General features: G+C 29.5%; 1 protein-coding gene across 2 annotated transcripts; it reads right to left on the reverse strand.

Moving 5' to 3' along the window:
* Positions 1 to 15,330: 15,330 nt before the first annotated feature.
* LOC129962689 (homeobox-containing protein 1-like) lies at positions 15,331 to 42,346 on the reverse strand. Of its 2 annotated transcripts, none has more exons than XM_056076610.1 (6): positions 42,090 to 42,346; positions 37,355 to 38,038; positions 34,158 to 34,363; positions 32,492 to 32,689; positions 30,342 to 30,443; positions 15,331 to 28,343 (listed from the first exon to the last, which is right to left on the reverse strand). In XM_056076610.1, the coding sequence occupies exons 2-6, from the start codon at positions 38,005 to 38,007 to the stop codon at positions 28,057 to 28,059; spliced, it is 1,446 nt and encodes a 481-aa protein (XP_055932585.1). In that variant the 5' UTR covers positions 38,008 to 38,038; positions 42,090 to 42,346; the 3' UTR covers positions 15,331 to 28,056. The 2 variants fall into 2 exon arrangements, with proteins under 2 accessions (XP_055932585.1, XP_055932584.1); XM_056076609.1 differs by having other exon boundaries at positions 30,342 to 30,455.
* Positions 42,347 to 72,089: the final 29,743 nt, after the last annotated feature.

Consider the following 72,089-nt stretch of genomic DNA (forward strand, 5'->3'; position numbering starts at 1 on the left):
CATAATCTTACCCAAGGTCCACAAATTTTATGAGGAGGGAGGATGAATAATATTTTTTTTACAGTATTCGAGAAAGTTTTAGGAGACCTCTCCCGGGGGTTTTTTAACACGTTGAACGCCGAGCTTGTTTTGGCATCCATTATATTTAGTCAGCACTATCCAATATTCTCATTATAAAGGCTTGTGTGTGAGATTGTGATAAGACTGCGCATGTTTAAGAGCATTCTTTTATGACCTTCAAATTGTTAAAAGTCATAAACAAATAAGTACAATTGTTCACAGAGTATATTTATCAGTCAACAATGACCAGCACTGGTCGAATTGAAAATATAGCATTAATCGTGATTATTCACCTGACGCTTAAATTTAACATAACTTGAACAGAATTTTTTTTTAGTTTTTTTTTATCTGCATTAAGAATATATAAGCATATCATTGCAAACTCTCATGCATTCCATGTTTTAGAAGTAACCACAAAAGACAACGTTCCTCTCAAAGGCACTCGGATTGATCTGCATGAGTAGAAAAATATGACAGCATTTGCGAAAACGATGCTTGAGTCCTAAGGGCCATTACCGGCCACGGACAACCTCTCCCGTAGGAGGCACCTCTTGTCATCTTGAGGTGATGACCAACTCCACACCATTTCTGCACCCACCAGGCTAGCGGGAATCAACTAACGTGCCGGAGGCTTCTCATTTCCATTTTTAGGTGACCTCCGCGGAGGGGGGGGCGGCTTTTATAGGCATTGACAAAATTAAACTGAAGACAACCACTACCTACGCGCAACAGGACAATTGTTCATAGCTTTGCCAAGCGAGATAATTGTCCAAAAATTAACTTTAAACCACCAGAAATTGTCTCCCAAAAACAATCTCTAACACTCTTTAACAACGGAGTTATATCTGCCTTCCTACACATGCATTCATTGCATAATGTAGTGAGCGTAACGAGTGCTCAGATTTTTATTTTCGGAATCCACACCAAGCATTTCGTGTTTCTCAATATAATGAAAAAACCGAGAATGCATTATGAGTACATTTTTTTCCTCTTATATCTTTTTAAAAATTGCAAACTAAAATTTAAAAAAAAAACTGCAATCATATATCAAATTTCATTTATTTAAATTATCGCGTTTTCAAATTATTTCGTTTATATGCATATGAAAGTACAAAACAGTAAACAATCGACCGTTTAACATATTTGATAACAGAAATTTATTAAGAATATACACTGAAGATGCTGTGTACAAAATGTCATACATCGCAACACGTTGCAATTTTTAGATACATCATTTGCATGTATGCGGGCGTACAGAAGGTTAAACCGTCGACAGATTTCGTTCAAAGTTAGGCAATAATCGATAGATGCTAAAACAGCGTACCAAACGCCATTTATCTTGGTTACTGCATCTTTGAACTATCTCTATTACATGTATGCGAATGTATAAACCAACGAACAATTAACACCTTGGCATTAAAATTTGATAATATCTATATTATAGAGGCTAAATCTGTATACCAAATTTCATCTATCCAACTCTTTTATGTTTTATAGATAAGGCCTTCCTTTGTATTCTGACAACGAGTCAGAAGAACTTTCTGTGATATATTTCTGTTCAGAAATTGAAATCTACAAATACGGTATAAAGATCACATACCGAATTTCATCGGTCTAACTCAAAGTAACTCAGTAACTTTATACATAGGCAGTAAAATACAAATCCAAAATGTACTCGGAGAGGTCTGAAAACTGGAGATTCGACAAATTCTCAAGTTAGAATTCTTTCAAATGACAAGAAAAATGAAAGGGGTTGGGGGCTCTTAAGTGAGCGGGAGGCTAAGTTTGCCAACATCTCACAAATGTGCCCGAAATGAACATTAAACACCAGACATCTGAATTTAAGGACTTTAATCATGCATCAAATGTCTATCCGGCTTCCATTTCAGGAGATTTTAAATCGAAGATAAATTCACCGACAGAGCAACAGCAATCAATAACCTTGTTTGCTACAATGTGAGAAGCAGCCGTCCAGTTCGTGAGAAACGTATTGACTCAGTCGTCTATTTGTAACTCTAGTGATATTCATAATCTATTCATTTACTTGAATGCTTTTAATATTTTAGCATATATGCGGATAAATTACTTAGAGAGATATTCCGAAGACATTGCTACTATTTGTAGGATCGGATAAATAATGTTCTCAGTAAAGTTCATAAGATAAAAATAATTTTAGTCCCCCTTTTACCCACTAACTTCCGAAATGAGATATTTTCACTTTCTCGTATATGAAACACAGAAAAATTATTGTAATAAAGCGCATGTTTTAAACCTCCTTGAATTCAAAAAAGGCATTTTTAGAGTACGTCTATCTGTCTGTGACAAAGATAATTCAAAAACGTCTCTTTGAGCAAGACGGATTAAATTTGTATATGATATTGTTCACAATTTGTAGATTTCTGTCAAATTTTAAGCAAATCTATTCATAGAAAATGTCTGTCCAGCTGTTCGAATATAAGGTAGCTAATAATCTCAAAACGGAGAAAGCCAATTGGATAAAATTCGGAACACAAATTTAACATCTGTAATCTAGACATTTAACAAGTTTTCTGCCCAACCCAACTAGGAGTTGACCGTCTGGCGGTCTGTACTTTGAGAAAATTGAAAACGCGATAACTCAAAAAAGCAGTGACTTAAAAATATCAAATTTGATATGCGATTTTGTGATTACGAATTAAGCTCTGTGCAAAATTTTAATTTCAATAGTTGGAGACAAAGTACCTAAAACGCAAATTCTATTTTCAGATACTATTAACGGTAGGCCAGGGATTCATCGTCAAAAATCCTCATCAAGGATGACGCGATAGATTCAGCAAAAATACTAAGTTGATGCTAAAGGTTACTATTTTGTAACCATTGTTCTCCAGTACCACGTAAGGTGTTCTCTGGAATAACATCTTAATTATAGAATAGGTATGAAAATTTCGAGCTGACCACTCGCACTGATTTTAACATATTGGAAAAAATAGGCTTCAAAATTAGAATATCATATGTTAACAAAGATCAAATATCGAAATGCAAAAAGTATTAAAAATCGACTTTAAAAAATCCAGCCATTAAAATATTTTTAAAAATTTTTCTATTGGCCTGTTGGTTTTCCATTTTCTTCTCACCAGATGAAGCGTGGTAGCTGGTTAGCCGATTTATAGGAAAAGTCGTTTATTATATACCTAATTCCTATACTGACTAAAAAATATTCAATAAGATGAAAGGAAAGTCTTTAATAGCCATACAAGTGGGTAAAATTTATTGAAGAATTGCTATCCGTGATTTTGGCAAACTGTGATATTTCAAGCGGTTGATAATATTGAGATTGTTAAAAAATTCGAAACAAAAATTTTAATGAACCTCCAAGTTTCAGATTTCCTTGTATCCGTAAAACTAATTTTTTGGAATTATATCTGTCTAACTGTGAACACAGTAAATAGAAACGCTATGAGTTTCACAACACAAATTTGTAAATAGTTCTTTACACAGAATTAGTAAATTTTGTAATTAAAGGGGTGGGGTGCCAGCTCAGGTGTTGTCCTCGTCATCTGACCGCCGTTCAAAATTACGAGGTCCGTCCCAAAATAGCCCTAGTGTTGTTTTAAAATAGCACGTTAACTAACTAAACTGCAAATGTTAATCAAATTTTAAACGAAATCCATCCTGAGAATGTTTGTCTGTCTAGCTGTCCAAGTGAAAGTGAATACGATAAATATAAATGTAAAGAGATATATAAATAAAATTTAATAAACAGGTTTAGCATGTAAGCTGTAGACCCTTATCAAATTTGGAACCAAAGCAGCCTGTCAGTCTGTGTTTCGAATGCATGCAAACGCGATCATTCAAAAACGCAACGGCACAAATAAATGAAATTTAATACTATGTGATTTGAGATTACAATTGAAGTTCTACCAAATTTTGATTTCAGTTATTAAAAGAAAAGGAATAGAAATTAAAAAATGGAAATGTACTACCGCAAATTTCAAATTATCATGTAAGAACATTATTTTTTTAAAGTCGCGTGGTGTCAATCCGACAGAAAAACATCATGTTCTCATGACTCATAATTCGCAATCACTAACAATTAAAGAAAAAGGATGGTTTCTTACCATCTCAAAATTAAGTGAGTTACAATTTTCTTTTCGACGCCAGATTTTTTATTATTATTATTATTATTATTATTTTTTGTAGAAAACCGGTTTAGATCGGTTTTAAAGAATCACGTGTCTATCAGCTTGCGCATACGTCGGTATCTAAAAAACGACCCCCCTCCCCCCCCCCTCATCTCAAAATCGTTTAAGCTCCACAACTTTATCTCAAAACCTTTTTTATTTATTTATTTATTTTTGCGAAAATTTGGTTTAAACCTGTTTGGAATGATCATGCGACTATTGTTTTGCAATCGTTAACTTTTCGAAAATATATATATATATTTTTTTCCCCCATTTCAAAATTCAAAGCATTTTTTTTAGCTATATATATATATATATATATATATATATATAATTTTCGGTACTTCTCCTCATCGTTTCGGGTTCAATCCTATTTCCTTCTGGGTGCTTCTTCGGGCGATAACTTCTTATAACCCTGTCCTTTATTGGCCAGACGGGAGGATCGGGTACATGAAGGACATTCACGACGAGGTGTAATTTTTTTTGGCGATAAGTCGCCAAATATGACAACCTTCTTTATAATTCTCTAATAACTCGAAAAACTAAAAATTGATGTCTCAAAAGCGATAAATCGCTAATTTTCTGCCCGTTATTTTAAAGCTTCAGAAACTTCAAACTAAAACCAAATCATGTGCTCATATGATATATATATATATATATATATATATATATATATATATATATATATATATATATATATATATATATATATATATATATATATATATATATATATATATATATATATATATATAAAGGACGATCAAACTTCATAGTCGGTTTTCTTAACTATACTTCGAAGTAAAAAGCTCTCATCTGCGGGAATCTGAAAATTTAAATCTGAGCACTCGTAGTGTTTAGAGCCTTGCGTAAGGTCCATAATTTTATGCAAGAGTACAAGGAATAAAATTTTGATAAAAGAGTACACAAGAAAGTTTCGGTGTTACGAATCCAACTTCTTTATGTGCTAAAATGTAAAAGTTATTTAAAGTTAGAGTAAGAAATTTCTTAACAACGTTTACAGTAATCGTCATGTTTTCCTTTGTCGGAGTTTCACTCGGAAAGTTTGCGCCTTCATTAACAAATGAATCTGCTTTCGAAATTAACTTCATCAAGATTTCAAGCTGCGGCTCCGTAATTGCTTCGTGCGGGATTTCTTTGTTGTAAATAAACAAACCTGAATTTCTGGCACCTTCCGTGTTTTCAAAGAAATTGGGCTAATCCTGGATTCTAAATTTTATTAATGATTTCGATTCTAAGCAAAATAATTATCGATTGAAGCCGAGTTCCGTTTCGGTTAGGAAATGGAAGATTTGAGATAAATATCTTTGTTTAGTTGCCATTGTCGGTAAAATATTTGCCCACATATATCGATCGAAAAGCGATATTTCGATTCATCATAACCATAACTTTAATCGATTTATTCTGATTTTTAATATAATAATGTAATGTACATCACTGAATGACACCATGGGACTTGAGTAGTGAAAAACTCGCTCAAAATACTCTATAGAGCAGATATCTGGATCTCAAGTTACCAAATGCGGGCACATAGTTATTTCTTGGGTATTAGAGCTTGCTAAGAAAGGCATTTTCAAAATCTTAGTTAAAAAGAAATAAAATTTTTAGTTAAAAAGTAATGAAAAGATTTTGAATTAAAAAGAAATGAAATTATTTAGGTTTTTCTCATCTGCATTTAAACATATTATTATCTTAAGAATATTTTTACATCACTTTAAAAGTCAAAAAATGATATTTTCACCGACATCTAGTTAGTTGGATTTTTTTCTATTATTTTGATAGATTTTAAAAAATATTTTTAAGTGCATTTTATAACAAAGTCTTTCATTCTTTTAGTCCTGAATTTATACTGACACGACTTGCGGGGTATTAAATGTATTGTGTGTGTGTGTGTGTGCTATATTATTAAGAGCAAATAAAAAAGAAAAGAAAAAAAATCACAGTCACGTATCAATATTTATTGTCATCTTTGGGCTACTGTGCGTGTGTATTAAAATTCATCAATTTCGCCAAATAGAAACGGAAGTAAATATTTTGCCTTGAACTTAATATTCCTCTATCTATAACGTAACATATATGTTTGTCAAACGCTGGCAAACGAAAGTTGTATTGTTTGACAAGGAATTCTAAAACCCTCCTGGCTTTTACGCGTGCATTAGGATGGGTTTAATTCGTCAAAATAAGGGTGAGAGGAAAGATGAAAGGAGATGTTTACATTTAACAATAAAATAAAGTCGGATTACTCGCAGACTGGATTAAAATAATACGGTCAGAAGCGACATGATGTTCACGTACACGTGTGTGTGTGGGGGGGGGGGGAACTGAACAAAAAAGTATCTAATAGGGTGAAAATCAAAGTCAAAGAATGACGAAGAATTTCAGAAATGCGTTCATCCTTCCGCGTCTCTCCCCTGAGTGAGATAAAATCGTCGAAAAGTGGTCTTCTCAGAATACTGAAACGAACAGTAATAGAAGATCTCGTGCTTAAGACATCGTGTTCGTGACACCGTGTTTAAGAATAAAAATAACTTCATTATTTGAAGTGCATTTTAAATGTAAATATGTAATAACATGAGAATTTATGTTTCCTTGCAACGGGATCTTCTCTGCCCAAAATGTTAAAGAATTTTCAAATTAAAAGTGATGAAACAAATAACGAAAATCCAACAGGAAAAAAAAATGCAATGACGAATATAAAAATAATAAAAAAGTGCTGAAAGGAAATATACGTGATAACATCCAGCTTGGTTCGTGAAAACAGAAAAAATGACATAAACTCAAGTGTTTCTGAATTATCTTTGTCACAGACAGACAGACATACTATATAAAAGCCTTTATCGAATTCAAGAAGGTCTAAAACGTGTACTTCATATACGAAAAAGTGAAAATATCTGATTTCGGAAATTTGCGGATAAAAAGGGGCACTAAAATTTGTTTTGTCTCATGAACTTTACTGAGAACCTTACAAATAGTAGCAATGTCACCGGATTCTCTCTCTAAGTAATTTATCCACACACATTCTAAAATATTAAAAGCATTCAAGCAAATGAATAGATAATGAATATCACTCGTTACAATTCGAACTTAGATGACCGAGTCAACATGATTGGACGAATGCCTGCTCACATTTTAGCAAACTAGACTGTTGGCTCTGTCGGTAAGTTTAACTACGATTTAAAATTTCCGAAAAGGAGCAGGAGAAGCATTGGGTGCATAATTAAAAACTTTAAGTCCAAATGTTTGGTGTGTAGTATAATTTAATGGGCACATTTGTGAGATGTTATCAACTCAGTTACATCACCTCATCACTACTGCTCTCTTTCTTTGCTTATAACCTCAGAGAATTTGGCGAGATTTTGGCGAATCTTTGAATTTTTTGCTTCTATGTCACTTGCGCTCGATAAATTTCCCCCTTTCCGCTCAAGTGTCAAGAAAGACTACCACATTATAAACTTTATCTTTGCATGTAAGATTTGGCGATTTTACAATGTACGCCAAACTATGCGGTCAACTGACCCATCAACCACCCCCAATAAAACGATTAACCAATAAAACTTTCCCTTACTCTCTGAAGAGGTCACTGTCTTTGTACATCACGAGAGGGGTTTGGTGGGGTTAATGAGTCACCCAAACTTGTTTGGAAAAAATACTCTTTGAGTTGGATATTTTAGATTTTCTCTGCTTGCACAGAAAATCATACTGAGGCCCGCGTGAATGTTAGAAGGGCTCTTAGAACATAGAACTCATCACTGATTAATTATTGAAGCACTTCGATTTTGGGACATTTACTTGCTCTCTATAATTCTGTTAATTAACATTTCCGAATTCTGTAATTTAGAAGGAGTAATTCAATGTTTATAGTATTTCGTTTGACACGATTTTATTTTTATCAATAATTGCTTTTATTAATTTTTCAATCCAGAAGAATCGGCCAACATCTATGTGCCTATGAAATTGTAAGACCTCGGATTCATCCCAAAAGAATGGCTCAATCCTTTCTCTCAATAGTTTTAGTACTAACAGCGAATTTTAATAAAATGTCCCTAATTTTTTTTCGAATTTTATAAGTAAATTATTTATTCAAAAAATATTAAATAGGTTTAATTGAGAAAGAAACGAACAAAATTAAATTGAATTTTTGTATATTTCGTTATTTCGTATTAAAGTTCTGGAATATTTCAGACTGAATATTCATCTAGGAATTGTTATAATTTTTACTTATACATAAAAAAATAATATGAAAATAATAAAAAGGTGAATTTAAAAAAATGAATATAATTTCTAAATAATTCTTTTTTTAATATGCATTTACAATATGCATAATATGGTCACTTACATTTAACAAAAATAAATAAAGAAATAAAAAAATAAACTAACTGCAAACATTTATCTCTCTGACATTCAGCATAGTCAAGACTGTTCCGCATTTCTGAAAGCTTAACAGCATTTTTTGTTCATTTGTATGTAATTAAAATTTAAAAAAAAAGTTTTGAGAGATTCATCGAATAACTTGGTAGTAATGTTGCTTTTTTCAAAATAGAAATTATGATTACTCCTATATAACCATGAATTGAAGAAAAATAGTTGCAAAATATATTGTTACACAAATGCTAATACACATTAAAAAGCATTTTTTTAAAAGTTTTTATGAAAGCAATGGCCAACTTAGTTTTATAATTCAGATTTATGGTTGCTAAAGTTTACTTAACATGTCATTGATCGCTTACTCACAAGAGCATATTTAACTTCAAATTCTATTGGACATGTAACATTTACTATTGTTCTTAAAACCGTATACTATTCCGCTTTTTGCGCAATGCATCTTTTTTAATTTTCAGTAATCTCAACAAAAAATGGGAACTTGAAAAACGAAAGTGTTTAAATTTCAACTAATACGAAAACTTTTTCAATCATCATTGTTTATGAGCATTACAGATAATATACTTATCTAATATTAATTCATTTCACTGACATTGACCCTTATACATACAATAATTTGTTACATTAAGGAGTAACAAGATTAAAAAATGGATACACTTTCTAAAAATTACAACGCTATAACTTCCGAAAATATTAAAACACAAAATTGATTTTTGCATCAAGATAAAGCTAAAAAAATTATCTTTTTAATGATACCAATGCTTTAATCTACAAATAAAGTTTCGATTTTTAACGTGTTTTTAAAGAAACATTTTAACCATATTTTTCAACAATGTATTTCGCACAAAATAAAAATAAAATTTAATCTGCATGAGCACGTCAATGAAAAAAAATTAGCTGTTATCCACCTGTTGCCATCACATTGAAATAAGTTCAAATTAAAAACATAAATCAAATATTATTGTAAATTAAATATATAAAAGTGTAAATTTCAGCTAGTGTCTGTATGAAGCGAACAAATTTGAAATATATTTTCTAAAAAGTAAATGGAGGAAAAGATTTCTATGAACTTTTACAATATCTATATTATTAATTAAATCAAACAATTAAATTTAAGGTAAACAGGGTTTATATATCTATTGGATAGTCACTCTAATCAGCGCCCATCAGTCAATTTTAATCAGGGGCACGCATCTACTAACAAAATGGTCTAAATGAACTAAACAATTACAATTTATGTTACTGGAGTCAATAAAAGCTCCGATGAATTAAGAATTTTAAATTTTTTCATAGGTCCTTTCAATTACCCTTTGTAATCCGTTTACATCTTTATCCTTTTACATTAACCTTTGAATCTTATTTAACAAATTGTTTTGAGACATGAATATATTTACACTTAGCACTTAGATCTCTCCTCTCAGGAACCATTCAAGGCAGTGCATCATTTTGGCGTTTTATTTAATTATTTTATTAAATTTTGAGTGATAAAAATATGTAGATTAATTTTCTGGGAAAATTCATATATATTAATTTTTCGGAGCAATGAACAAGGCTCTTATTAATAATAATAAGATAAATGATAAGATAAATGTATGTACAAGATCTCATAAATGAAAGATCAAATAAAATTTTTACAAAAATTATCGCCATTCCATTATTACCAATAAGCCCGACCGGAAATGCAGCTATGGAAAACTAAAAACCGTCACCCGCGCCAAGTTTTCTTGCCAAAGGTCCAAATCCCAGTAAACCTATGACAGCAACAGGGGTAGGGAATGATTTACCGAGCGCAAAAGTTCCGATTCCAATTTTTTTGACTTTTCTGTCCCAAAAATACCTTTAGTATTTTTATTTTACTGTCTATGTATATAATAACACAAAAATGATACGCGTTAGGCAAATGAATATTGCCGCATTGAAGAAATACATTCGAATCTCCATGGCCGAATGGTCATGGCACTGGTCTCATAATCAATAGACCTAGAGTTCGAATCCCGCTAGAGACAATGCGATTCATAGTATGTGTAAATACTTAATTCCTCGATTTTATGTTTTCCTTTATTTCATGTTCCAGAAGATACTGGACATTTCTTTAGTTCACCAGACAAGTGTTCTGGACTTTTCTTACTGTCTCCAGAAAAGATTTCTGGAACTTTCCCTGCTTGCATAAAAGCAGGAGATTTGCAAGTGACTGTGTTCTCAGTTCAGAGTTGAGTTAATAAATTGGTTTAGCTCTACTTCTTGTGTGCGTCATTGAGTTCAACAATAGAGTATCTACGTGACAATATTGGTATGCTTTCTTTACGCCTAATTTGTAGATTTCAAATTCTGAACGAAATCTTCTGTGAAATACATCCGAATATAAAAGAATGCCTTATCTATAAAATATAAAGAACTAGATGAATAAAATTTGATTCACAAATTTAGCATCTGTAATATTGTCAAGTAGAACTATGATATAGAACTCAATGACACACACACACACACAAGAGGTAGATCTAAACCAATTTATTAACTGAACTCAGAGCACAGTGACTGACAAATCTTCTGCTTTTATACAAGCAGAGAAAGTTCCAGAATACTCTTCTGGAGACAGTAAGAAAAGTCCAGAACACTTGTCTGGTAAACTAAAATGTCCAGTATCTTCTGGAACATGAAATAAAGGAAAACATAAAAATCAAAGAATTAAGCATTTACATATACTATTAATCGCATTGTCTCTAACGGGATTCGAACCCAGGTCCCTTGATCATGAAACCAGTGCCATGACCATTCGGCCATGGAGATTCGACTGCCTTTCTTCAATGTGGCAATATAGATCTTATCACATTTTGAGCCATTTCCATCAAAGCGTTAATCGCTTTATTGTTTATACATTTGCATAGACGTAAATGCGTTGGCTCAAAAATGCAATAGCCCAGATAAATGGTATTTGGTACACTGTTTTAACATACAAAGATCGTTGCCAAATTTTGAATCAAATCTGCCGAAGGGTTAATCGTCTGTCGTCTCCGCATGTATGCAAATGATATATCAAAAAAACAACAAAAAAAGCAAAGATTTTGCATATAAGAAATTTGATACTCAGCATGTACAGATTTTGTATCAAATATGTCACTCATACCTTGGAAAAAAAAACACATCTATTAAATTTTTTAATTGGCAGCTATTGGCAATTTTTTTTTTTTTTTTGATCTTCATCATATTAAATATCAGCATTTGGATGTTTCTTCTCAGGCACCATCCTAAGCGGAACATCATTTTGACATTTCGATTAAGTTGAATACAATAATTATCGAGTTGTTGACGCCAGAGATTAAATCGATTTTTTTTTCCTTTAAATAATATCATTACGATATTTTAAATTTGTGAACAGGTCCCCTTGGTTAAAGTTTTGCGTTCTATGTCATTTTTTTTTTTAATTTTTATTTTACATCTCTAGGGAGTACCCCCCCCCCCCAAAGTATCAAATTTATAAGATTAAGAACAATTACTTTCGGAAGCGTGTTTCCAAATTCTTCAAATGATAATTTTGTTGCACCTAACTTGTTCCACAAATAATATAATTGCACCTTTTCGACATTTTTTTTTCAATTCCTACTATTAGTTCACACTCTCCCTATATATATTTATATATCTTGTCCAAATTTTCAATCGTTAATAAAATACTTTATATTCATCCACTCAAGTTCAAATACATTTTTTTAAACTTGTAGTGGATGACACTTGATGTCAATGCAATTTATTTTTCAAATATTAATTAATTAATTAAATTTAATTCATTTTTAATACTTTAATTAGAGTTTTAGCAGTTTGTAATGAAAATAGAAATCAATAGGCAGTAGCTCAATCGGTAAAATGCAAGGATTCCAGTGCTTTTCACGTGAAGGTGAGGAATGCGAGTTCAATTCTTGCGAAAGTAGGAATTGACTTTAAAAAAAATTTTGATATATATATATTACTTGTTTTTTCCTTCTGTTGCATCAGAACTCGGACAATCCCCATATGATCTTTGCAAGACAATTCTGCTTTTTACTTTCTCATTTACGTAGCATATGAGACATGCAGAGAAAGTATGGTAATGTCAAAAAATTTTGACTCGAGATTTTGACGAATTTCTATATTTTAGATGCGTTTTTCGAATTCGGAGTTCAAAAAACGCATTTTTGGAAAATGTCCGTTTGTGAGATAAACAGTTGAGCTAGACGGCTGAAATTTAGTATACGGTCTTTTCATCAAATTTGCAGATTTCTATCAAATTTTGTGTAAAATTTGGCCAGTGGAAGTCCGTCTGTTCGAATATAAATTACCACGATAACTACAAAACGAGGAGAGCTAGATAAATAAAATTCGGTACACAGATTTCAGTATACACCTGTCAAAGTTTGAGTCAAATCCAACTACGTGTTGATTGTCAGTACTTTCAGAAACATGTAAACGCGATCATTCAAAAACGCAAAGACTTAAATATATCAAATTTTGTGACAACAAGTGCAGTTTTGCGTAACATTTTTATTTCAATCGGCTGAGAAAAATGGGTCTAAAACTCAAATTCGATTTCCAGATACTTTTGACTGTATGTCAGGGATAAATCATCAAGTTTGTTTAATTATATTAACGTCCCGTTGTAAAGCAACACTAGGGCTATTTAGGGACGGACCTCGTCATTTTGAACCACGGTCAGATGACGAGGAAGACACCTGAGCTGGCACCCTCCTCTCCACACCAGCGGGAAGACGTTTGGCCTGACGGATTTAGCGTGCAATAGACCCCCTTACACGACGGTTCTTCGGTGGAATCGGGTCTCGAAACTGAAACATAACGCCTCACGTGCCAAGACCTTACGACCAGGCCACCGCGGCCCTGATAAATCGTCAAGGATGACACGATACATTCAGTAAAAATGCTAAATTCAAGCTAAAAATTAATAATTCATAATTACTGCACGCCAATGCCATGTAAGGCGTTCTCTGGTATGACAAATTTATTAGAGAGTAAGAGAAAGTTTTAGACGACCCCTCTGGAGGGTTTTAACTTTCTTCTACAATGGGTTGATATTCAACTGACATAAAACAGCCCATTTCGATGAACGGGATAAAATGTTATAATTCGCAATAATTAAATGAAACTATAAACTGAAAGATGTGTCAAAACAAATGGCACATGTCGTGGAATATTGATTTTGACTCAAGGCTCCACAATTTTGAGCTACGGCATTATCCTCCACTGATTTTCGATTAAATATTCACCTGTTACTATTAAAATGGCGTATATTTTTATTTTTCAATAATTTCTCATTCCAGTTAATAGTTTGAGCTAAATTAAACTCGTGTCTCTAAATTTAATCTGGAAAATTTCCAAAATCCAATTCTCTAGTTATTATATTAAATACCAGCCCCCACAGATGTCGATCATGCAATTTGAGGAATGAAGTATACTGATGAAAATTCTGACTAGGTAGCGAGAGCATATCAACGGTCTCTTGGGAAAATAAGGATAAAAAATGATTTGTGAGTCACTTCCGTGTCTTGGCAGATACTATATAGAGGATGATTCAAAATTGATCGTTCACATTTCGTTGGGGTGGTAGGGAATACATCAGGAAACCGATTTAACATATGAAAATATATCCACATGCGTATGTAGAGGAAGCTGTGTGTACCCAGCCAGCATCAGCTCGCCCGACCAATCCCACAACCACCATTGGTAGTTCTGTCACCCCCGCCGTCGTTAATGTACGAGCTGACGTTCCAGTGATCAGATGAATCATTTTACTTCATTCAGTCGTGATGGTGTGTTCAGTACGCACAATTCACATGTTTGGGCTTGACAACCCGCATGGTACGAAAAATCACGCTACGCAACATCCGTGAATGTGTGGCCTGGAATCATTGGCGATTGATTGTAGGGACCTTATTTGCTACCGCCCCGATAGGATGGCCGGAAACACTTATCTTTCTCGAGACAGTGTTATCGAATTTTCTGAGCGCTGTGCCTGCGCATATTCGTCGAAACATGTAGTATGAAATGACGGGAGCATAGTTGTTGCGCGTGATTACCCGAACTGAACATTTGGAGCTCGATGGATCTTTAAAGGCGGACCCATCACTCAGTCACCTGATTTATCGCCCACGGATTTTTTTTTGTGTGTGGGAGGCCATGAAAAACCCCCGTCGGCACTGAAATGGACTTTCTTGCAAAAATAGTGGCCACTGCTGGCATTGTTAAATGCCAGCCGTAAAAAAAAATTTCGACGATGTGAATCCTGCGTTCGTGTAAATGGTCGCTATTTTCAGCATCTACTCTGAACCTGTACTTCACCATGCTGGAATAAAAGTCACATTCGTTACCACTTAACTGTACTATTTTCTTGTGTTCATTTCACTTGTTCATGCAGATGACTTTTGAGGGCATACTTTCTTATGTGAAATCGGTTACCAGGCATATTACCTACCTAATCCAGGAAATTTGAACTATAAGTTTTGAATCACCCTGTATAACCGAATTACTTCACACTACTAATTTTTTCTCCGACAACTTATCACTACTGATTTCTGCGATATAAATTTGTAATGCGCACAAGGCATTAAGAGTTTTAAATCAACCAACATCTTATTTGTGTATTGCAGTCAACTATTTTGTGTAATGTAATCATATTACAAAATAAATATGATTGCATTATATAGTGGTAAAGAAAAGACACAGAGACAAATTTGTACAAACACTTTTATTGCAAGAGCTTGTACAAAGGCCGATTGACGTACAAAACCAATGCAGGCATGCATTCACACATTCATACGTTCAGTATAGGTCGCATACATACTCTCATCATAAAACAATGGTTGTACAGTATATTGGCCATATACGGAGGTATAGTGTCTGGCTACAGGAACTTTATATATTTTCTTTTACTTTTTTTTTAGTGTGAGCTTTTTTTTTCACAATATTACAGAAGTAGCAGCAACGCCATGACAGGAAGAAAATCCAAAGCAATAAAGATATATAGAACGATTGTGGCTTTTACAAGCCAATCGTATTTAATATGAATACACACTTTACACAACATCTACAATAATTTTTCGCATATGTATTGTAATTTGCGATAATAAAATTCTACATTTTTTTAAGAATCGAAACAATATTTCATTCTTCAATTCTCATTGTGATATATTTGTAACATCAGAGCATTGTTGTGGCTGGTTCCCCCAAAGCAGAAGTAAAAGAGGCAGAAAAATTAAAATTTTAATTAAAAAAGATTATGAATATATGAATAATATATTTTGAATGATTAAAATAACATTCCCTATTTAATGGGATTTTTACTGAAAAAATATTTATTGGTTCCCAAAATTCCGAAATGCTTCTAATTTAACCAGCCATCATTATTTAACATTCAAGGATGTTACAAAACATATTTTATATAATTTATATTTTTTATTAATTGATAAAGACTAGTACTTCATAACCATGTTCTGGAAAGAAAAAAAAATTAACATACAAAATATTTTTCCTCGAGTCATGGGTAGCTACATTTCAAAGAAGAAATGTAATTATATTACACCTGACCAGTCTGCCATTAAATTTCTGCTTCGGTTGTGGCAACGGGGTCAGATTTTCAAGGGGGATGGGAGAGTGCTTTCGGAGGAATTATAAAATAGACAGCAAGCTTTATTTCATAATAGATATACTATCTGGAGTGGAAAATCTTCAGGAAACCATTGCAAGATATCAGCACTAATTTTGGAAAGAAATACCAGAATATTGATGGATTGAGCGTCTTTTTTTCGTCAATATTGATGTTTGGATATAAGAGCAGAGATGCCATCAATATGCGATGGGTGGTTTGGTCCTAACAGACTAAAAGTTTTCAAAAATACCAAAATTAAAATTAAGCAAAAAAAAAAAAAAAAAAAAAAAAAGGCAACTTGATTATCTACTAGAAAATTAAATATGGAGGAAATGTAATCAATAGAAACAGGAAACGGTACTGAATAATCTACTAAAATATATTTAACTGGATATAATTTTCGAAGTTGCACAGTTGGAAAAGAAAGGGGGGGGGGTGATGGCATCTCGGAGGAAATGAACTTCAATTACAAATTAAAAAATATGGTATTGCCTCTAAAACCACCAAGTGCAAAATCTACAGGCAATGCCAGTTGAATATTAACCTTAAGTTAAAAGATTATACATAAAAAAACAATGAACACATGCTCGTCTAATGCATAAATAATGGTTATGCCACAAGTTATAGACGATGTCGATTAAAAAATTGAGCAGTGGCCATTCCATGATTGATGTGTACAGTACTAAAAAAAGTCAACTTTCAGGTTGATATTCAACACATGAAATGAGTTGGAGATGCATGAGTATTTAAAAGTTAAAAAGAGGAAAATGGATATTGCTTAATCCATTTTGCAATAGATTCCTTACTATATTTCATTTATTGCAAAACCAAAATGGTGCATTTTCGAAATTTAAAAATCCTTTTACTGCAACATCAAAAAAGAAAAAAAATTATTCAGATGAAAATAAAACAATGAAGAAATAAAATTAAAAATCTATTAGGAACTTGATACTACAATCTATCTATGGAAGTTATTTCCACTTTTACTCCATATATATTTAAGGTCATATTCTTCATTACAAATGGTTTTGTCTTCCAAAAATAGTCAACAATGATGATTAGCGAAAATAGACAAGATAGAATTCGCTTGCTTTATATTAAGTGTAAGGAAATAAATTAAGAAATACAGATAGACAGATCACAGAATTTTGGACGAACTGGTTGCATTTTCAAATATGTAGCACTCTAAAAAATTACTAGACTCTATACTAAAACTGATAGTAGCTTTGAAACAAAACTGAAGACAGAACTATTTACAAAAAGAAAATTAGTCCATCTGTGTCCGCTCAAATCACACTCTCAGTCCGAAATTAAAGTCAACATTCGAGGAATTAAATGAATGTTATTACAAAAATAGTTGCTGACAGAAAATCAAAAATGCAGGAGTTGATTGATTATACTTTTTGAATGCAAAGATCAAATGCAAAAATCGGATAATTAAAAACATTAAAATTTTAAGGTTTTGAATTTGGACCATATGATTTAAAATCGTTTGAAATCAAATGTTTTCTAATCAGTTAATTCACAAAAATTAATAGCAAAGCAGGATGCCAACAATTTAAAAAAAAAAAGTAAGATGGCTATATATATCATCAAAGTCAACAAAACCACAAAACGTAACAGGGACAGTTAAATTACATTTAAAGTGGTCAAACTAGATATAGAGCAGGAAAATAGAAACTTTCACTAACAAGGTTTCTCTCTTTTAAAATGTGCCATATACATGTATAATGCAGCAAGCTTCAACAACTACCTTAAATTGATTTTGACCACTATTTCCAAAGTTCAATATACACTTTTTTAGAAAGTTTATAGCCTGCTAAAATTTGCAAATATCTTTCATTTTTATTTGCTAAATATATGTATGCATCAGCTATCACATGCGGAATTTTATTCAAATGTTAAAAGATCAGAAAATTATTCATGATTACTGCCATTTGCAAATTATGAAGAGGCGTTCAAACCCGAGATTCGGCCAAAGATCTATGAAAATTTAAACATGCAGAAGTTTTAGACATAAAGTATTTTATAAAATGGCCTCCAAATCAAATCGAATTAATCTTGTTTGTAATAAGGCATTGAATGTTTATTTCTCAAACTTATAAGCTGAAATCGAATAATTTTCATGTTGCTACAATTGAATGGGAAAATTTCACATAATCAACTAACATCAGACATTCCCAAATGGAAAGTGTAATTTCATAGGATAAAAGCAGGTTTTGCTTATCAAATGCTTTCTGAAAGTCTAATTCAAAATATTTTATGGCTGATTAAGAAATTTTAAAGTATTCATTCGGTGAACGAGTTAATAACGAAATACTGGTAGTAAATAGCAATTAGAAACATAAAAGAAACTTGTGCCAAATCCCGCAGATATAAAACTGGCTCCATCCTATTCAATTGCATTTTCATCCCATTTTGAACCAATATAAAGGCAATTTTGGGGCAAAAATGTAATTTTGAACTGCAATTTGACATCAAAAATAACACCTGAGCTGACACCTCTTCATACAATTTCTGCACCACACTTGCAGGAAGACATTTGATCTCTTATCTGACAGAATCAGGATTTCTATGGCTCCAAAACCAAAACATTAATCCAAGTCACTCCATGCTGGCATCCTCAATCATTTAATGAGAACTTCAATTAGAAGCAATACAAGTTAAAAATTAAAAAAGATATGAAATTCTATTTTAAAATTACAAAAAAGAACAACAATTGATAATCAACAAAAAGTAATAACTATTTAACTCATACAAGTCTTCAAGAAACGAATTATTCTGAAAAAAGGTAAAATAGACTAATAATAATAATGAAGGAAATGAAAAAATTAAAACATCAAAATGAGCTTTAACAAGTAAAGTAATTGATTTATCTAAAATTATACTTCTGCTATCAAATTTTAAAACAAATATTTTAATTAAAATCATCCTACATTGTTCATTTCTGTCAGCAATTATAGTAAGAAAAATAAACTACAAAAGAAGAAAAAGCTCTACAGGATTTTTTTTTTAAATATAATAATTACCTGATGAAACCAAAATACTGAGTGCCATTTCAAGGGAACAAAATCGAAAAAAACCAGCGAGGAAGAGAAAAGGTATATTTGGAAGCAGACCACTGTGATCCGAGCAACTCTCTTGAAAAAGAAATTTCGAGGGAAAGGTTAGCGAATGAATGAAATAGATTTTACAAACTCACCATTCAATATTGATGGTGCATAAGGTCACATAGAATAGATATTTGCATTTTAAATATGCTCATAGTCACAACATTAAGCCACAAGACATTTCACAACGCAATACTACTGCGACATAATATATAGGTACAGTAATACAATACACTCTGGATTATTTTTTTTTATCTTAAGCTACGACATCTAATGTTTGTACTATACCTCCACAATATTAGCAAATCACACTAAAAAGGGCACCATGCGTTTTTACGTTTATAAGAAAAATGACAACTTGCAGGAATCTGACTAACTGCAAGTAAAATACCATTTTTTTTAGGAGAGCTTTACATGGGATTAGGAAGAAGACAAAATTGAGCACACAAATATGAATCCAAAAAGCAAGAAATGCAAAGAATACAAAATCTTTTAATACAAAAGAAATACAAATGCACTTAACAAGAGTGAATAATAGATTTATGGTTAGCTAAAAAAAATAAAATAAATAAAAGGTTATCTGGTGAATTTTTATTCAAATTTGAGTAAATGAATTGTTAATCTTTCTTTTAGATATTGCTTTTTCTGCCTATATAGTAAGTAAAAAGTTTAAAGATTCAGGAAAACAAAAAAGGGGAGACAAGGTGAGGGGAAAGTTGAATGTATTTTAACTGCCTTGGTTTCTGACAAAATATAAACTGCAGGAAAATTAGCAAATATAATAAAATAACTAATCAACATTAGATTAAAAATATATAAGATTTGCTTTAACTTTTATTTAAAACTGAGTTTGCCAAGCCTTCCAATAGGGTCAAAAGTTCGGAAGATAGCCACTCAATGATGAAGATCAAGTGAAAAGGGACCCTTTCTTTTTTCTTCAAAGGAAGGGGGGGGGGAGCAACTAGCATATGATAATTTATCAGAAAAAAATACCATTTTCTTACAGGTATCTTAAAAATTAAGAGAAAAGTTACTGAAAGATATCAATATTCCTTAACTAAATTAACCAGCTTAAAAACCCATGATATCCTTGTGTCAAAATATACAACACAGAAATATATGATAACAAAATCCCTTATTAATAATGCTCTGGAATAAAAATTTGTAAGTTATAAAATGAATTAAAGGAATATACTATATGTACTAAGCCTACTCTCAAAGGCTTTAAGTCTATTCTGATACCAAAATGCACCTGATAAAAATAAAAAAAATTGCAAATAAAGCACTGAAATTTCTACAATACAACCTTTTCATTGAATTAGAAAAAACAATTTGAATTAATATCAGCTTCTATGCTCAATTTTGCCTTTTATATAACACTTCATGCAAATACTATGTACTGTAATATATCAAGAAGCCTTAATGAATTTAGTTACAATAGCTCCTTGTAAATTTTATATGTGACTTGCAATACATATTATCATTGAGTAGGTAATAAATAGATACATTTTTCTTCACAAAAATCAATGATGGGACATAGAATATTCTTCAAAGGCATATATATATTATAGTTCTGCAGCAAAGTTGAAATATAATAGTATATATGTAAAAGATTTGTACATGAGGGCAGATGTTTAAAATGAAATGACATTAGAAAATGTATAATATTCTTTTAAACGTAGATAAGGCTTATTTGTTGAAATAGAAAAACCAGGTACACTGATGTTTGCATACTGAGTACTGTAGAAGTTGAAGCTAGAATGATATTATGGTATCGGAAAAATTATCCGATTGTCTCTAATATTTTAACGGATTATTATTTCAGTGGTGACACTTGATTCTTTTCTTTTTTAAATCAAAAAAATACTTCAAAGTTAAAAGATCGAAAAATGTGTTGTATGACAAATTAAGTAATTTCATATATATAACTCTAGAATATATTGCAATACTAAAATAAGATTTAAATGCATTTGTAAAATGCTCCAACTCCAACATATGCACATGTTCATGCACAATATTTGGGAAACCAATGAGAATTAATTCTACATGCTAATCTGCAACCAAACATTGAATTTTTACATCAGTAGAGAAGTTGAATACTTATATGACCAATATTTTTTTTCCCCATGTATATTTTATCTGTATAAATTCAATGATGCATATTTAGGAGGCAAAGTTAGGAAGTAGTTTGATTGGTTAAAAAAAAAGTTAGGAATCACGATGAATAAAATTCAAATACTATTTATGTCATAATTATCTATTAATTTCAAATATTAATAGAAAATTCCTATGAATCCATATCTACACAAATGCAATTAAAATCAACTATAATTTGTCAAAAAAAATGTTCTTCACAAACATATATCCGTCATAAGTATCTATATAATATATAAATTTTTTTGTTGCAATTGAAAACTATCAACCAAATATTGGTCCATTCTTTTGAAAGTCATTACTTGTATTACAAGATTATAAGCAAAACACAGGGCTAAGGGAATCTAGAGCCACCACTGATTTTAAAAGATAAAAGTTTGTACTATTATATTTAAAAATAAAGACCCAGTATACATTCCCAAATACCAAAACATTTTCTTTAAAAAATAGAGGTGTATATGTATATATACTAAATGCATTGTTTTGGCATTACATATAATGTGAGTAGATATATATAGTGGATAAAATTTGAACATATTTTAAAAACATTTTTATGAAATCAGCATCCTTTTATTTAATAAAGATCGAGAGGCAAGACAAGAAAATCAGAATATGTAAAAAAAAAAAAAAAAAAAAATAGGAATGAATAGAGAAAGGGGAATAGCAAAGTTTTAAATATATTAGGAAAAAGTTAAGCAATATAAAAACCTTTTAGATTCAATTCACACGAATTAAAAACTTCTATACTATTAAAATTTTTAATCTTTGTGCAAACATATATTACTTTTGCAAATTATAAAACTGAAATCTACATACTCAGCATCTGCAAGTTTCCAATCTTGCCTCTCAACATTATTTTGCTGTTTCTTTTTCTCTCTTTAAGTTTCGTTGAAGAATTAAAGAAAAATGCATTAAGGAATACATCTGTCTTAAAATTCTAAACATTTTTAAATAACTTGTTTAGTAACATGAAATGCACAATATTTTTATCATAATAAAATATTCTACAGAGGTTGTACCCTTTTTCTGAACTAAACTGATACAAATCAGAGCAGTTACCAATTGATACTCTCTGCTGGTAGTCAATTACAATGGGAATAAAATTCAAAGCATAAACAGCATTTCTTAAGCTATTTTTAAAATATCCCTATCCATATACTGCCCAAAAAAAAGCAAGAAAAGAAATTTGCAAGGGGTAAAAGAAATCATTATTCATGCATTTCTTGATTAGTATATTTTATATATAAATTTAACAAGAAAGGATTTGTCTACTTTCACTGGAATACATTTTATACAAATGCCATTATATGAGCGAATTTCAACTAGCCTTATTCATCAACATTTAAAAAAAGTAATTTATGATTTATTCATTTTACAGTAATAAATTCGACACATATTCTGAGCAGGTTAAAAAATAAAATAAATAAATACTGTGATACAATATATTTTATAAACCTTATATAATTTTGAGTGAAAAAGACTTTCAATCAAATTTATTACCAAAGAATGTCAAAATCCATTCAAACTGAAGTCACTTGGGTCAGGTATAATAAATGGGATATCAAAAAGCAACATCCATTCTTTATCTTCTTATATAAATGGAAAGAGTGCAACTAGTACATGAGATTAACTATGTGCCAATTATATATTTGAGATCGATTTTCTGAAACTTTCAAGAAAATCAAATTAAACAGTCATAAAAGGGAAAAGTCTTGAGGTATTACAAAAGGTGAAAGAAACCTGAGGTATTATTGTGGTTATAAAAAAGCCTTTAATTGACATCAGTTATTATGGATGGCACTATTAAAAGTGAAAACCCTGTTTGCTTTGGCACAATTAATGCAATATAGTTATCTCATGTACTGGTAATCCCAATCATAATAAAAATCTGTTTTAATTCGTATAACATTTGTACTGAATTATAGGTAAAGATTTCTAATTACTGAAACGCAAGAGTAAAAAACTATAAATAAGTGGATTAAACATTATAATAGAATGCACAGGAAAAAAATCTCTAAAATAATCATTGCCAGATTTCCTAGTTTAATGCAATTAAAAATAACTATTTTAATTAATAATGGTGGTAAAAGTCACTATAAAAATAATTTTGATACAATAATAATATCAATAAAAGTAAACATTTTAAAGGTTAGAAAATTCAAATAGCCCTCTAAATAGCTTCACCTGCTAATTCTTTTTTTTTTTTTTTTTTTTTTTTACATTCAATTCAAAACTGTTCACATTTAAAAACATATTTTCTTAGAATTCCAAGGAAAAAATATTCTTAAGATTCCAAAGATTTGATTGATTAGAAAAAGGTCCAGTTTATATATTTTAGAAGCTAATTTTTCAGACCTTTAAAAATATTACATCAAAATAAATAGGTTTTCAGAGAATTAAAAACTTAAATATTTCAATTCCAATTTTTAATTAATGTAGTTTGCAAAAACATAAAATTCTAAAAGTTTAATATAAAATATTTGAGTGGCCTTATGATTGTTCACTTTTAATATTGATTTGTCTTATGAAATGATTGTTTCTTCAGTCTTTTACCCCTCATAATGACAATATATCCAATTTTATTTTACAATTAATTTTACACTATCAAAACGAGTGGTAGATGATTAGTTCGAGCAATAAAATTTAGAAAATTAACTTTGATAATAGTTGTTTTCCTTCATTTTCAAGACAAAAATTTTTTTGCATTGGACTTTGAGTGAAAGCAGTTATATTGTTAGTTATAATAACTAACAATTCATGCAATACAAAAGAAGGAAACTGCATTAAACTAGGAATATAAGGCATAAAACATCTGAAGAAAATACCCAATGTATGCCCAAACCAGCAAAACAAAAACATAAATACCATTAAGTAACAAAAAGAATGAGAAGCACAAACTCGGTAAAAATTTCAGTCTTTGAACCTTAATATTTCCATTCAAACACATACTTCAAAATAGAAAACTATTTTTAGTACAGAAAAATCAAAGATAAGCCTTATTGCGAGACAGGATCCATGAATATTCATCATCAAATACTGAAACACATTTTACATTCTTGATATATGTATATTACAACACACCATGAAATGAATTAAATTATAGCCTTCTCTCCTAAAGAGCCCTGAGAAATCATTTAAGTAATACATGAAAAAAATACATACGTGGAATTTAGAATTAAAAAACAACAACATAACTACTTTGAATAATACAATGTTTTCATTTGATGAATTATAATAAAAATTCACAGAGCAGTTGGGTGATTCCTAAAGATAATGAAAAACTAAGAAACACAATCATTAAAAACACTTAGAAAAAACACGATTAATGGACATTTACAACAGATGCTAAAAAACTAACGATTCTCAAATATAGAAAGCAGGTACTCTGTTTAATGGCAAATTGTTACATTACAATGAGGTAAAAAACATTCGTTTTTAAAATCATATGATTCTAAAAGTACATAAACAATGTATATCTAACATCTTACCAAACCTGAGTTTCAATTGTTGTAATAAAATTGTGCATTTTTGATGCATGCTAATATGGAATTTCATACCAGCATGTCATACTCAAATAAAATGGGGAGGGATCCATTTTAGCATCGGCATACACACACTTTTTTTTTTTTAATCTTTATCTGGGTGGCTGAAACAATTCATTATATTTTATTTCTGAACAGAGCAGCGAAATGAGCGCTTTCTATGAATTTAAAAAAAAAATCATTGCCATTATTAAAACAATAAAACTATGACCCATTACATACATTCACTCACAATGCTTACTACTAACATTAAAAGTCCATCTATTTACAGAGAGAATAAATCTAAAGAAGAGAATGACCAGAGAAAATAATGTTGAATACAATTCAACATTATAAAATGTACATAAGAATAAACCACCAATTCCTTGGCATGAAAGATTCATATAGAATAACAAGATTCCCGATAGAAATATTGTTTATAAATGTCTTTTAAAGTTGTTAACTTAAAAGTGATAATATAAATTTAATTTACAGAAAAATAAAAATTTTATTTAATTCATGACTATCAAAAGATATAATGATCTGGAAAAATTAATTCCAGCCAACTATCATTAAAAGAGTACCTCATTACAGATAGAATGGTTTTTTCCCCCCTCAGAATGAGTTAACCTTACAATGTCAAATTAAATCTGTTAAATAAAAAAAAGGCAATTAGATTATATGATCTATGCAATCCATTAATCACAAAAGCAATGAGATTATATGATCTGTTAAGGATAAAGGGCATCAATATTTTAAATCAGCATAGAAATTGTATTGGACTTTCAGTAATGATTACTAAACATTTCATAATTCATAAATATTTTAATATAAGGAACTTTTGTGTGAGACTTTATATAAGAATATATGTTTCAAAAAAAAAAAAATTGCTTAGAAAACTGAATAATTTTTCATGAAATACACAAAAAATAATTCTGTAAATTGCACTACATTCACAAAGTTTCATCATCGTTATTATAAATGTTCTTTGTTCACCAGCAGCAATGCTAAAAATTTATTGCCACTGATACCCATCTTCATTATCTATGAATGTTAACGAAGTGAAAGACAAAATATAAGAGGCAAAGAATAACATGAAAGCTGATGGTGGAGACATAGAACACTTATAACTATGATGAAAGCTTGTATTACTTTCTGATATATCAGAAATAATAATCAAGATTTAAAATTTATTATTATTTTTGAAACACACATTATATTAAAGAAGTCAGGATTTTAAATAGAATTTTTGCACGCCTTTCTTAATTAAAAGAAAAGAATTTAGATGATAGCCAAATGACAACACATTGTAAGGTTAACAGAAAATGAAAGAAAAATTGATACTTGTTAACTTAAAATTAATAAATGGACTTTTAAAAACTTGTTCTAACAACTTGTTTTTTCCCTAATCAGTATTTTCTTTCTTACATATATTGTTATATATCCTTATCTTAAAAGAAAAAGGAAAATAGTATGTACAAATTGCCCTCCAAAAAACTTGGTTTCATATATAATGCACTGCACACATCTTTTCTTTGATGTAAGTTACCTTTTTTTCAAAGGGACTAAAAAATCGATACATTTGACTACCTTAGGGAAAATCTATCACAATGACAAAATCTAAATGCTCTTTCTTACAAGACAAACACTTACGACACAATACTAATAAGTTTTGTGGCCAGGCCATAAATGGTAACTCACAAAAGAATCTTGCTTGGCAAGAGTTCCAATTCTCTTAGTCTTATTTCACTGAACACTAAAGAGTGTGGTAGACCAATTACACATAATTCTCTAAAAACAATAATTACTCTCAACGAACAACAAAGAACATTTCTCTAAGAGACATACACAAAACATGGACAATTCTGTCTTTTTAAACCAAAACCATACTTTGACATAAAAAGAAATAATCTAAAAAATGCAATAAATACATGACGAGCTCAATTATTATTGCCTGGATGAATACCGACATCCATTCAACTACAATAAAAGTAATTTGATCATTTGTAAATACATAACTGTAATGTAATTTATAAAAACATCAAAATATAAAATAAAAACAATTTTTGATTGAGGAACTTCCAGCGATAGTTACAAATAAAAGTATTAAGATAGTTGCTCAACAAATGTACAATAAACGTCTTTCAAAATATATTGTATAAAAAAATAAAAATAAGATTTAAATTTGTACCATAAAAATGAAACCCACAGCATTTCAAAAAGCAGCATAAATTTCTACCCGGATTATTTGTACTTTGCAACAAACAATTTTCATTTTTAACAGAAAATCCAATATTTGCATTCTTTACTAAAGTAAATAATATTTTGATAAAGCACTTTATGAATATATGTCCTTGAATGAACTGTAGGATTTATATACAAAATACACTTATAATAAACTAACTAATCCTGAGGAAAAGGAAAGAGGACAAAAACAGGAAAAAAATCTTTAACAAAACATATATTTCTAAAAACTTAAAAAATATGTATATATAAAACACTTTAATCTACCACACTCTTTAGTTTAACTTCATGCTGTCATAATAGTAATAATGACCAGTATAGATGGTCCCAAATTCCAAGACCATAACACAGAAAAACCACCAGCTGCATTATAAATACAGCAGTCTCGTGCAGAGACATACATTTTAAATTACAAATATGTCAATGAATTAAAAAATTTAACCCAGAAATAAAAATTTTAAAAGATAACAGTAAAAAATAAAATGCATTTTTGCCACCTTACACAAAAATAAATTTTGATTAGTCACCGTGTTTAATTGAAAACAAAATTGGTGGAAAAAATTTTAAAAAAGGAAAATAAAAAAATTTTGATAAACTTATAAATCAGGTTTCCCTCAATAAATCATTCCATTAAACCAATGACATACAAATAATTTGCTTCAATCTATAACAATAAAAACTTCAATATAATTTTTGTTTGTAAAAAAAGATAATTTTGCAATGAACCGGTCAATCCAGTATGCCGATCTCCCTTGCCACCCCATTCCTCAGAGGAAATGTCACACCTCTTGTTTGATGTTGGCCGGTTTCTCGTTGTCCTCAACAGACAGGGCGTCCCCATTGCCATACGAGTCTCTTGAGCTGTCACTGTCCATTGCCTCGCTGCTGAGATCAAGCTGGGCATTAGGGTGGAAGGCTGGTTGCTGAGCTCCAACAAAGTTGGTCATGCCTCCGAGGCCGGGCGACTGGTGCCAAGAGAGGCTGGGCATTGAGGCAACAGAGGGGAGGCCCATGGAGGGCTGGCCCAAAGGCGACATACTTACAGACACTGCAGCCATTGCCGCTGCTGTAAATACATAGCAATTTAATGTTATTTTCAATTAGTAATTCAAGATTCAGTCACATTACAATACACTTTTATTTAAATTGCTGCATATTACTGTATGGATAAATCAGTTTTGATTCACTGTTCTTAATACATCAGAATTTATAAATATTTTATATTTTAGTGTTTTTGATAGCAACGTATGATAATTATTAGATATTTTCATAATTATTGGATAAAATATTAAGATATGTTCAAATCTGAAGCAGTGAAAAATAATTAAAAATATTAATAAATAAAAAAAAATAACTGAAATATTAGCAAAGGTGTTTTTAAAATGTGGTTTTAGAGCACTGAATAGCATAACCTATGTCACACTCTATGAGAAAATTTATTTAATGCTTTATATAAGTTTTCAAATGTTCTGTCATTTATCACTTTAATATAAATGCATATCACATTATAGGTAAGGGCTGGTTATTCAGGCCCTTTATATATAAAGAGAGAATATTATTAAGCAACACAAACATATTATATAATAAATCTCTAGTATTCTGTTTAAATTTGCTTTTTCAAAACAACCCTTCTCCATATTTACATTTTCTTTGTCCAGTATTTGATTGCTCAACAAGTTATCTATAGTTCTGAACTATAATGAATATTTGATTGCTTTTTAATATTGCACATTTTTTTTATACCACTGTGAGCATAATATTTTTATTTCAAACCTTTCATTTTTATTTTTAATTCAAAATATTTATTACAGGAACAGCTTTCCTTAAAAGAGCACATAAAAATGTTAAGAAGCAACTAGTTTTATGTATAATTATTTCACACTATTTGGTACATGTTTCATTTAAGACCAATTAGTAATTTCAGAATTAATGAAACATTTTTTGGATTTTTATTCTTAAATAAATTCTGGAACCAATAATCATTAATTTTTTTTAAATAATCACAACAAGTTCCTTCTTTCAACAGATAAAATTCAATTTATTTATATAATAAACTACAAATTCCCAATACAAACGAAGACAATTAAGAGTTATCAAAATTTATTTCAAATTTAAAAATGATAATGGGCCAGAAATTTTTAAAAGAAAGCATTATCTGTGTGTAAATGTTGCTGCCTATATTAAATATGATTATGAAATTTTAAATAACTTCAATGTTAATCAATCAAATTTTTTGTATTTTAAGTTAGAGCTAAAGACAGAATAATTCCAAAATCAAAAAAATGATTAAGACTTAACAGTATAAATTTCATTTTTATAAATATATGTGAACAGACAAACAGCATTAAAGAATTTTCTTTACAAAATACAAAATTTCCCCAGAAAGAATATTGCAATATAAATACGTAAAGCAAAATTTGTGTTTGTAAATGGATAAAAAAAATAAGCATAATATAACAATATCAATGAAACAAAAAAGAATGAAAAGCAGAGACACTAAGATGTTGCTGAATAATTTGCATGATATAATAGGTAAAAACTACATAGCACTTAATTTCAATTTAATAAACAAAGGCAAAGTGCCTATTATATTCAAATGAATTCCTTCTCAAATAAAAGCCCTTAATTACTGCCAGTTTTTTTTTTTTTTTTTTACTATATTTTTTTTAAGTTAAAAGGATCAATTTACTTCTCCTTAATTTTTAAGTTAGTTTAGAAATTGATTGCATCAAAAATTAAATAACTTAAAAACTGTATGAAAGCTTATTTTGTAATAATAAATTAACTATCATTGCAATTAAAAATTTTTAATATACATTACTACATTGAAAGCTTATTTTAAACTACATTTTATCTTCGCATTTTTATTACAAATTTACAAGTGTTTAGCATCAGAAATCGTTGAATATTAAAGAAATTCATCATAAAGGTGAATTAGCAAAATAAGATGCTGGCTTCTTACATAAGCACAAAAAAGCACATATTCATTTTCAAACATACAAAATCGATAAAAAATAAAACTAACATAACAAATAAATACTCGAGTATAAAAGTGCCCACTTACCATGTTGTTGTCTGAGCTGCTTCTTGGCTTCTTTTCTTCGATTGTTGAACCAATTATTCACAACAGGTAAGGTTACACGTTCCCGTTCCGCAAGAGGACGATCTGAAACGCGGACTAAGATTTATTATTAAAAAGAACGGAATTAGACAAGCACACACAAATATAATTTTTTTTTTATTAAGTTACATTAATACAAATCTTTACTAGAAAAAATTTAATTTTAAAATATGAATTTTTAATTACAATTTTTTTGCAAATTTATTTAATTACAAATATGCTAACAAAATATTTCCTTAACAATTATAAAAGTAGTAGAAGTGCCTTTTAATTTTAATATGAAAAGTGAATATGCAACTTTCATTAAATCTCTTAAACAAGTAAAGATATAACTCTACAAATAACTGTACTTTTAAATTAAATTAATATGATTGTGTAGTATTAAAACTACCTACATTAGCACTATATATGGTCCCAAAACAAAGATTTTTTTTTCCAAATAATTTCTTTTCAATCAATAAACATATAAAACTCACTCTATACATACTCTACAAATTTCCCATTTCTATTTCTTTGATTAACACAAATTGAGTGAAATAAATGATCAGAAATCAAAAATGTTTCAACAAATTCATTCAATGCCCAAGTACAATAATAGCAAAGAATATCTTCTAATTTATAAGAAAAGGTGGGATTGGGACAAAATACAGAATATAATTTCAAAATGAAAGATGGTAAAACTATCACTCAATTATTAAAACTTTTATTGCAACAATTTTCAAACATGACTTGGAAATTTTGGCACTCATAATTTTAAAATAATGCAATGGGAAGATAGACTTTACATAAGATAATTAAAATGTTCTTTGCTTATATTTAATATATGAAACATAATAAAATCCTCAGTCGATTTACTACACCTTCCCTGAAGAAACTGGATTTATCCAAAATGCATTTATTCAATCCTTCTTTACCACAATAACATTTTCATGCTTCATTTTATATTTGATTGATATGTTTAGTGTTTCCAAAGGAATTAAAATATTCTCATACTTTTCATTAAATAGAAAATTTGCAATTCATTAACTGCCATAATTTGTAACAATTCTTTAATATTTGAGAGAAAAATCAAAGTACTTATAAATTATGAGAGACATTACATATCATATTGTCTGCAGATAACTACATGATATAAATTTTATATGCATATATATATATATATATATATATATATATATATATATATATATATATATATATATATATATATGTGTGTGTGTGTGTGTGTGTGTGTGTGTGTGTGTGTATGTGTCTAACATTAGATAGTATGCTTATGCAAATATTTTTTATAAATATTAACAATATTCTTAATACAATAAATACATTCCTATAAAATATTATAATTTATGAAAGTTATGTATAATGTACTGCTTTATTTTAAATAAAATTAAGAATATAAGAAGAAGCAAACAATCAAAATCTCTCTAAGTTTTTTTAAAAAGACTTATTCATAATATGGTAATCAAATTTGATACAAGTTAGAAAAATAAAAAATTCATAAAATAATAAATTTGCTTAACACTGAGAAGTAAAAGTCATGATTAAATAAACAATACAATGAATATATACAAAATGTGCTTGAGATATAAAAAATATTTTCACTTCCAAAACACTAAAATCCATGAAAATGTGTCTTGTCTATGTAATGAAAAAAAAATCATTTAAACTATAAATAACATTTTAATTCAGTAGGATTTAAATACTAAAGATAAAGGAGTTTTTAATATATACACAAAAACAAGTTTTTAATTAATAATAAATTAACTATTGAATTTATTATTATGAAAATTTATGTTTCAGAGTATTTGAGAACAAATGTAGAAGAAAACCCAATTTGGATTTCAGAACTTTTATTTATTTAGATTATTTAATTAGCTAATTTAATACAAAGTAATAAGCTTTGATTACATTAAAGGAATTTCTCAAAAGTATTTTTTTTTCTTTGCAATTAAAATTTATCTAGTGAAATTAAAAACATTGAGTCTTTTTGTGTTTCTTTATGAAATTGTATTTTAAAGCATTCAAGGTATATATATTTTTCCTTCTAATTTTATACAATTAAATAAACTAAATAAGTGAGCAACAATAGGTACCTGCTCTTTCCACAGCTTTATTGCACTCATCCACAATCTGCTCCCTGGTTTGGGAGTCTGGATAAGGATCTTTCTCATAGTAACGTTCCAACACTGCTAGATGAGCTGCCTTGAAAGTGAAGCGCTCCCTCTTCAGAGGGATGAGATCACCACTTTCAGACACCATCCTCTTCACACCGGAGTTTGGGCACAGTTGAGCTGAGAAAAATTTACAACTTATTAATCTTAATATTAAAAAAACCAAAATGTTAGGACTTTTATTCCTTATTTTCTTGGCTCAAACAAGAAGAAAAAATTGGAACAAAAAAAAAATCAGTTTTTCACTACACACCTTATTGCTAATATAAGAAAGAAGCCCCTAATCTAGAAATAATAAAAATATTGCACAACCAATGCTTTTATCTATAACAAAAATTTCAATTTTAAAATGTTAATCCAGAATTAATCAATTGGAATTAGATAAGTTAAAAATATTAACTTTAGGATAATTTTAAATTGACATACTTTGAATTAATTCCCTTGCGATTTAATGAAACGAAAGACTAAACTATTGTCAAATGCAATTTTAAATGAAATCCTCATTTTATATCGTAAGTCATTATTTAAATAACATCTTAACTTACTCAGGTACTATATTTCAAGCTACAGCTTTAAATATTTTTTTCCCAACACTACTGTCAAGCACAACGGAGAAGGTAACACTTTTTTTTTTCTTTTCTTTTTACTAAGTGGAATTTATAAATATGTTGAGGGGCTGTAAAAAAATTAAATCATATTCACAAATGAAAATGTTATAAATCAATACTTTTTGCAAAACTCATTTCCTTTCCCTTCCAACTGTTGCCTAAAAAATTTAGGGATACAATGCGAAAATTATATGCATTCAAATCAGTTAATTTTAACATCAAAAAGGAATATTAATTGTTTGTTTTTTTAAATGGCCAAAGACTGGCTCTAAATAAATTTATAAAATTTCATTTCTTATGTTCTCTTTCTTCAGGAATTTTTTTTGGGGAAAAAATAATACTAACACACAGTAAAAGAAAGAATTAAACGAGAATATTAATGTTAAATATACAATAACTTAAACAGGACAGAAAATCAAAAGCCTGAAAAAAATCAATTATAAAAAAGTAATCATGTGTTTACAGTCATGAATTTTTTTAAAAATATAGATAAGTTAAATAATTTACTGAGGCATTGGATAAGTCTGATAAAAATAATTTTTACTCTTAAGTTTTAACATTTTCTTTTTCACAACTTTATTCAATTTGTCAGCTTCATGTGCCTACACATAGAATTATTTAATCAATTTTCACACAGATTTTTTTATGAATATATTCCTGAAATTTTGTATATTCAATGACAATACATTTTAATATTTGTATAACTTCATTAACAATTAATCTAATTCAATTTTGATTTAATATATTCGACAGTCCTTATGTTGAAATTGAATAAAAGTTGATTTCAAGAGTATATAAACTTCATAACAGCAAATTATAAATTAAATAAATAAATATAAACTCTACTTTTTAGTACTTTTTTAGAAAGTACGTTTCAAAAAATAGTTCTTAGCAGCTACTCAAAATTGATGCAGTTGAATTATACTTATTTTTTTTAATGAAAATAAAAGCAATATTAAATGAAAATCAATAATACTTACTGAGCTTCCAAGGATTATTTTTACATGTTAAATACCACATGTAGAAGGCATTCTTGGTACGATCAGACATATCTTGTATATCACCACGGAAAAAACGACTAACATAGGCTTGACTCATTTTGGTCATTTCGGCAATCATTGTTTGCTTGATGTTGTACCTCATAACAAAGTTTCGAATTTCCGAAAGGATATTCATTTCGCCTTTTCTGTAAGAAAGGACAAAACAAACAGTTACCACAACAAGGCCAACCCAAATGTATAATATCAATCGCAAACATTTTAAATCACTAACATTTTAATAGTCTACAATTATGCATGGTATACAGTGAAAATACACCACAGTAAACTATTTAAATAAGTTAAAACTAAGATGGGATTAGATATATAAAGAAATTTTTAATCATGATTTATTAAGCCATTAAAATTACTTTGTGAATTATTATTAATCAATACTAATAGAGGATCATAAGCAAATAAAAAATTATACATAATCGTTCACTTAAATATTTCTAAAAAATTACTTATTAAAAATAGCTCTTATCATAAGCATGATGTTTATTATTAGCTCAATCATAAGTCTTGATTATGAAAATAATATAAAGGAAGTCAAATGCATATTAACTTTGATGCATATTTTAAATACTTTTCATTAGTAAAGTACATTATTACATCTTAAACAATTTCATAATATTTTTCTTAAAATTTACAGCACACCCATGAATGTTGTCTTGGTCCCAGACTGATCGTACAAAATCACATTGCAAATTAAAAACAAATGGAGCAAGAGCCCAAACATGTGAAATTTTAGATGCAAATACAATCTGAGAAATTTTGAAATGTAAATAATTAAGTGCCGGCTTAATTCCTCTGAAGCTTCTCAATTCTTGGAAGTATAATTTCATCTAACAAATTTTCAATTTACTCTTGCATTGGAAAGAAATGAAAAATTGAAATGAATGTAAGTAAATTCTTGATTGATGGCTTATTTTATATTAAGAAAAAATCTTTTAAAAATCAAAAACTATTAATTAATCTAAGTAATTAAAAAGAAAAGTAAAATTTTTCTCTTTAAAGAGAAATGAATATAGGCTATTTATAAATATAATGAATATTCAAATCAATATTTAATGTACTTAAATACTTGTCACATATTAAACTAAAACTCCGACGGTTCGGTGTTTTTCGTACTTATTATTGATTTAAATAAAGAAAAAATATTCAAGAAGAGGAGGAAGAGTACTGAAAAAAAGAAAATACCCTTACAAGTTTCTTCTCATAGAAAAAAAGAGCAACATGATTGAGGAAGAAATGAAAAGGGAAATAAGGAGTGGGATAAGTAGCAAAAGTGCTTCCTACTTCAATGCAATCAATAAACTTTCACAAACATTGAAAAAAAAAAATGAATTTAGACTAAAACCTTGGGAAAGATTTAAGTAAATATGCAGTTCAAGGGAAGGAAGAGAGAGAAACCCTGAAAACTGTCTAAAAATATTAAATTGTAAATGCAAAGCCCATTTGTTACATTCAATTATAAGTAAAAAATAAGATGAAATGAAACAAATTTATTCTAACACTACTATTAAGCCTCGCTTCTTACTTTTCTTTTTATATAAAATAGGTTTCTAAATATTATAAAGACCTTGAATTTCTGTAGCAAGATATTTTTACTGAAACATCCAAATTCAATTTATGATAAAAAAAAGGTTCAACAATATTTATATTATTTAAAATCTATTATTAACAACAGTAAACAAAAATATATATAAAAATGGATAACTTATTATTTGGAATATTTTCAATAGTATTCATATTTTTAAAAGTTAATATTCGCTGCATAAATAATAAATCCACTTCATTTTAATTATTGATCTACATTTCATTCTGAACTAAATTAAAAGTAAATATAAAATTTATAATTCACAGAAACGCAAGTCAAATTCATTAAAACTGACCAATATATTTAATATCATAAAAGCATTCTTAAAAAAAACAAAAAACAATTCAACTCAAAATCTATCTCTATAATTGTCAAAGAACCTCAATAAAAAAAATTGGAACTTGCACAAATGTAAGCTCTCCAATTACAAAATTTTACTCCGCTACAAAAAAGTTATACATGAAAAAAAGGAATGAATTTTCCTTTCAAAAAAGTGGGACAAAGCAAGTTTGCTAAAATCGGTAAAATTTCATTAACAAAGCTCTAGATCAAAAACACTTGCCAATGAATATTAGAATTAATAGATAAACATCCAACATTGAAATTTGGTGATGACAAGAGTACCATAAATAAAATTATATCTTAATAAATTTACAGGCTTTCTTATTTGATAAAAATTAATTCAAATGTTATTAGTGCTTCAAAAATGAAATATAGATTTAAATTATATGGTACTAGTATATTAACTACATACTAATGACAGATATTAGTAGCAAAAGAACTCTTAAATATACAATCTTTGACAATTACTCACTGGCGTTCAGTTAGTAAATAAGAATCAATTTCCAAACATAACTAACAATGATTAAGGATTTTTATAAAAGGAAAATATTCTTAATTTTTTTTTAAATCATATATTTAATCAAAATTAGATCAATGCATATATTTTTACATTTCAATTTAATACAAATGAGAAAAAATATGAAATCATAAAAAAAATGTTGAATTCTCATTAAAATAGTTGAAAATGTATACACATTTTGATGTGTAACAGGCCTACAGTGTTTTAAAAAATTCATAATGTTCTATAATGGAAAAGGTTTCCTGAATCCATTAGTAAAATCACAAAGCTAGCATTTTTAACAATTATTAAAATATAAACAAAAAATGTATTTAATAGATAAAAGATTACATAGAAAAAAATATCTATAAGGAAATCAAACTTAACACAATAACAGTTTCTTTTTCAATTAAAAAATGACTATTAGCTACCTCCATTTCTGAAAACTTAATCTTTCAAAAATCATATCACATAAATGAAACAACGTTTATATTTCGTACAACATGATTGAACATACAAAATGATCCGAGGCTATTGCATCAAAGATACCAAATATCATTTAATTCTAAAATAAAGAAAATATATCTACAAGAATATTAAAAATTTCATTTGATATACCCAAAATTTCTTTGAAAACAATGCATTTTATGAATTCAAGCTGAAGGGAGCTACTTTTAAAAACTAATAATTTCCACTAACTTTTTAAGCTCATCCAGTTCATAGCACTCATCTTGTAAAAGGTCAAGGGGATTGACTAAGCACTGAATAGGGACGCAGTTCGAAGCTCCGTCGGCCGAACGGCTGTTATAAATGTGGCTTTGTACTGTAACTCCATCGGCCGACGAATAGGACACAGGAACTGATGGGGCCGACGATGAGGAAAGAGGTATGATCGTCAATTCGTTTGACAAACGGGAGGTAGGTGATGAGCTGTTGTTGTTGGCGACAGGTGAGATGGCGTCACCATTCTGGCCATTGTCCGTTGCGCCATCAGTGGACGAGTTACTACTACTCTGTGGCCGAGAGTATGACTCGCCCTGATTTTTGTTATAAAACAGTTCATTCTTGGAGACGCCATTAGTCATCTGGCTCTGGACCGGGTTCGAATCTTGATCAATCCGGTCAAGAGCTTGTAGGGACGAACAGATCGTAGGGTATTGAGGTATGTTAGAGCGATTGGAGGTGGAGGGTTTTCCAAGTTCAATGTCCAGCCGGTCCATCTGGTCAAAAGCCATCGAGACCTGCTCCTTAGTAATGCCACTATTCCGCAGTCTCCTGATCAGCTCAATTTGTTCGATGGTGAACAAAGCACTTGCCATTTTGGTTGACAGGTTATCAACTTTGTTAGGCATTAAGTTCTTCTTTTGATCAGCATCATTAAACCTATAACAGTAGAGAGATGTATTAGATAAAAGAAATAAAATCTCAAAATACTAAAATAATTCAAAAAAACTCAAGCAAATCTAACGCATTAAAAACAGCTAGAATATTTGAAATTAAAAAGAATTTCATACGAAATTCAAATTTGGTTTGCACAAGTGCATCAAAAACTTTTGTTACTTTTTAGTTAATTCAGCAGTAGTTTCATTGAATGCAAATGATGCGTTAAACACACTAGACATGGCCAGAATGAACATAATAATGATACATGGTATGAAATTATCAGAAAATCTTTGCCAATATAATGTTGTTATATTTGGCAATTAATCTAAAGACTAATATTAACTTAAAAATACTATGTCTTTTACATTATCTTATATTGATGAAATAAATTAAACTACATAGGAAAACAAAAAAAATAATAATTATCAACATATTTTCATAACGATGAATTAAAATTTAGTAACTGCAAGGGGAAAGATAAGTTAAAAATAGTGGAAAAAAAAAATGTAAAATTCTGGGAAACAAGATTGCATCTACTTCATAAAACTCTGGGAAATGGTTAGAATTAATGTTAGGACTTCACACATTTTCAGTTCTTCATTTACCATTCCCAAAAATTTTTCAATCATTTTTTTAAAAAAAAGAATTGCTGTAAAATGTTTAAAGTTGAAATAAGGCTGCAAAAATTTTACAACATAAAAAAATTTACAAATTCAAACTTTGACAAAAAAAAAAAAATAATAATAATAAGGTAAATAAAAAGCATAAGAAAATTAAACTTTTGCAAGTTTTTTAAAAAAATTAAGAATCTTGTTTAATGCAGTGTTCTTAAAACAGTAATTTTTGATGTTCCAATTTTATAGCTTTCCTTAATTTGCACAATTGAATTAAACTACATAAAAAATACAATTAAAAATTTCTTTATCATACATGTTAACTTTTTTAAAATTCATTTTTACATATTCTAAGTAGAAAGTATTTTTTTAAATTTATTTTGAAAAATTATGAATTCATAAATCTGAAGATGTTAAATTGCTGCTACATAGATTTTTCCTTCTTTAAGTTGCTAAAATGAAATTTTGAAGTAAAAATTAGATGAATGATAGGCCATAAAACTCATACAGCAACATGGTAGGTAGGTACCTAGGTAATTTCATTAACATAGGCATGAATCTAATTAGGCATCAAAAAGACCAACTTTTTTTTGGTTGTTGTTCTTATTGCAGCTTAACAAACAGGAATGAGGAGTGACAATGAAAAAAAAAAATTATACCTTAAATGTCATTTAACTTTGTGCAAAGCATCTGGCTTCAATTTATTACTTTCTTTGCCAGCTTTCATATGCAAAATACATTATAGCGATAGGAAAGTAAATATATATCTTGCATACTAAGTGCTTCAACACCTGCTACTGTTTGAGATAAAATATTTTTTTGAATTTTATAAATAAACTATTTACAAACTGTCAACAAAAATTTCCTTAAACTTTAACATTTGCAAATATTATATATATATATAGAACATTAAAAAGGTCAAATCAGCAATTGATGGATATGAATTCGTTCCCAAGAAAATAAATACATTTAACATTAGCATTCAATGAAATACCAGCATGAATGTAAATATAATTTTTACACAGAAGTATAAATTTCTAAAATGGAAAGATATAATTCTATAATACTATACTAGACAATATTATTATATTACTCATAAGTTTATTTTAAAATAATGTAGGAATATTAGTTGCAGAAAAAAACTATTTCATAGCTTTTAAAAAGCAACAAGAATAAATTTTAAAAACTATCAAAAGTTAATTGTTTTTCTGCAAGTTAATAATTTTTATAAAATGATGCAAAATACACTTATATAAATCTAAAAGAAATTCGGGAGGAAAATAAAATGATTTAAAATATCTACAATATTTTCATTTCTACACAAGAAATGAAAATATTGTAGATTTTTTAAACTAGAAATAAAATAACCTTTTCTCTAAATGGAAACATAGCTTTAAAATAATAACAAATAATGCATTTGTCACAAAACTTTCCTCATACCTCAAGGTGTTTATGTATAAAATATTCAGTATTTGAAAATTCTACAGCAAATATATCAATTACAATTTACCATTCTTTTGTATAAATTTCCATTTTATGAGAAAAAAAAATCTGTGAACAAAATTAAAATAATATATAAATAAATAATATTAAAATAATAATATATACTCTACCTATAAAGGATAAATTATTTTTGCCAATAGCAAAACATATAAAATAACAATACCTTAACTTCATATTAGCATCATATAAAAAAATTAATATAAAATAACACAACTTCAATCAATAATATACTATATGCATGCAATAAAATCACTTCGCTTCAAGAAGAGGCAAATTTTATAAATATCTATTACTAATTACATATGAGCATTATATATGCAAACAATGCATTCAATAAATGATAAAGTTAAAATAAAGCATCAATAATTTAAGCCGGAAAGAAATTACTGCAATAACATTACTAAATTTAATATGATACTGTTTGAGCAAGAAAAGAAATTAAAAGATATCAATAGAATTGATTTCTCTAATAATATTTATATTTAAGAACTTTTTAAAAGTAAATATCATAATTGTATCAAATACAAAATATTGCATATATCAAAAAATAAGGTGAAAATTTTTGAAATACTTATTTTATAATTTTCTTTAAACACATGAAAAAAATACAGATAAGTAGTGCATAATAATTCAATTGAATGCATAAAATACTATATATCCAGATATATATTTATAATCTTTTTATACAGTTCAAAAAGCATCACTATCTTATTATGTGTGCTATTATATTATTGATAAACTGAAAATCTACATTTCTCTTATGGAATTCAGATTTTTTTTATTACACTGGCCTCCAACAAACTTAATTTGTGAATGAAATAAAACAGTAAACCGAGGGTAAAACATCACAAACAAACAATAAAACTAAATACAAATTACAGCACACTTTTCAAAATATAAATTGTAGTACATCTCACCTTAGTTGTATTCCAGATGGATTTAACCACTAAAGAATACAATGCAATTACATCAATAGTTTATTCTATGAAGCAGATTTCTATTTACTGGACTTGCAACATATTAAAATAGTAAACATTTGCCACAACGTTCTTAAATGCAATTAAACATCAAAATATAAAATGATTATCAATTTAAAACATAAAAAAGGAGAGGAAATAATCAACGCGGTAGTGCAGTATGTATTTGCAGCAAAAATAATTGACATCAATACATTATTAGTCAGTGAAATTAAAAAAGAGCTAAAAATAGGTTAAATCTGTTGTAAATAAATAATTTCCTTACATTTTAAACGATTATTAATAACTCACAAACTTAAAATTAATTCATCATTAAAAATATTAATTATGTTAAATAAAAATAATACTCAAAAAAACAAATGATACAGCATAAAGAAAATACATATTTAAATAAATTTCAGCGTTATTGCAAACAGCTTAGTCATATGCGTTCACGCTTATTACAATTCAGCTACAGTAGCGCTCAAGTTTGAATCAATTAAGAATACATTAAAAAAAAATTCAACATCTTTGTAAAATCCCATGCCATAGGAAAATATGGGGAAAAATAATTTTTATTTATATAAGAAAAGTGACACGACTATAGTTCACATCTAACTCAACTTTCCTCAACGAGTATAATCTCATTTTCCTATTGACGTATAAACATACATCTCATTATATAAACATATTCAGATTTTTAATACAGTCCACATCGCGAAAATCAAAACATGAAGAAATCAACAACTACAATTCAAACAGATGCCACACCTTTACACAAAAATATGTTTTTAATTATACGATTATTTAAAAATTACAGTACTCGTAGGCTTTGTTCAAATATGATAATTGCATATGCCGATATTCAAAATGTCGGCGACGCAAGACTACATCTCTACCCGAATACGTACATATATTCATTTCTCTCAAGTGTTGACCTTGATTTAAGTTAATTTTTTAAAATTAAAATTACTTTACCTGAGTAAAATTTGGCTGTGACTTTGTTTCTACCATCCATGCTTTCACCGGGGCCACAGTTTTAGGCCTGCTAATTGCTTTCCACCGGGTTGCGCTGCTTGCCATAATCATTAGAGTTGCTGCCGTTCTGATTCGGAATATGTCAACCCATAATTTACTCCATCACAATAAAGGAAGCTGCCATCTTTAAGCATATTCGCAGCAGCGCCATCTAGTTCAAGGTCATCTCACTAGCAAATTTTGACCCGCAGGCTCTATTATAATATCGTCAAGAAACTAGTTTGTTGTGCAGCGGAAATTCTAATTAATCTGTAACATTTTAAAAGAGAAGCTTGAAACAGGAAAACTAATTTTTACTCCTTTAGCCTTGGAATATTTACTACCTTTACGTTCTTTTTTTTCGCTCTCAGATCAAAAGCTAATCCTTCCGAGCGCTCGATTTCTTTTACCATTCTACTGATTTATTTTAAGGGTTCTTCATTTCTTCACTATCCTTCGCTTTGGTCGTACATTCCGGCAGCGAATCATCATCCGTGGTACTTCTTCAGCATCAAACTTATTCATTTCAGCACCATCAAAATTACTTGCGGAAAATGCGTGGAAGGTCAAAGAGAAAGGATATTTTATAATATTTTAATGATTTACTCATGACAATGATTTATTATTATAAGCTTTTTCCCTGCATAGAAAAAAAAGATACATAATAACACTTAATATTACTATTATTCTTTTTAAAAGGAAACTGATAAATTTATTTTTAAAATTACCATTTCTCTGGAAACTATTTTTAAGGATACTGTGATGCAACTTTTTTATATATAAATTACATTAAAATTAATGATCGAATATTCTTTTCAAAAAAAAAAGTTTTCTTAATTTTTGAGGTTAGTACTGCTTTTTTTTAATACAGAATTTTTAAAAAAATTAAAAAGTGCAAATTTTAAAAAATTACTAAATTTTTAATTAAAATTTTTTTTGAACGTTTTTGTTTCGATTTATTTAATTCAAAACTTCAGCTATGCGAACATATATTTTATGCAAATGAAAAAAAAATTTAAGGTAAAGGAAAAAATTAAAAAAAAATATTTCCCTTTTATTAGTTGAACTCTTGTTTTCTCATTACATTTATAATTCCCGTTATTTTTTTTATTTACTTAGTTATTTTTATTTTATTCATTTTTTTTTAATAATCATCTGTTCAAACTTATAAATGCATGATATTTCTTCCTGAAAAAGTGAAGATATTTTTTTATATTCCTTGTATGGTTTGTTGTATTTACTCAGTCCCAAAGAATAAATAATGAAAACCACACAAAAGGGTTCTCCTCTTGGCTTTTTCTAATATTTTCTCAGAATGGCGCATTTTCCTTTTAGCTTTATTATGCAAAGAAGACATTTGGGCACACTTTTTACATCACCGTGATGTTTAAGGCCGCAATTTCATGCTAACTTCATACTTCCAATTTTGGCATAAAAATTCCATAACAAAATTCATGCTACTTTTTTTTAAACTTTCGTAATAAATGAAGTGAATTAAATTTGCATTACAACTTCTTCCCGTTGGCAAAGTATGGACCACCATTTACATAAACCAAACACATTGTTAAGTTTTTTTTTTTTTGTTTTTTTTTTTTTGATATATTGTGTTTACATATTTAAGAATGCTTAAACACAGACAGATTGTCAACCATTTGATAGATTTAATCCAGTACTTAATATGTCTGGTGGTAAAATCATATCTCAAATTTCAATCAGGTTATCGTTACGTTTTTACTTTTTCGTATACGAAATGTAAAGAAAGTATCGTAATCTTCAAAAAATTCAAATTCCAGATTTTTAACAAATTTTCATGTTTTAAATATCCTTAAGTTAAAAATACATTTTTTAACATCACATTTGTCTATCTGTGGCAATAATAACTCTAAAATGCTTTAAGCTAGACGGATGAAATTTGGTATTCGATCTTGACATCAAATTTGTAGATTTCTTTCAAATTTTAAGCAAATCCATTCAAGCGAATGTTCGAATATATATTAACATGGTATCAAAATGGGAAAAAAATGATAGATAAAATTCAGTGCATGGATTTAATATCTATAATATAAACACGTATCAAATATTTGAGTGAAATCTAAAAAGGGATTGACGTCTGTCAATCCGTACTTTCAGAAACATGTGAAAACAGGAAATGCAAAAACTTAAATATATCAAATGCGATATGTGATTTTGTGACTACAAGTGTATCTCTGCGTCACATTTTTGTTTCAATTGGTTGGGAAAATCGCATCTAAATTGAAAATTTAATTTTTGATTATTATTTATCGCATGTTAAGGATTAATCGCCAAATAACTCGCCAAGGATCACGCATAAATTCAGTAAAAATGCTAATTTCACGCTGAATGCTAATATTTCGAAATATTGTAAGGCAGTGGTGCTATACAAGGCGTTCTCTGGAATAATATGCGAGAAAGTTTTGGAAAGACCACGCCCTCTGACTGAGTTATCATATGTACAAGAAGGCAGATGGACAAACAGGTATATTTCCTTAATTGGATTTCGTTCAGAAGCATTAAAACATTTATTGCTTTTAGCATTAAAACTACATACCAAATTTCTTCCTTTCACCTTATTGCGTTTTTAAACTGAAGCGTTCACAGACAGTCTTACAAACTGACATGGAGACATAATTCCACAATGAAACATAAAACCAAACTTTTATAACAATTTCGGAGGATGCAATTCTAAACTCTGAAATTGTTATAAAAGCTTGGCTTTATAAACAGCTCCATTAAACTTATAATAAGAGATGGGATTTTAAAACTAGGTCCTTTTATTAAGAACTTTGAAGTCAAGTAAATTGTAAAAAAAAGGGGGGAGTGGCATCCTCCAAACTTTCATACCTACATAACTTGGGCGTTACAAAATATTAACTTTTGACGTGAATTTAGCAGTTTTATTGTATCTATCGTGTGATCCTTTGTGAGGGTTTTTTTCCCCCTTTTAATCCCTGGCATACAGTTAATAATATGCGAAAATCGAATTTGTATTTTAGATGCGTTTTTCCCAACAGATTGAAATAAAAATTGGACACAAAATTATATTTGTAGTCACAAAATCCCATACTAAATTTGATATATTTAAGTCATTGCGTTTTGAATTATTGCGTTTACATGCTTTTCATAGTACAGACCGACAGATGGTCAACCCCTTATTGAATTTGAATCGAAATTCAGCAAGTGTCTACACTAGAGATATTAACTCTGGGTACCAAATTTTATCCATCTAACTCTCTTCGTTTTATAGTCATTGTGCTAACTTATATTCGAATTGCCGGACCGACGGACTTCCTCTGAACATATTTTACTCAAAATTTGAAAGAAATCGGTAGATTTGGTGTAAAGAAAGTATACCAAATTTCAATCATCCAGCTCAAAGCGTTTTTTAGTTATCTTGTCACAGACAGACAGACATTTTCTAAAAATGTGTTTTTCGAACACGGGGAAGTCTAAAACATGGCGATTCGTCAAAATCAGGATTTTTTTTTGTACCATAACAGTACTTTATTTATGCTATATATACGAGAAAGTAAAAAAACAATGCATTGGGACCAGGAGTCAAATGGGGTATAAATGTCTGGAGTGTCAGTCTTAAAGAAGCGCCAAGGCGACAAAACATTAGCGCGTTTATGTTTAATTTCAACGTGAATTATCCCAAGGGAATAAAAAAAAAATAATGCCATAGCCCTGGAGTCATTTACAATTGGTAAGTCATTGAAAATGACAGCAAACAATAACATCATACTGTGTTCCGGGCACCAGTTGCTCTCGCAAAGCCACGGGCTAGTTGTTCTTAATGTGATATATCGAGGGTCAAGAGCTCTCAAGTTGCAATAATCTGAAAGGAGAGTTATATTTTTGATATAATAATCTCATTGGATTTAGCCCCGCCGTCCAAAGGCATTCTGAAGAAAATGAATGACTGTTTTTGCGACAGCAATAAAGGGGGAACAATGATTGAATGCTAGTGTCCATCACCGACCACGGTTCAGTCTTTTCCGTAGGAGATACGATCTGATAGCGATGGGGATTAACTGAATCCCACATCGTTACTACGCCCAAAATAAAAGTAAGAACCAATCACACCGTAAATTTTTCGTTCCCATATTTGTGATGCCTTCTCGTCATCTATGGGAGTCTATGACGTAGTAGACAAAAACTTTTAAGTAATAGATTACACCATTTCAGTTCTAACAGCCCAAAAGCTTTCACATCCTTGCTGCATATTTCTCGTTTACAAAGTATAGAAAGAGAAAATATTATAATCATTAAAAATTTGTTCTCGAAATATGAATAAACTTTACGCTTTGAACTTCCATTTGAACCTTTCCACCATTGGAACCATACACATCTTTGAACATAAACCCGTAAGAGACATATTTGTTATTATGCTTTCCCGTCAGCTTAACAACTTAAAAAAAAAGAATCGAGGCAGAGATTGGAACTTGGTACCCGAGCTCTTCAACAGATAGCATATTTCTATCAAATTTTGACGAAATCCGTCAACCGAAAGTTCAACTTTTCACGTGAATCCGTTCATATAAACATGATAACAAGAAAACACAACAAGCTCTAAGAAATATCTATGATATGAAGTATCGTAAATAGAATTGTAAATCTGTTTCAAAATTCTGAACCAAATCTGAGAACTGTTGACAGTTTATCGGTTTGACTTCTCCAGAATATATATGAATGCAATAACTCAAAAACGCAATAAGTTAGAAAGATGCATTTCTGTGAGAGATATTTACACTAAAATTTTTTTTCTATATCAAATTTTAGAATCGATTAATCGGCACGAAACACTCCATATGGGCAGTGGTGAAGCGATCGAGGCTGCCGGCGGGTGCATAGATACCCCTAATATCAGTCTTTGTGAACATTATGGAGGAAAAACATTAGTGCGTTTATGTCAGTTTTCGAAGACGACGATTAGAGGGCGAAAATACAATACCAAGCACCGAGAAGAATATAATTTTTCTGATCTACCGACACTTTGACAGAGGGCAAAAGAATCTTATTTTGTCACGGGCGCTACTAATCATTGCTATGTCAACTGCATATGGCGGAAATATGCGAGAATATTCGCGCTGGTTGCAATAGGTTTGGTGACGCACAAGATTATAATATATATACATAATAGAGTAAATGATTAAAATAATAAAATAATAATAATTTTTTATCAAAAAATCAAAAGCATGAAGAGAAGAGAAAAATGCTCACAGTAAATTAAATCGCAATCACATTCCCGATGTATTTTATTTTAATATGTATTTAGTAATTTTCTGATCTTTCCAACAGTCATACTAACTTTATACTCAATGAGGATGAGGATGAGGATGAGGGCCTTCTGTGGTAGGTTTTAGATTGATTTAGACAACATGTCTTGAAGCTAAACCTAGCTAAATGTGTTTTGGGAAAACTTGCCGTTGCTTTCCTGGAGTGCCTTGCAACCCCTTCTACCGTGAAAACGCTCCTTGAAAAGACTCCATTAATAGCCAAATTCACCAGATCTAAAAATGTTAACGAATTTAGACATTTTTTGATCATGATAAACTTCTATTGCCATTTCATTGCACACGCTATCAAATCCCAAGCTTCCTTGCATGAGCTGTTAAAAGATTCATTAAAGTATGACAAGCCGCCAACGCCTTGAGACGATATCTTAACACGAACATTTGAAGCATACTAATAGGACATTGTGAATTCAGAAAATATAGCTTATCAGAGTCCTAATTTACAGCAATTGCTGGTGTATGATGCTTCCAATATTACCATATGCGCTGTATTGAATGTCCTAAAAGAAAGTAACTTACAACTCCACACATTTTTTTTCTTGTTAGCTTAGAACTACTAAGCAAAAGTACAGCACCTACAACAGAGAGCTCTTAGCATTCTATTCGGCTATAAAGCATTTACGACGTAGCTTACAGGACAGACATTCCATAATACATATAGACCATAAATCAATGACCTTCACTTTTTCAAAAAAAAAAAAAAAAAAAAAAAGATTTAAATTCTTTTTGATGGCTGAGGAACCGGATTTCATTTAACAATTTTGAAATGATATAAGGCACATTACTGGGTCAGACAATAATATAGCTGATGCCTTGTCCCGGATAATTGGCATTCAACTATCTGCAAATGACTTTTCCAACGTGACTGAGGAGATAAGGAATTTCTGAATTGCTCTCCAAACCTGAAACATCGGTTCTACTCCAACATTTGCAAATGTCCCCAAATCTGAGACTCTATTATGATGAGAGCAATAGAAAAATATAATCATATGCTCTATACATAATTACGTTACGTAGAGTTTCAAAATATCCATGGTTTATCCTATCCGGACATTACAGTCTCTCTTATTCAACAACGATTTGTGTAGCTATTCGTATTACGAAATATTTCAAACTGGTCAGAGTCGTGCTTAGTCTGTCAAAATTCCATCGGCACACTCCACCCTGTACAATTTCTCGTATTATTTCGAAAAAGTTCGAGCATGTTCATTTAGATATTGTAAGAATCTTCCGCCCATTTGAGGGGGGGGGTTATCATGTTTTTATATATTTTTTCTCACTGACTGAAAACAACACCTGTGCAAGATATCACTCGAAAGCAACTGCCATTCTTGTCACACAATAGGTTTCTGCATCTGGAATTCCAAAAATTTTGACTATTGTTGAATTTGAATCCCATTCATTTCTTTTACTGGCTAAGGTTTAATCCATTCGCCGCCCTCAAACTATTCCATATATTATTTCTTTTAAAGAAAATTACGAAATATTTTTTTTCCGAATCTCGTCACAGACCATCTATTGTCGACATTTTGCTGTGATGGAATTCTATGTAGATAATAGGATATTGCTTAGGAATATTGTGCCACAAAAGATTTAAATGAAGATTTCCTAAAAATTAATATTCAATTTTTATTATTAATAAAATGAGAGCATTTTATTTTTATCCCAGCATCACCACGTGCATTAGCAGGAAAAGTCAGTATAGAAAATTATACATCAGTATGCTGCAAGTATTAGGTATGGAAATTATGCATTGGTAGATTTTCGACTTAGCTGATACTACTTATGACCATTATGGTATGGAAGGTTTGAATGAAGATTTTTGAAAATTAATATTGATATTTTTATAAAGAGTATGAAATAATTTTATCCGAGTATTGATACATGTATCAGCTAGTAAGAAAATTATACGGATTGGTGGATTTTCGATTATTCTGACTAAGTAGCTGTCTAAGACCGTTGTGGTACGGAAAAGTATTAATAAAGATTCCCTAAAAATTAAAATTATTTTTTTATTTATAAAATGTATAAAATATTTTTATCCTAGCATCGATGCATGTATCAGTTGCTATAGAAATTCTGCAAAGATGGATTTTCGATTACAGTGACTAAGTAGCTGCCTACGGCCGTTGTGGTGCGGAAGGTTTTATTGAAGGCTCCTTAAAAATTAACATTAATTTTTTATTAATAATATACATGAAATATTTTAAACTGATCTTCACCGCTCAACTTGAATAAAAATTAAAAATAAAATTATAATAAAATAAAAATTTTTACAAGTTTCAGCTCGGCAATGTGATAGATCAGAATTGTTATTTCCAACCCTTTTCGATCGGGGACTGTCGCCGGAACTTTGTTAATCCTCATCCTTTGATGATCTGTACTAGAGATGGGGATGGAGATACTTGAAAGGGTTCCCGTGACCATTGCTTAATCTCTTCATGATTCAAAGTAAAATGTTCCACAATAATCCTAACGGTAGTAAAAATATCAAGAAGAAGAGTTTAATTCTAAACCTCATAGCATTAATAAAAAATTTGACATACTTTCACAGTAATGGGGGAAAAAAAGGAATGTTTCTTCAGGAATGTTCCGTGCGTCAAATTCTCCGCTCGTATTTGCTTTATATCAATGAGGTATGGAAATAAAAACCTTCTCGGGATATTCCAGTTCATGTATGCTGTACGCTATGATTGAAACGTGAAAAAGTACTATTAATGTGAGAAATACAAAGACAGAGGATTGCGGCGTTTCTGTAATTGTATTAATCTTGATGGTTCTTAAATAAAACACTTCACAATCTTACTAGCGCTTAAAGAGTAATGTCATTCACCGAGCAACCTCACGTGCATTAGGTACACTGAAGGACGTACACTAAGATGTAAACCTAAGTACATCAAAAAATTATTGCTCTTTCTCCTTCCCTCCTCCTTCTCCTCCTCCCATTATGGGATAAGCCTTACCCACTTAATTAAACCATTGAAATAGTCTTTCCCGAAACCTTTTGCTCTTTAATATAGGTTAAGATAATTTTGCTCATTTCCCTCCGCACAAAAAATTATGATTTTTGGGCCATGTGAGCTCAGATCTTTATTTTCAGAGTTCCACATGAGTTTTGTGCTTCACACTATATTAATGAAAACCGGTATTTTTGTATCAATTGCTTAACAATGGCGAAAAAATGATTACGAAAGCTGCATAAACCTAAAGTTTCTACTGAATCTAAAGAGCGATCTTTGACATTCTTTTATTTGATGATTAATTGCTACCGTGTGGTTAATACACTGGAATCAGAAAATCGAATATGTATTCTGGGAATCATTTTTCCAACCTATTGGAATCAAAATTTGGCATGAAACTAAGAATGTTGTAACAAAATCACATGCCAAATTTCCTATTTTTAAGTCCCTGCGTTTTTAAGTCATCGCGTTTATATCTAGGCGAAAGTACAAACCTACAGGGGATCAAATTTTTGACGGATTTGATTCAAAATTTTATATGGATCTAACTTTAGATATTAAAACTGTGAGCCAAATTTTTACATTTATTATATTTTTTAATGATCGTATTCACATGCATGCAAAAGTATAGATTAACAAATGGTCACTTCCTTTATGGATTTGGTTCAACTTTTGATACAAGTGCATTCTCCAAGTGCTAAGACTATGCGCCAAATTTTGTCTATCCAGCTTTTTGCGTTTTGAAGTTATTGTGTTTACTTGCACTCGGATCAACAGATAAATTCCTTGTGAATGTAGAAATTTTAAATTCGGTATGAAGACTACATACCAAATTTTACCATTTTAACTACTAGCATTTTTGAGTTTTTGCGTGTTTTCAGATAGATTAATTCAAAATATATGTTTTTAGGACACAGAAAGTGTTACGCGTGAACATTGGACAAAATTTCCGAGGTCTAATTTTTTAAATTTTACAGTATATTCTCTTTTTTTCGTATATAAAATGTTTTAAAAAATCTCTTCTACATTTTAAATTTGTTTATTTAATTTAAAAAATAAATAAGGTTCATTGTGTGAGTTAAAATTATATTATTAAAACCATAAATTTTAATACTTTATTAAAGATTAAAAATTTGTCTTTTTAGTTTTATACATGTTCAGTTTAAAAGAAATATAAAGCCTATTTTGGGATGATCTTCGTAAGTTTGCATCGCGTTCACTCGAGAAGAAAGAAATCTGAGCCAGTAACTTCCTCTCCAAATTTCCACGCCACATAAGACGTTTGACTTTCAACAACGCATTTAGCGTCCTATGCAGAAATCTGTATATTTTATCTGTATAAAAATCTGTCCCATGCATACAGACACTTATATATTCATTATTAGTAGAGATACATAATTTTGATTTTTGTATAATTTACATAATTTTATTTACTAATTACTATATATGAATGAATTAGAATCTTTCAAAAATCTAAAACAAGTGAAGTAATTTTGTTACGTTTTAAGAGTAATGTGTTAATTCCAAGTTTTTTAAAACTCTTTCTATATACAGGCCTTTAAAAATTACACCGGTAATTTAATTATCTAGGGAAAATTCCTTCAGAAGAAAAGAAGTGAAGAGAGAGAGAGAAGTTTGGACCTCTAGTCCGAAACATTTTTAGCATGATAATATTTTATGCTTAGTTCGTCTATTTTTATATTAATTTTCATATTTTATATATTTACTAGCCGCCTTTGGCGACCAGCCGGTTCGCCAATCTTAATGTTCGTTAAAATTTTAATAATTAAATATTTTATACAATTCCTACTTTAATAGCTTCTTCATCAAAATATTTTAAAACTTCAAATTTTAATAGTCATATAATTCACTCATAATACTTATAAACGAATTCAGTCATAACGTAATATGTATCTCTCTAATTTTCTGTTAGTTCCCGTAGAATTTATATTATAAATTAAAGTGGAAAGGATTAATCTGCAATTAATATAATAATATTTTTTACTGAAACAAAGTATTTTTTTGTAATATGATTACTGAAAACAGTCACTGAGCGTTTAAACTTTATGGGCACTAAAGAATATCTTTCCTAATTTATGTAATATTTCAAGAATTTGTCAACAAAATATTCTCATATTCATCATGACCAGAATGATTAATTAACAATGTTTAATTTTAAATGCATCAAACACTAAGAAAATAAAACGAATCGTTTAAAATAATCGGTTGAAAACAGGTTAAAAAAAACTAAAAAAAAACGATGTACTTAAAACTATAAGCGTATACAAAAAATATATAACTAACATAAATACAATTTAATTACAAAAGCATGCTACTAACCAAAAAATAATTTAAATCATCCGTTGATAATGGTTGTCATGTCAACAGTCAGAACACAATGCGCATGCGTGAATTTTCAACCCAGTTACGGTAACGCAAATGGGTGAGTTTTTATACGCCAGTTGGGGTAACGCTATGCAGATTAGAAATTTTTAATTTCCTTTATTCTGTTTTATTTTAATTCAAAAGTACTTAAGAATGAATCTGAAAGATCGATTCATTAACAATGTTTAATTTTAAATGCATCAAACATTAAGAAAATAGATAGAATCGTTTCAAATAATCAGCCAAAAAATCTTAAGCCTAGCCTCATGATTGTTGGGGGAAAAAAACTGAAGCCGTACTCATTTGGCGGTGGGGAAAATGAAAAGATTTTTTTGGCGGGAAAGTTAGTTTTTAATTAATAATTAAAATTCTAACTAAAAATTCAAAAAAAAGGGCTATCCTATCTTTTAAGTTAGATCAAACTGCACACGGTGTGCAAATTTGATTAAAATCGGTTAAGTAGTTTAGGAGTCCATAGCGGACAAACAACGTGACACGTAATTTATATATATTAAGATTATGTTATACAATACGTAAGTAATTTTGTTTAATAACGTGGCAACGCGAAAGATGAAAATTACATTAACTAAACAATGAAAAATATCCTTGTGGAATATATTTAAAAATATTTTGAAAAATTTATTCAAATCATTTGAAAGACTATAGGGAAATAAAGTCAATATTACAGTCATTCTTATGTTCTATATATTAAAATAATATGGAAATGTGCGATAACGCATTCTGAAGTTATTACTTTCTTGTACATGAAATATACAAAGATGAAGCAATTATAGATATGTTGCTATTGGCGATAGGTGAGGATCGAACTCGCAACCTTTAGCTTCGTAGCCGAGTAACAAGACCACTAGACAAAAGAAATTTCTCATGTCTCGTAGCCGTTATCTGGCTTATAAAGCGTCACCACAGATATAATATAAGTATTTGCATAGAGCAGTTGCAAAGAATTTAAGAATTTGCAAATTGTTAGTGACACTATTGTTTAAAAAATCTACATGTCTGCGTAAAATCTGTTGTATCTACGATAAATACTGTCTTGTTAAAAAGAAATGTTAATAATATGGAAAAAAATCTCTTCCAAGAAAATGGGAACAATTCTTTTTAGTACACCTATAAAAAACATTCTTTAGCCGCTAGCTATAAAATAGATGTACTTAATAAGATGATAAAAAAATATTCCAGAAACGAGTTCTAAAGTAATAAGGTGCTAGAAAATTCACTTTTTGACGTGCTTTTTTTGGGTGTGCAGCAGCCTTGTAGATTTATTATTTCATTAGAAGTATTTTATATAGGTAGGAGAAATAGATTTAAAAAAAAAAAGAAGCGAAGATATCTTTCTGTTATCATCAAGTTAAATAATTCATCAGCTTTCCTTTTAATACAGGGTGTTTATAAAGTCCCGGACCCATTTTGATGTTTAATAACTCATAAAATAATAAAGATATAAACAAACTTATGGCATTTATTGATGGAATAACTCATACATTTTCCTTTTCAGGTTTGAATATTTTTACTTTTGTAAATATCGTCTGCGCGTGTGATTAATTTCAGATAATTTCATTTTCCAGTCTAAATATCTGTACTTTTCTAAATATCGTCTGCTTATTAATTGCATTTTTCTCTCTTTTGTTTTTGGCAACTACTGCAATGTTATGTTTACTTTTGATGTGTTTGTTCTATGTAGTACTTTTGTATGTGATGTTTTATTCGAGCGAATATTAAGGAGAATGTATACACCACAAGAGAAAGCACAGATTTTATGGTGGTTCATAGAAACGAAATCGATAGTGCAAGCACAGAGAAATTTCAGAAGAATTTACCAAAAAGATCCTCCACTAGGAAGGGAGCACACGTGGAAGTTCATTGTCAAGGGTCATGAAACTTTTTGAGTCTATTTAACCATTTATATTATTAATTTTAATCTATCTTTATTATTTTATGAGTTATTAAACATCAAAATGGATCCGGGACTAAATAAACACCCTGTATTTATGAGTATTCATTTAACTTTTGTGTGATAGTTATGGGAAATTAATTATTAATTGATTAATTAGTGAATAATTAACATGTAGTTTATCGTACACAAAACAGAAAAATGACAATACCACAAAATTTATAGAAAGTTGAAGCACACGTTCACATTTTTAATAGCGCTATGATGTCATGGGATTGATCGCCATTAAAAAGTTACATGCAAGACAGTATGCAGCATATGTAAGAGAATTAAAGTAATTATTATCTGGTAATTTAATGATATTATAGATATGATGTAATATCTGAACTATTTCACTGAAATAAAGATAATCAATATCCCTGACAAACTAACTGGGCGCCGAAGGCGACTAGTAATTTTAATATAAGTACATATTAAAAATATTTAGCGCCATGGTTTCAGCAACATAATTAAAGGACCATCGCATCAAAACCCGATTCTATAGATGCAGGTAAAATTTGTAGGCAATTAAATATCTTCGCTTTGATAGGCTCAAAACATTTGGACGGGGGGAGGGGGAGGTCGTCCACGTTATCAGTCCGCTGCTCAAAATTATGGATATTTTTTTCAAAACAGACCTCATGTACCTTTAAAGGGTAACTCATCACTTATTGATTATTAATAAAATTTTTATTAAATATCGGGCAGTTTGAGTTCGATTTATACGACAATTTACTTCAAAGTAATTTTTACTTTGTTTTATGTGAAATGTTCATAGAGAAAACAATAAAATCGTCAAAGTACTCTGAAAGACATATTTTTGAAATTATGTCTATCCATCGGTGAACATGATAAATAGAGAATGATTTAAGTTAGATAAATGAAATTTGGTATGTGATCTATATGATTTTTACAAACTATCTATATGATATTTTTTTGAACAAAATACATATAAAAAAAGTTTATCGCTCTGTCTGTCCAAGCAGAAGTGAGAGCGATTATTACAAGATATAAAGAGCTAGATAGATAAAATTTGGTACAGTTTTAATATCTAAAATGTAGATACGTATTAAATTTTGAACTTAAATAGTTAAAAATTTGACCTTCTTGTAAATACTACCACTTGTATAAATGACATTTTGGATCTGACCTTGGTATTAAAATTGTGGCTCCGTGTCAAATGTGAATTTCAAATAATCGAAAAAGAGACATACAAATGCATACATGCTTGCCTTAACTATGCTATGATGCACAAAACGCTCAAGCGCGATATTATGAAAATAAAAATTTGAGTACTTCTGGCATTCAGATCTTGCACAAGGTCAACAAATTTTTGCGGAGAGAAATGGGATATCACCTTTATTAGAAAGTATAAGAGAAAGTTTTAGGGTGATCATTTAAAATGTTTTTTGAAATATGATTGTTTTTCAAATTGGTGATCATTCCAATATATACAGCACTGAAATCGTGAAGTTACGAAATGACAAACATTTTATTTAGAATTTCAGCATTTCACTCTGGGTGGTTATTATCAATTTTTCAAAGACTGCAAGTTTCATGCCATAAATTTCTGTCTTAAGTAAATTCTATAAAAAAAGAAACAAAAACAAAAAACAGAGATATCAGCTTCATCGATGTGAATTAATGTTTCATCTTTGAAGCTTTTAGTCTTTTTTACATTTCACCAAATATCACTAGCAAAAACCAGCTTTCCTCTGTGATCAATCACAAAAAATGTATTATAATGTCAAATTATAACTTTTTGATATTAACTTAAAGTTTATATCATTTAACATTAACATTTAACTTTACATTTACATTTTAACTTTAAACGTCTCAAAACTGGATAGACACTAGCGTATGGAGCTTTTATATAACCCGAAACCTAGCGAAGCGTTATTTTCAACCGAAAAGATACACTCCACTCCTTGTCTTCCTTATTCCTGTCATTTTTCTTTCAGAACGTTATCTCTGAATAACTTCATCTGATTTAACTTATGTTTAATTTTAACATTAACATTTAACATTTAACTTTACATTTACATTTTAACTTTAAACGTCTCAAAACTGGATAGACACTAGCGTATGGAGCTTTTATATAACCCGAAACCTAGCGAAGTGTTATTTTCAACCGAAAAGATACACTCCACTCCTTGTCTTCCTTATTCCTGTCATTTTTCTTTCAGAACGTTATCTCTGAATAACTTCATCTGATTTAACTTATGTCTAATTTTAACATTAACATTTAACTTTACATTTACATTTTAACTTTAAACGTCTCAAAACTGGATAGACACTAGCGTATGGAGCTTTTATATAACCCGCAACCTAGCGAAGCGTTATTTTCAACCGAAAAGATACACTCCACTCCTTGTCTTCCTTATTCCTGTCATTTTTCTTTCAGAACGTTATCTCTGAATAACTTCATCTGATTTAACTTATGTTAAATTTTTTAAACTTTTTTATAATTTTTATAATCGTTTTCCGAGTGCGTTCGGGCCAGTTAGAATAGTCAGCTATGATTACTTTTGATTTTCCCTAAGAGGAAATTCTCTCCAAATGTTTAATTTACTTATGTATTAAACTTACTTTTCCCTAAGAGGAAATTCTCTCCAAATGTTTAATTTACTTATGTATTAAACTTACTTTTCCCTAAGAGGAAATTCTCTCCAAATTATATTTAAAACCATATATTCTCATTGTCCGTACAGCTTTGAAGGTAAACTCTATCTTTGAATTAAATCTGTATTGTTCCATGATTTTTCCATAGTTATGGAAAATTCAACTTATTAACAATCAATAGAGTATGCTGTTATTTTTCTACGATTTCCTGCATAACTAAATGAAGCTTAACACAAACTTTTAATGAGTTATAAAATGATACCTGAGAATTTATAACTTGTTCTGATATATATTCTAAGGAGATTATTTTCTTCTATTTCACTCAGTAACGGAGCAAATCGAATAAACAAACCCTTATTACCTAGTATAAAAATATCTTATTTGAAATAATAATTTTAAAAAAACCTGTTTTAACCTACAGTAGACAACTGATACGACTGCAATTTTTATTATTTAAAGATCATTAATACCTTCTCAGAAGGCGGATCACTTCATTATGTGTAAGTGATTTTTCCACATATCGCTTGTATTACGAACTATAAGTAATGTTAACAAGAGTGCTAGGATTTTTCTTGTAATTCACGGAACAGGTTTCGAACACAGCGTATTTAGACCCAGTGTATTTACCTAGGTATAAGCATATAGGAGCCACACCAGCTCATACGAAGGCATACGGTCAATGGTCATCCCCATCCACGGTACATCCTCTCCCTCAAGAGGCATATCTCATCATCGACAGATGGCTCAACCATAACCACCAGGATGTCGAGAATTCACCACCATATCGGAAGCTTCTCGTTCCGATTTTTGAGGTACCGTCTATAGTATCCGAATAGACGTAAGGCAAAAGTAGACCAGGGAGGAAGAATAATCGCCAGTTAGCATGAGGAGGATGGCTGTATACCAACCGTAGAGGATAAAGAAGGCACCTACTGAAATATCAACCAGCACAAGCCCGGCTCACAATACCAAATAATCTCGACACAGAGCTTCAACCACAGACAATATTTTTTTAATGTGAAAATCAAAGAGTAAATACCGAGGTACCGAGTTACAACCACTGAGCCGCATTTGCCTATTTTTACTTCATATGAAGTTAGAAACACGTGATCATCATTGGGCTTCAGTTCTTCACTACTTTCATTTTCGAGAGAAATCTCAAAAAACATTTCTTCATAACACATTCTCTGTGAAAAAGTATTAGAGGATTTCCCCAGCCACGATCACTAAATGAAATTTCTAATACATCGATTTCGCCAATTTTTATTTCATGTAAGAAGTTCTTTAGATACATCATCAAGGTCATTTGCCTTTTCTGCCTCTATTTTTGGGAAATGAAAAATAATATATAGAACCCTCAACCATAAGAACTGGGCCGATTTTGCCAATTTTCGTCGTCAATTGATTTCATTATTTCGCAAAGATGTCTAACCCATCAGAATGCTTAATCATTATTTTGAATACGAATAAATACTTAATGTAATGCTTCTTTTTTCTTTATAACATGAGAAGTATCCAGAAAGAAACTACTGCTATCTTCAAAATACACGAATTAAAGATTTTGACGGAATTCTAATCTCTTTAAGCTCGAAATACCATTTTTGGAAACAATTTACATATCTATGAACAAGATAGCTCGAAAATTTTAAACAAAATATTAAACAGAAAGTTTTTGTTTAATATTTTGTTCTGCTTTCTATGTCTGTCTATCCGTCACAGAATTGTTAGAATATGCACAGAATTAGATAGATAGGACTCGGTGCACAATTCTATCATTTAAAGTCTGTTTTCGTTTCAAATTTTGAACCGTACTCATTTGTTGGTATGTGTATTTAATTGCATGAAAGCGCTATAATTTATATCAATGAAATTTGATATCTGATCTTACTAAAATTGTAGTTCTGTTTCAAATATGAATTTGATTCGGTTATACAAAAGACGCCAAAAATGTCAAAACTGCATACTTAACTATACTGCGAAGTGCAAAATTCTCATGTATGGAACTCTGAAAATAAAAATCTGAGCACTCGTGGCATTTGGCATTCTTAGATTAGCCAAAGATTCACAGTTTTTATGCGGTTGAGAAGGGGTATAAAATCTTTATTAAGGTCTGTTAGAGAAAGATTCGTTTAAATTATTCTCACCTTTTTTTTTTTTTTTTTTTTTTTTTTTTTTTTTTGGTAAAAAGTATTTTATTAAAATTGATTGACATGATTATGTTAATATGTCTAACTTTGATAACAATAATTTAGGCATTTCAAATCAACTTTGATGAACAAAGCACAATGGCAAACAAAATGGAAGATTAGGATTGCGGTTATAATTCTAATTTATTGCACCTTTTCAAAGTGTTAAAAATGCATTGGCAACTGAAATTGTGAAATCAGTCCAGTTGTTGAGCTGGGGGATTTATGAGTTTTATTTTTCAATATCCCACAAAATAAAGAAGACTGATTAAACTTCTATTGATTGCGCATTCAAATTTCATAAGTATTCATAAGAAAAAAAATTGAAATTAACATAGTGGCTGAAGCTCAAGATATCTGTTGAAATTTTTCTCATATTAACTGTAAAATGAAATAGTAATTTGAAAATGCGCTTTCAGATTCATACTGATAAAGAGAGAAAAAGATTTCAACTGAAATTAAACAAAAATGTGCAATTTTAGCTTAAAAAAGCATATAAAATTTCATCCATTCAGCTTGTTAAGTTTTCGCGTTGTCCGTATCATAGACAGGCTGACTGATTGCAAATTTATAGATACCATTTTTTCATCTAAAAACTTGAAACTTCATCAAAATCCTGAAGTTAAATTATTAGAATTTTATTTTGTTTTACCTACTTCGCATTTAAGGAAATAAGAAGGAAGAAAGGGAAAAAATGATTAAATATATTTTTAGTAGATTATGATATTTTATTTTTAAATAAGGAATTACAATATCTGAAAACTTGTAAACAGGTGTGAGTCAATGAATTTTTTCTATATCGGATTCTTCATCTGTAGAGTAAAATCTCAAAAGAAATTCCAAATCTAATCTGTAATAGCGTAATGATGTTTTAGGCTTGAATCATCTGCCTTTGTTTCATTTAAAAAATGCTCCTTTATATACAGCACTTATTTAATATCATTGTAAAGTGCATGGATATAAATTTAATTACTAAAGTAATGAAAAATATTGCAAAATATACTTATAATTTTTTTAAAAAAAATTAATAAAATTCAGCCTTGAATTCGAATATTCATTGAAATTTTAAAATGAATTCGAATAGGATATCTAGTATCATCTCCTAGTTATTCCGAAAAATAATCTATATTTCATTTAAATTTTGTTATTTAATAAAAATTAAAAATAGAAAAAATTCAGACATAAAACAAATTGCAAAAGTGATCGTACGGCGAAAGATTTTTGGATAAATTCATAATGAAAATTAACTTGGTATACTTTTTTTATTTTTGTATATTGGTGACATTTTAAAAGTCGTTTGGCTTTAATCTTTGCTTGCTTACGTCTCTATGTTTTATATTTTATTTTAAAATGACTCGTCATCGTAAAGAAACTACAAACAACATTCGAAAGTTGTTATTTTTCATCATAGTAGAAGTAAATTAATTCGTCAAACTGTCAAAGGGCTAAATTTATTTTCAATGTAGTATATATGATAAAACGCTTAAAAGGCGAAAATATAATAGAAAACATATTAAGAAAAAAAGCTAATTGAAATTATCTTTGCTAACGTTTTTCATTTTTGAATTTTGGTGACACTTTAAAAATCGTTTGGCTTTCATAAGAAATTTATTATCAAAAAAAAAAAAAAAATGTGTAAAATCCACGTTTGCGTGTTTTAAAGATTTTTTCGGAAGTTATCAAAAAGCTTTTCCTTTCAATTTAAACTGAAATTATTTGACGAGTGTTTAATTCAGTTATATCACATAGACGTTCTGCTGGAGAAAATCTTTTGTTACTGAAGAAAAAAATAGCTTAAGCTTTACTTCGTTATATCAGTGATGTAAAAGCTCAAAAGTATTGGAATCATATCTTATTTCCAGATGACTAAGACATGAAATTAAAAATTTTTTTTTTGTTCAAATGGACGTTCTACTGAATTCTATTGAAAAGAATCAGCTTATATAAGCGAATGACAAAATTCAAGTAATAATAGAAATAGTAAAGCCTGGTTGTGGATGTATTCTTGTGCATGGATGCATGTGAACATCAGGATTGGGTAAGTTGGTATCTATTAATGGAATTATGATTCATGTTCTTTATTTATATATTTTAAATTTAATTATGTATTTAAATATTTTATTTACATATTTTATCTATATATTTAAATACTTTCAAAGACAATTTAAAATGAACAACCCAAAGCTTAGGTATTGAAACAAATTATTTTTAATATCAGGATGAAGCTCCTAACCACAGAGTTCTAAACGTGTGCCTCAGGTGTCTTTACAATTATCCATAAAATCTGAAAATACAGCAGCCGGAATTAAACTCAACGATATACATTTGGAAAGAACTGAGAGCTGAAGTACAAAGACGTAATTTTAATACGAAAACTAAACTAAAAATAATAATGTTGGGAGAATGAAAAAAAAAAAAAAAATGCTGAAATATACTTTAAAAAAAAAAAAGGAAAGGAAAGGGGAAAAAACGGGGGGGGGGGGACTCTGCACTCTATTAACAAACGTCTAAAACCTTTTTTGGGCGTTGTACTAATTGACTTATTATGTCCTAATTGACCGACATATCAAAATAATGTTAAAATGTCTTTGAGAAGACTTTTGTGAGACAATTTACGAAGGATTTTTCAAAAAAAGCATGTGCACATTTTTAAAATATTTAATTAAAAGCTTTGCTAAGAAAAAGTTATAGGTATTAAAAAATTGGTATACTGATGTGTAAATTTTTTAATAATGAGTTTAGCAGTATTTTATTAAAATTTGCAATTCTATGAAAATCGGGGCAAAAAAAAAAAAATCCTGTTGGTTTCTTTTATACTTGCATCCTATTTTGTGATAATTAAAAATTTATTCTGCGTTAGTTTCATTACTGTTTTTCTTTTTCATTCCTTTTTGTAGGAATTATAAACTCTAATGTTTTCATAAAAAACTCACAACAACAATTCATGCATCTACAATTTGTTAATGAATTTACTTTGACTGAATAAATAATTCCTAAATTTGTTTTTGTTAATTAGTGTGGACTTTCAAACCAGCATAATTTTTTTTTTATTTTGGTAAACATAGATATAAAGGCTGCTTTCACATTTTTTTAACGGAAAGGTTAAATTATCGTTTGCTTCAATTCCGGTTTATTTTTCCAGTAATTATTTGTTCAAGTATTACAATACTATTATCTGAAGCTACGAATTTTTTCTTAATTACAAAATAAAATTTGTAAAAAAAGATGTATAGAATTTGTATGTTTATTTTTTTCTTCTTTTTTTGAAAAATTGAAGAAATATTGTTTTGTGTTCTGTTATGCAAAAACGTCGTAAAAGACAGGTAATCTGTATATTTAAAGACAGAATAAATAAGATTGCAAATAATAAAGAGAAAAAAAAACATGTTAAAATTTGCAATGTATTGTGACACGAATTTTAAATGTGTTTGTTAAAGAATAGTTTTTTTAACAGACATATTTCAAAGATGAGTTTTAATTTTAAAATGAAATATAAACCATTAAACTGATCTGTTTGAATTATAAGTAATTTATTTAATTGTGATTTGAATCTTAAAGAAAATTTTTAATAAAATATGTAGCTACCATACGCTTTCTCTTGTACTTGAGGTCGATTGTCGAGCTCGTTTCAGCATTTTATTATAAGAATCATTCATTTGTTTTAAAAAAAAGGGGCAAGTGTTGCAACATGTCATGAAATTTGGATATATCTGATTGCTATAGAGAAAGACCTACATATTTGTTGACAGAGAAGTAGAAAATTAGAATAGTTCACAAAATTTAAATCAGAATGTAATTTATAGATTTTAAACAGACTTTTTCCAAAGGATTTATTGCTGGTGCTGGTTCTGCATACAATGTAGCTCTTAATATCTTTGCGTACAATGACGAGTCTGACTCGCGCATCAAATTTCTGAATTGTTGAACTTTAAATCTGCAATTAAGTGAAAATGTTAAATAATTTAAAATGCAAAAATCACTTAAAAACGTTTCAATATCTCAAATGCCCTTGTATTATTAAAGGAATTAAAATAATAATAATTGTCCGAAATAAAATGTGGTATCTAATTAGGAAGTTAAGTAAATTCAAAAGGTTTAATAAAAAAGAATGTGTAGCAAGGTATCTTAGTATGTGTGAGTTGACACTCTGCAGGGAGGATCACAAAACGTAGAGCTACGAACATACGTAACATACATACATACATGGAACAAACACACTTAACGAGGTAGGGACATGTGCTTTGTACATATTTTCTGAAATTTTTATTAGAATTCAATTTAATAAAAGATAAAACAGATTTCGGAGTTTTACTTCAATAACGTATGGAAATTATACAGCACCAAAATAATTTTACATTATCTAAAAATTCCAAAAATTATTTTTTCTGTGATGCTAGTTTAACAATTATACAAAATTTTTCTCTAATTTTAATGAATTTAAAAAATTTTTTACAATAATTCTTTTCATAATGTTATAATGAAATTGAAATAACTTTTATTGTTACTACAAATATATTATCCAAGGTCATTCTTTCCTTATTGATAATAAGATTAGAAGGTTTGGCTTATTTTTGCACATTGAATAGATTTTTTTTATGACCTTTTTTTACTAAAAATTTAATTTGTTTTCAAGTCTCTGGCGTTTGTAGTTTAAACATTTCTTAAATGTACTAAAATTGTTTTGTGGTTTATACATTTCTTAACTCTACTATTCTTTCTATAATATAATTGGATATAGAAAAGAAGCTTATCTTTCTTAAACTTGAATTTTGTTTTTCTTATTGTAGTGCAGTTAATTATTTATTGAGATTGTAAATAGAAATTATCTTAGACATAAGAAAAATTATGAAAAAAATTCGATGTTACACACAAAAATTTCACTTTCTTAATGATTTCACTTATTATCCTCTTATATTTCATGAGCCTGCTTCCATTCAGTAAGCAACGTATTAAGCAAGTTGAAATGTAATTATTACTTCTCTAAAGTTAAAATTTTAGGTGAAAGAAACTCTAAAGAGAATTGGTAAGCTCATAACAAAATGCACGGAATAGGTGCAAGGTTTCTGAATTATTATTAGTTGCATGTTCATCAAATTCGAACTTTAAATACTCTTTGCTGACAAAGTCATTAAGACAATGTTACGCATAAACGAATTAATTTTTTTTCAGCTATAATCCCAGTGAAACGGGGAAGTAGTGAGCTCAAAATAGGGAGAGATAGATGAAAAAAATTGGGAATCAATTCGTCATGTTGTCAAAAAAATATTTTGTTGCCAATGTTTAATGAAGAAATGCTGTCTTTCCTATTTTCTCATTAAATTTCCTTCAATACAAAGTAGGATCCATATATTTAAATTATATTCTAGTAAATATAGAAACATTTAACCAATATAAATCAAATATCTTCATTCCTGCTAAATCTTCTGACGGGATTTTAAAAATTGTGGTAGTAAAGCGAGATAATCCAAATCTACTAATTTTATAAATGTTTCCAAATTTTTTTATTTCCGAATCTACTAATTTATACAATGAAACCTCGTTTAATCTTGTTCATAATACAAAACACTCGTAAGGCGAAACAATTATTTTCCATAGGAATATGTGTTAAATAGGATAATGCCTAACATTTCGAAGACATTACTCAAATGAATTTATAATTGTGTAATTTATTATTTAGAAAGCATGCCTTTTTTAAAAGAAAATTTTCTAAAAACTCTTGCCTATAGTTATGTTTTAAAATGTGGTGAAAATAAGACACAGCATCATCATTAAATTAATTTGTAAAGCTTATAAATATTGCCTGATTAGGAGAATGCTGTTCAATCTACAATGAAATTTCCCATTCTTTCAGCATCTTCCTTGCTCCATTGGAAGATTGCCTCTGTGTTAAGTCATTATATCCTCTTCTTCTGACCAAATATCTTCCCCAGTTTTTGCTGTGACACAGAATCCAGTTGCATAAGCTCTTTAGTTTTGCTTCGATGTCGTTGCTATACGTCTTTTGCCCTGTATCTTCGAGATGCAATCTAGTCGATTAAGATCCACAGACATTTGCTCAAATTTCTAGGAGTCGCATTCGACAACGCTATCCGGCTAAAGTTTCTTTCATTCATAAATGTTTCTCTTCAAACAAGTACTCAAAAAAGATTGACACCCAAGTATAGGTCAATCCAGCATGTGACGTCACGTGTCTCCTCGTCATTCATTTTGAGGAACATAGCTCGTTAAGCAAGTCATTTACTTTCTTTAACATTTTGTTTTGCTCGTTATGCGTATGACTCGATAGATAGGCATGACTATAGATAGGCATGACTAAGATAGGCATGACTATATTATTATAGAAATAAAGACGTGGAATGATGAATCAGAAAGAAAATAATCAAATAGAGCATTGACTGCTTAATAATTTTATGTAAAAATTTTATTTATAGTATATAAAAAAAATCCTCTAAAAATATGCGAAGAACATTTCAATTTGTACAAACTAAAACTACACTTTCCGCAAAAATATTGCAATATTCATTAACCAATGACCTATTCAGATCTTCTCATATTATAAAGTCATTTAAAATGCGTGATCAGAAACGATTAAGAACCAAATGATTTAGACTGACATCAAAAAGAAACTTCTAAAAGCACGCAAAATTCTCTTTTTTAGAGAGAGAATATCACTATTGATTTTTTATTTCTTATTATTATTATAATCTTTTTGGCACTTGGAATGATTTGTGACTTGGAAGAAAATGATTTTTATTTCTCCATGGAATTGAAACTTATTGAATGATGTCAATTTATTGTGTGAATTTTAAATAGCAATTAAAAACATTTTTCTTAGGTTTAGCATATGTCTGTTAGTCAATAATAATAATAATAATTGTTGGCATACGATTTCTGATTTTGTATTGTAAAAGAACTATCTATATAAAATAGGCACAAGAGTTGACTCGGAAAAATCTTTCGATGCATGAATGAATAAAAAGACAAAACTTAAGAAAAAAGGATTTACAATCAAATAAAATGTTCATAAATGTTCAAATTTGGCACTTGCTATTTTGTAAATGGAAATTTGTAAAATAGGAAAGATTCTCGAATTTATTTGTGATCGCTAACGATAGATTTATTTGATCAATGCCTTAATTTGATCGTCATTAACCACGGAGTCATTTGCTAGTCTTAAATACGAAATTCACTTCCTTGAATTTCACAAGCCAAAACTTACAGCACTTGTTCTTGTGCAGTTTTGTTTTTATAAATAGCACATATTATATCAATTTTTGAAAATCATCATTGCCTTTGTCATAGTAAAAAATAAGTATTACAAGCATTACGGAAAATGAATTTGTTTTGTTCGCCATGTTTATATTGATACGTAACTAAAATAAATTAACTAATCATAACAGTAAATAAACGAACACATTTTTAGAAGCTCTATGTTATAGGAAAAAATCTAATTTAAAGAAGTTTAAGCTAATTTTCAAAAAATTATTTTCTAATTTTATAAAAACAATTCAACGCCCTTGTAAGAAAATGGAAAGCGGCGGAGACTTTTTATCAGTTTAATTCAAACCAAAATTGTAATTTCAGCCCCCTCCTCCCCAGAACTCCACTGTATTTCTAAATATTTCTAAGAATCTCTCGATATGTAATATAAAACATATCATAGGCCTATACATAGAAGCTAGAGCAATCTTTACAGTCAATTTATATTGATATCAGTTGAAGCGATTTAACGATTTATAAACTGGTCCCAAAAGATGAGTTATTTTATTAGTATGAAAGGAATTTGAATTTGCATTCTTTTTGTTGTATGTTTTTGTATTTCCTTTATTTATCTATATTGTACATCATTTATTTACCTATATAAAAAAATCTTCAAGTGCATCTTTAAATTAAATTTCGCTTATACAACCTCTTTCAACATTTTCCACTTGTATTTAAATTTTTACATCTTCAAGCCTATGAGATCAAAAGAAAATAAATAAAATTACGAATACTTCTGAATAATGATTGCTTGAATTTATCTTTTGCATGTAGTAATTCTGATTGCCCTTGGACAGCAGATCTCAATTATAGGATATAGCAAAATTAGGCGTATCAGTGAAATGCACATTTAATGGGTGACAGTCACCGGTGACTGACACTGAACTTTCCTTTTCGACTAAGTAACTGGTGACTGATAGTAACCTTTCATTTCGTACCTCGTCTGTCACCAGTGCTTGACATTGTACTTGACGTTTGGGCCACACCAATCATTGTTTACTGACTATATCATCCTCGTCCAGACTGAGTTAGTCAGTATTGACTAATGATATACATTCAAAAATGTATGTTCATGCTATAAATTTTAATCTGGAGGTCACAAAATAATGCCCCATTATTGCAAACAGTCTTATCTTAACTTTGCAGAGATCTCTAGTTATCAGTATACAAAAATAAAATTGTATATCGCGGGCTCGACGAAAAGGACGTCAAAATAAGCTTGAAGCTTTATTTGTTGATTATAATAAATATCTGTACTCTAATCTATACTTATATAAAGCTCAATGTGTGTGTGTGTGTGCTGGCGCTCTACAGACCAGACCGTTTGACCTACAGCTACAAAATTTGGCACATGTATACCTTGGAGGTCGGGAATGTGCACCTGAGATTCCTTTTTTTGAATTTTTAATTAGAATTTTAATTACCAATTAAAAACTAACTTTCCCGCCAAAAAATCTTTTGATTTTCCCCACCTCCAAATGAGTAAGGCTTCAGTTTTTTTTCCCAACAGTAATGAGGCTAGGCTTAACATTTTTCGGCGATTATTTCACACGATTCTGTTTATTTTCTTAATGTTTGATGCATTTAAAATTAAACATTGTTAATTAATCGATCCTTCAGATTCATTCTGAAGTACTTTTGAATTAAAATAAAGCAGAATAAAGGAAATTAAAAATTTCTAATCCGCGTAACGTTACCCCAACTGGCGTAGAAAAATTCACGCATTTGCGCTACCGTAACTGGCGATGAAAATTCACGCATGCGCATTGTGTTCTGATTGTTCACAATTATTATCAACGGATGAGAACTAGATTTTAATTACTTTTAGTTAGTTGTATGCTTTTGTAATTAAATTTTATTTATGTTAGTTATATATTTTTCGTATATGTTTATAGTTTTAAGTTCATCGTTTTTTAAGTAGTTTTTTTAACCTGTTTTCTACCGATTATTTTAAACGGTTCGTTTTATTTTCTTAGTGTTTGATGCATTTAAAATTAAACATTGTTAATGAATCGATCTGCTCATGATGAATCCGAGAAAATTTTATTGTCAAATTCTTGAGGTCTTACATAAATTAAGAAAGATATTTTTTAATGCCCATAAAGTTTAAATGCTCAGAGACTCTGTTTTCAGTAATTATATCATTAAAAAGTGCTTTGTTTCAGTAAAAAATATTATTATATAAATTGCAGACTAATCCTTTCCACTTTAATTTAAAGCATAAATTCTACGAGAGCTAACAGAAAATTAGAGAGATACATGTTACGTTATGACTGAAAGTCTTTATAATATTATGAGTGATTTATATGATAATCAAAATTTGAAGTTTTAAAATATTTTGATGAAGAATCTATTAAAGTAAGAAATGCATAAAATATTTAGTTATTAAATTTTAACGAAGATTGGCGAACCGGCTGATCGCGAAAGGCGGCTAGTACTTAATAAATTAACAATAGGAAAGGATAATTACAGAAATACAAAAGAGTATGGATTCTAAGAGCTCTTTGAAGTATTTTACAAACATTGCCTTCCATATTTCTTGCAAAGTGTTCCACAATTTTGGTGTTGGCTGAAATCTGGGATTATTCTATTCGATAGGTCTTCAAACAGCATTCCAAATTTTTTCTGTCACATCCAGATTTAAGAATATGGGTGGGAATGAATTTCAAATAAGCAAAAATGTATTTATAGCCATAATATAACATTAAGACACGTGCATGGAGATGTACTGTTTTTTAGAGCATATCAAATCGACCAAAATGAATGTGAACGAAAACACCTCATTGGAGAGAATGTATACGTATATTTACCAGTTATAGATGTTTGTACACTTACGAAAATTTTCAGTAATTTACCAGTTAAACGGAACCATTTCTATTGCGGGATCCTGTAAGTCAGAATATTTCCCTTTCGCTAAGCGGATAATGTCTTATGAAATCGGATTTATCTAAATTATTGCTATTTTCAGTTATTTCTATACAGCAAATAATTGGAAAAATATAGACCGCGATACATCCGCGGACAGATTTCATCAAAGTTTGATACAGATATATAATTCTGATGGCAATGCCATATGTTAAAATGCTTCCATATGGTTCTCTGCGTTGTTGTGTTATCATCCCCATTCCCAGGATAGAAACGTAGATTTTTCCGGATATGCATTTCATCTAGAAATCGATACAAATCTACAATTTTGAAATCAAGACTACATGCCAAATTTGATCTTCAAACTAGGATCTGGTTTTCGATTATCATACTGAAAGATAAATACAATTTAAAAAAATGGATTTTACAAAATTCCTGCCATAAAGAAAATTTTCTTTCTATTTCATATTTTGCATTATTCATCTGGAGTTTCACGAATCAATTCATAGAATTTTTTCATCAAAAAAATCCTTCGTTATAATACAGAATAAAACTTAAACCATCATCTTCCCTGTCCCTAAGAATTTCTTCCTCTACGATATTGAAGATGCCATAAAATATTCAACTCAGCGATCCTCTCCAAACACGGCCGCCATTTATAAAGACAGATACAGTACATTCTTTCAAATTTGAGAGACTATCTCCCCGAAATAGAATACTTAATGCAGAGATAAAGTCTCTCAAATCTCATCGATCAAAAATTTTGCTTGTAAATTCGGAAGAACCCGCCCTTACACCCCCGCAAAACTTCAAGCCCTCTCCCCCTCACTCCTACTCCGGATCTGTTGTAAACAGGCACGTGGCGCTCGTAAGCAGAATTGATCCGATTTTGAGTTATTTTGCTCCACCATTTCCCGGAAAGGCCTGTTTTCCCGAAATATGCCCTGGTTTTATTAGAGTAGTGTGCGTGTGTAACTATTTATCACTGGGAAGGGGGAGGAGTTGGCTTTCTTCGGTGCATGCGCCCTATTGGTCTAATCGATCGGAAATTATTTTACGGCTTCCCGTTTTGAAAAGCCCTTCTCCTCCGATGCTTCGAGGAGCGTTCACAGAAGGACTTGGGATGTTAACATGAAAGAGAAGAGAGAGAATTTTCTTCTCTTTCGAGCATCCCTCTACCCCCTCATTTATCTCACCCACCTGTTTACCATTCTCCTGTTTCTCCTTTTTTTGTGAAATCGCGATAGATCAGACTTTTTTTTCTTTTGAGTGTTTGAAAGGTTCTTTTATCGTATTCTGGGGATAGTTTGGACTTTTTTGAAGCTTTGCGAAGGATTTTTTTGTTGTTGTTGTTGCCTTCCTTTTTTCTTCAAACAAATTAAAAGTTCTTTTCTTTTTACTAGTTCTTCGTATGTTTATGATTAGAAGAATAAAAGTGATAAGTGACAAAAAATAAAGAGTACAAAACACCATTTATAAAATTAAAATGTAAAAAGAACAATGTTTTACAATATGATAAATGTGAATCGAATCTGATGGTCCTAGAAGTAATTCAAAAAAGTATTTTAAAATAACGCCAATATGGTATTCCTGTCTGCTAATCAAACAGGTTTTCTTTCAATTTCCCAGCAACTTCGCTTTTGACACTTAATACGTTTATCTATTTTATTCCTATATTGACACTTAATCGTAACATTAGAACAATTGCAGTCAGCAAACAAAAGGAGTCTTAAGGTCTGCACGATTTTTATTTCAGTATGATAACTGATTCCATTAATGCCAAATAACCCTGAGTTTACGAATATATATATTTTTATAAAAATGCAAAAAAAAAAAATATTAACCATAATCAGCGTTTCATTTTTGAAATACTCTGAATTAAGCTATTGTTCTTTTGTTGAAAAATTATTTTGAAAAGGATTTTTTTTTTTTAAATATTTTTGTAGATATTTTTATGTATTCACACTTTTTATCGCTTCAGAAACGTAAATGTACAAAAAAAATTGTCATAGGAATAAATGAGACAAAAGAAAATAGTTTACTTTCTACTATTCATATATTGATTTCACCCTAACAACTGATTGTACCGTATTCACCGTATACAGCTGTAAATATCGCATCTTATTTTTTTTAATAATCGAAAATTTAAATACAATATAAATAAAAAACAAGCTATTTTAAACATCATTTATTGTACAATCATTTGATCTCTTTGGCATTGCATACTCAAAACACCCCAAAGCAAAATTGTATACAATTCTTTATTTTTAATTTTGTTCAAAATTGTAAACTTCTTTCAATATACAATCTGCCATTCATTTAGATGAAAATGTAGGATTCTGTTGAATAGAATGAAAAAAAGCTCAAGGGAATGAACGCTATTGATACGATTTGTTATTCAGAATTTTTAAAAATGA

This window comes from Argiope bruennichi, chromosome 3, assembly GCF_947563725.1.
Source record: "Argiope bruennichi chromosome 3, qqArgBrue1.1, whole genome shotgun sequence".
In the NCBI taxonomy this organism is placed as follows: domain Eukaryota; kingdom Metazoa; phylum Arthropoda; class Arachnida; order Araneae; family Araneidae; genus Argiope; species Argiope bruennichi.

Excerpts from the sequence above, each read along its gene's own strand:
- LOC129962689 (XM_056076609.1), bottom strand. The coding sequence starts at position 38,007 with ATGCCTAACAAAGTTGATAACCTGTCAACCAAAATGGCAAGTGCTTTG. Across the intron at positions 32,690-34,157 it reads AAATAATCCTTGGAAGCTCA|CTCAACTGTGCCCAAACTCC; the intron begins GTAAGTATTATT and ends AATTTTTCTCAG. Across the intron at positions 30,456-32,491 it reads TAAAGCTGTGGAAAGAGCAG|TCCGCGTTTCAGATCGTCCT; the intron begins GTACCTATTGTT and ends AATAAATCTTAG.